Consider the following 72,089-nt stretch of genomic DNA (forward strand, 5'->3'; position numbering starts at 1 on the left):
CTTTCTTAGAGCCCTTACTTCAGTTTCCATCGCCTTTGCCTCATTTGCTTTTGTCTCACATTCTGATTCTAGCTTCTTGATCTTTGCCCTCGTTGCAACCATCTCTTCCTTTAAGGCCTTAAGCTCCTCCACACTATCGCCATCTTTGGAATCTTCAAAACTTCGATTTTGTATTTTTGCAGCCTCCATAATCTACCTCAGTATACTGAGTTCCCTGATGTAATGATGTAATCTATCTATCATCATGTAATCTATATATCATCAGTGGGAGGAAGAGCAAAAATCCTGCATGTAAAAATTGAAAGTGTAAAAGACGTGTTTCATACTACCAATCGTACGGATGACCTGCAGCAATGAAGAGGCATCGCTGGTTGCCTTGGGTAGACTCTGATGCTTAAGCTAGTAACAATATGAGAATAAGTGCATGTAAAATGAAGATGAAGATGTTTGTTACTCTCATGGGTTAGTTATAGAGGGACATCGACTTGGTGTATTCTTCGTGAACTAGGGGAAGATATCTCCTGCTTTATAGGAGTTATATTCCTTAGGATGATAATGTATAACCGTAGGCTAGATTTCTAACTCTATGGGAGTTATCCACCATATAGCCATGGTGACGGGCTTAACGTTGGGCTTGTTTCTCAATCATGGGCCTAGGGAGCAAGGGGATCCAGGTATCCCCTCCAGTTATCCCGCCAATTTTATTTGTGGTGGCACATGGGAAATTTAACTTTTGAACTTTTTATGATCGTTGCTTACTCCGCTAGTGTAGGGGCGTGTGGCTTACCCCGCTAGTGCAAGAGCATGCACTTGTACTTTCCCTTACCTGCTATGGTCTATGATAGTGGGTATGATCGAGCTCGTAGCCTTTTTTTTTTTTTTTTCTTTTGAGGGACATGGCTTACCTCAGCGGTAACTGTTCCAGCTAATTAAATGCATTTCAAAAGAAATAGCAACTGTCGAGATGTGTAGTGACCCTTTTGGATTCCCAAAAATCCTCATGATTACCTATCTTGATCCTTCTTGATTCACTGCCTCCTACCTATACTTCCTTTATTTTGCCTTTTCGTTTCCTTCACATATCTTCTTTTCACTTTCAACGTATTTCTTTTTCTTTCGCATTGCCCCTTCTTTCACCTTGCGCATTTTCTTTGCCAATTTCTCACTCGATACCTTTCTCTCACTTCAATGGTTGGTCGCGGTTCTGCTCCTACCCTTGTCCGTTCCTCTGGCCCATCTACGGTGAAGAAGTGCCCCCCTCCAGAATCTTCCCTTGCTCGAACCCCAACCTACTTCGAGGGGTTTTCTTGGGGCACTACTCTTTCTGAGAAAGTCTTATTAGAAGGAGGACTTATCGCATCCCTAATTCCGTGAAGCTTTTTCTTTCTCCCACTGGATGTGTTGATAAAGAAGGGTATGCGGGCAATGTGACCCTGACAATGAGTGCTCTGACGCATGGCCTGTGACTTCCTTTCATCTAACTCATTCGTGATGTCCTGGATTTTCTAAAGCTATCCTCTACCCAACTTCACTCACATGCTTGGCGTGTTTTGATGTGTTCCTGCATGGTGTTTCACATGGTCTTGGAGTCCCTAGGAGATTCTTACCCCAATTTGACGGCGAGGGATTTACTTTCGTTCTACGCAGTGAAGCTGTTGGCAAGTAACATTTGTAGTTTTTGGGTTAGGTCTCAACATTTGGCAGCTTTTGAGCCCCGTTATTCCAATGCCAAACTATGGCATATTAAATTCTTTTTTTTATTTCTGGTACCAATTTGGAGTACCCTGCTGATGAGATGCACATTTGGAACTATCCCATCCGTGCCAACTGGGGAAGGGTCCCCGACGATAAGAGTAAATTGTTGGATTTGACTGACAGGGAGCGTTCCCATGTGGACATCGTCCTCAATTGGGCGAAAGAAAATGACAAGACTGGTTTAGCGACGGAGGACTTGCTTTCTGCTGCCAATGTTGACAGGTTCTTGATGACCTCCTGCAGGGCCCATATCTGGAGTCGCAAACTCAAGCTCGTCTTACCCCCACAACCCCTAGCGAAGAGGCGCGCTTCCCAGCTTGGGGGGGGGGGGGGAGGAAAGAAAGACTTCTGAAACTGGCGGTTCTTTGCCCAAACGCCTTTGTGGCTGAGTTGGCGCGGGCCAAGTTGCTGAAACTATTGTGGGGGCAGATGTGGAGACTCTCGACATTAGTGGGGAGGCTCTCAGTGTTTACCCCAAGGAGGAGACACCCAGAAACTCCCCAGTAAAATTTTATGCTCCTTTGTTGGTAGGTCTCGATGACCTTACCGGGCTCATGGGGTAGGCCCTTGAGGACTTGGCGACGACTTTTGATTTGACTTGCCTGGCAAGAGCAGTGGATCGGTGAGTATTCCATCCTTCGAATTTCTATATCTCTTCTCGCCAACATCAATGCCTACTGTTGCGACCTTTCGACGTAGATGTATAGTGTGTTTTCAATGCGGTTGGAAGGGGCTGGGGTGCCTGCAGCTGTTAAAATTGGCAGCCCCTAGACCCACGTTGAAGATGATCGTGGGGAGCAAGGGTCTATGCCGAGTTCGCTTCCTGCGACTACTTTTGGGGGTGAGACCCCGGTTACAGACCTAGAGAGGGTCTCGATCCCTTCTCCCTGTCCCTCTTCCTTTGATGGCAAGGAGGAGCTCCCCACTCCTCTGGAGGGGGATAGAGCTCTCTTAGTGCATTCCCATTGGCTTGGCCAAAGTTGAAGGATGTCTAAAATTTAGATAATCTGTATAAAAAAAAACCTCACATTGGATTAGGCATCTCTAAAACAATTTGGATTTCAGTTACAGTGCTTCACCAAATATAGCTAACTATAATTGCTTCATCAAACATTAAAATATTAGTTTCTCACTCCAAGCATACAAATTAAATTAATTAGAATATAATTAACATTTAATAATACTTTTTTAATATTAATTTAATTAGAATATAATTATTATTAACATTTAATTGATAGAACTACAAAATGTGATAAAATAAAATTAATTAATTAATTATTAAAATAATAATATTTTATTATTATATAAAGAGTAAATGGATAATCCAATGTGGGGATTGAATTTAAATGGAATAGACAAATGTAAATTCATGTGATATTAGCTAAAATTTGAAGATGCATTTGGCCAATCCAATGAGAATGCTCTTAGGAGATGGCAAGGCTGACCTGAGAAATGGGAGCGATGAGAGTTTGGATGGTGCCAACCTCAGAGGGCAGGTAGAAAGTTCAGGGGGGCATGTTGAAGATTCATGGGCGCTAATGACTGGGTTGGGAAATTTGAACGTTCACTTAGCTTTCTCTGCACCCCCCGTGCCGGAGGGAGGGTGTTATGGTTGAAGTACCAGGTGGGGTGGAGGAGGCTGGTCCTCGGTGCGCTCCTTCCCCCTTAGACTCAGTCGTGGATATGTCCAAGCGCTAATGGGCCATGCTTTCTCTAGTACTGTGTTTTCTTTTGCTTAACATACTTACATACTTTTTGTGTTAGGGCATCTTCTTAATCATTTGCTTGTGGCAGGTGTTGATGAGTTGGTGGCATGGATCGTGGGCGAGCGTGCCGAACTGGAGTATGAGGTTAAGGAGCGATGAAAGTTTGGGTATTACGCCAAGAAGGAGATGACTAGACTCAAGCATGAGAAAACTGAAATGGAGTGTCACTTGGACGAGGCAGATAAGCACATCCGCCACTTGAAGGCTGATCTTGAGTCCCTCCGGGATGAGGTGTGTGAGCTTCGCGGTGAACTGCTTCAAGCTCAAAACATCCAGGCGCATGACAATTTCATCTTACAACAGGCAAAATTTGAAAGGGTATTTGCTCTGGCCCAGGTGTTAAGGCTGAATGAGGCTTTGGCCGCCTCCAAGCAATCACAGGTGGACGCCGAGTGGCATTCTCAAGAGTCTGCTCAGGCACCGGCTGCTTTGAAGGAGAAGCATAAGGGGCTTGCCCTCGAGCTATCGGAGGAAAAGGTGTCGTGCGTAGAGGAACGTAGGCAGTTCAATCTCCAGCCATCTTAGTTGAAAGGCGACTATGAGGGGTTGCAATCCAGATTTGCTGAGTATAAAAAGTGTGCGGGAGGATACTGACGCCGCTCAACACAGCATAGTTTGAAGTTTGCACCACGTGAGTGATACTGCTAAAGAGCAAAAGCAACAATTGGGAGAGCTGGGAGCACAGTTAGCTTCAACCAACGGGAAGCTTGTTCATCTACACCCTCAGTTGGCTGTCGCACCTTCTATCAGAGATCGTGCTTTTGGGTTTGGCTACGAAGCTGGTATGCTTCACTTGCAAACCCACCTGTTGGCTAACCCTCTCACCAATATGTCGAAGCCGGACTTGAAGCAATTCCAATCTAATGAGGTGTCTTGCCGGTTCATGGACATTTTGGGGCACAAGGAGATGCCTGACACATTCCCCCGTCCCCCGCCACCAGAATGAATTTTTTTATTTGTTTGTGATGAATGTAGGACCCCTATTTTGGGCTTTTCGTGGTTTTTGGATGTTGTACTTGAACACATTATTGTCTTTTGTGGCCCTTGAATTGGCCTTACCTTGTATATGTAATTTTGGGTTCATTCTGAACAATTGCACTGCTTTGTTACTCTATGTGGTTTTGCTTTTGCCTCTTGGTAGCTTAGTTTGTTTATCCAGACATCTGTTGTAAATGACTACTTGTTGAGGAGGCTAGTCAACGGCTGGGCTGTGGGGTCTTCTGGCTCCCCCGCCTTTGGGCCTACCTTGTGACTTGTACTCGAGCTTGGTGGGTACTTGTTAGAAAGCCGTGGGGTCTTCTGAACTCCACGCCTTTGCTGGTTGTACTGCGAGTATGTAACTCGACCTTTGATGGTTAACTGTAGAGAGGGATGTGGGGTCTTTTGAGCTTCATACCCGTTTTGGTTACACTGCAAGTATGTAACTCGACCTTTGGCGTTAACTGTTGAGAGGGTCGTGGGGTCTTTTGACCTCCACACTCATTTTGGTTGCACTGCGAGTATGTAACTTGACCTTTGGTGGCTAACTGTTGAGAGGGTCGTGGGGTTTTCTGACCTCTACCGCTGTTTTAGTTGCACCGCGAGTATGAAACTCGACTTTTGGTGGCTAATTGTTGAAAGGGTCGTGGGCTTGAGGAGCTAGGGGGATCCAGGTATCCTCTCTGGTAAAGATCTCAAATTGAAGAACAAATAGTACTCAAACAATCGAAACCAAATCATGAAAGCAAGCAAAGTGAACAAATATGGATTCCATGTCAAAGTAGCTCAAAATAAAATTAATTCAGTATGCAGTTTTCAACCAAAATAACATGAGTAAAGATAATAAATTACAATTCTAAGGTATCATAATAAATTACAATTTCAAATGATAGATCGCTAATTATAACATCAACTAGAAAAACAAACTAAAAAATGGTAGAAAGAAAGTCCTTCAACTCTTATTCACTCCAGTCCCATTTCTGATGCACAACAGCACGTGACATAGTATTGATTAAACAAATTCTTATTGCAAATAAATCAATGTACATCAATGATTCATCACTTGCCACAATATAGTTACAAATAGAGAAATAATTCCAACTTCTAATGTATCACAATAAATTCAATTTCAAATAGTGAATCACTTATTATAGCATCAACTAGGAAAACAAACTAAAAAATGGTAGAAGAAAATTCCTCCAACTCTTATTCACTTCAGCCCCATTTCTGATGCATATATAATATAGGAGCCAACATTCTCATTGCAAGTAAATTAATGTAAATATGTTGGCCTTCACCTTTGAATATAGGAGCCAATTATACTTTTGATAGAGTTACATAAGTGTGTAAAAGTTGGTTTTAATTTAAAGAGAATAAAATCAGATAAACATTTCAGTAGCCCCTTACAATTTTCAGCTTACCAGAACTACCTATAGGCTATTGTGCATGAGAATGGAAGTTTAAAGAAAAGTTACTGTAAGATCATTCTCACAATTCCCAGGGTATTAAGAATTACTCACATTCTCAGAATGCACCAGAAATATTTTGGGTAGGCTCAACTACTTAAATCCACTAATCTTAACTAAGAATAAGCAACTTATTGATAAAAAGATAAATACTAATAATAAACACCTAATTTAAAAATGAATGAAGCACAACAGATTAAATAATAAGCTATAGAATAATAAATAAAAGTAATAAACAACCTAATAATAATAGCCAAGAATAACAAACATGAAAGCAATATCAACATGTTAAACTATTTTTTTTAGCAACAAGTACAAAAATAAAACAATACAAAAATTATTTCATGTTTTCCATTTTTTTTCATCATATACAATTAGACATTTACAAAAAATAGCAGTTTGCAACATTCCCTATACTTCTGCAATTCAAGTAAGTCAACTATTAAAGTAATGAAACCATCATATATGCCCAAGTTTTCAAAACAAAAATTAGCAGCTTATCAACTAACATTCCAAATTTCCAGCAACGTTGTCCAGCTGAAACTCCAATGAGTCAACAAGTTTTTTTCACAAAAATAATTACACCCTTGTTTAAACAACATGTCCAAAAAAAAAAACAACCAGAAGCCAATCCCCATCAACCTATGATGCAAAACACATCACCTCATTAGCAACATAATATAACAAAATAACAATTTAATAATATATTTACGATTATACCGAAAACCAACAACCTACCAGCAATTCACGTCAGGGCATTTAAATCTCCTTATAAGTTGGTTCTTCTCTTTATAAAATAAAAGAGAAAAATTAGTTAGGACAAGTTCTTAATAAGTTAAGACAAGTTCTAGATTGCAATGAAAAATCACTAAATAAAATTATACTTATAGTTGATGGTTTTTTCAAATCTTGAAGTACCCGAACCCAATCAGCTCCACATAATAACATTTCTATTATTTCAATAGACATTGATGCAAGATAAGGACCAATCACTCTACCACCAGCATTAAATGTAGATTCTGAAGTCATTATAGTAATTGCAATTGACAAAATATCACGTTTCATCTTAGGTAAAATGCGGTACTTTAGATCATTGATCTTCCATCACTCCTAGGTATCGAAATGTGAATCTAAATCCTCACTACAAATATATATACATTCCTCTAAGTAAACATCCAAATCATATTTCACTAGTCGAATGGTATCAACACTTCTAACAAATGATTCAAATATAGACCTGCCACTCATCACATTCTTCCCCTTGCATTGACAAAACTACCACAAGAAGAGCCTATGTCTTAAGCATTTTCATGTCCACTTGACTCTACATCAGCTAAATTATAATCTTCAGTATATTCATTATACAACTCATATAAGATTCTCAAAATGGTTTCTATGTTTCTAGTGGATTCAGGTTCTGAATAAATTACTGGAAAATAAAATCGAACAAGCATCATTTTGAACCTTGGATCTAAAACTGCAGCCATTTCCATAAGCAAGTTACATTCCCCCTAATATTTCTCAAACTTCGTATTCATCTTCACAATCATTGCTCATATATAATCATTTTGGTCAAAAGACTTCTTGTTCAGCACATCTTTTATTCTTCATACCTTATGAAGGAAAAAGTTAGTGGTGGGATACTCGATTCTTGAGATAATATTTTTCACCTCATTAAGAACTCCTAAAATTTGACAAATATTTTCCACTTTTATCGAATTTTCAACGCTTAGAACATAATTAAAACCTTGATCTCTATCTCCATATCTTGGAAAGACTTCTTTAAACTCTAAGGTTGCTGCTAGCATTAGGTAAGTGCTATTCCATCGGGTAGGAACATCCAAAATAAGTTTCTTTGTTAGTAATGGCAACTGTTTTGCGATATCACTAAGTTGCTTGATACGAGCTTTTGATGCAACCAAATATTTCACCTCTTCTCGAACATAATCGACAATTTCAATAATTTCGCTAAGTCCATCTTTGACCAATAAATTTGTTATATGTGCACAACAACGCACATGAAAAAAGCTTCCCCCAACAGATAACTTCTTTTTCAAAGAGAAAACATCTTTGAGAACTCTTCAAACTACATCATTATATCTAGCATTGTCCACTGTTATTGTAGAAACTTTGTTCTCAATTCTCTAATTTGTGAAACACTTTTGAAGAGCATCAGCAACAATAACACCACTGTGTGGGGGTGACATTACAAAAATTTAAGACTTTTTTTTTTGTAAATGCCAATTAGATAAAAAAAAAAAATGACAGGTAACAACCATACACGAGATCTTTTGACCTGAAGTCCACATGTATGTTGTTATGCTGACTTTATTCACACTTTTCAATATTGTTTCCAGCTTCTTTTTCTCAAATTTATAAGTGGATTCACAATCATTTCTTATTGTAGTACGATTTATCTATTGCCAATAAGGAGTATTAGCTCTCATAAATTTATTAAATGCAACATGTTACATCATTGAAAATGGATACTCATAATAAAATATCATGTGAGAAGCAAGTTCTCTTACCTTTTTCCGTATCATATGAGAAGTTTTTCACTATGTTCACACATTCAGAACCTTCAATGTCAATAGTTAAAACATTTTGCTTTGTAGAAGCCGCTATATGTGAAAGAAAACTTGTGAAGTGCCTATGGTAGTGAGTTGTAAAACCTGATGAAGAAATAGACAATAGGTTTTTACAATAGTTACATTCAGCTTTATTTACACCATTCTTAACCACTATTTTAAAATATTTCCAAACAGTAGAAATTTTCTTCCTAGGCTTCCTTTGGTATGCATATTTTTTGCGATCCTTAGGAGGTTTTTTACTCCACCAATAGTACCGTCAATTTCACGGTTCCCATCATTACTATCACACTCTATAAAGGTTGTGGCAGTTTCATCTTTTTGTGTTGGTTTTATGTCTTTCATGAGTGGACTTCTAAATGAGCATTCTACAATTGTAACATTTTCAAATATCTTAAAAAAGAATTTTAGACAAGCATCGAGAATATTAGACTTCAAAATGAATAACAAGTAATAAAGTCAAAATAAATGAATAACAATTTAACAACAAATGAATAACAAGTCAAAAGGAATCATGCTTAAAATAATGTATGAGTAACAATTTACTAAAATTTGCTAGATATGTCAGCAACCCTCTAACTGACAAATAACCTCCTAGTGAATATTATGAAGGCATCTTACTCACAACTATAATCACGTAGACGATAGGAACATGTAAGTTTGTAACATTATAACCTAAAATTTGTGCAAAATGTGCATTCTTTATTAAGTAATTAAACTTAACGACAATATAAGCAACTAAAAGAAAACTAAAGAATGAAAACTGCTGCATTTAATTGATCTAGAAGCATTTTTAAAGAGAATATAAGCCATTAACAATTTTTACATAATAAATTACAGACTATAAAAACACAATAAAAATAGCAGTAGAAAATTAACAACAAAAATAAACACAAAAAATCAACAATAGTATTACTACCAACACAACCAACAGTAGTAAAAAATCAACAACAAAAATCAAACACAAAAGATCCAACGACTACAAAAAAAAATCGAGAAGAAAATAATCAACACACTACTTTCAGATGTAAAAATAAAAGAAAACAAAAAAAGAATCTAAGAATGCTGCTCAGATCCACACCATAGAGGGAACAAAAAGGAAATCGAGAAGAACCATACCACAACACACCAGGACAAAGAACAAATACGAGGAATTGAGAAATACAAAGAATAAAGCTAACGGGAAACAAAAAAAAATGATAGAGAAGAGGAAGGAGATCGACAAACACCATACCTACAGGTCAAAACGCACTAAGATGAAGAAAATACAGAGTACCACTGAGATGAAGAAAAAATATAGCGCTAGACTGAGACGTAATTTTTCCCCCTCTTTTGAGCCTCACTAGTCACTCCCAAAATATCTCTATTATCGAGTAAAGACAACATAGTATCTATGTGCAACACATCTCCTCAATTTGAAAACGTTCCACCACGGGACTGTGCAAGCAACTAAACAAAGGAAAAGTCAGTCCTCCAATAATAAAATAAACAACCAAATGAAGGAAAGGAAAGAAATTATGAAAGAAGAAAAAGAAATTGTGTAGAGTGTTACGTTGGGAAAAGTAACCATATGATGCCACGTTGGGAAGTGGGAATTGATGTAGATAGTGTTAAGTGATGTTATGTATTGGGAATTGAAGTCTTGGGACAAAGTTGAAAGGCTAATAGTTGGTACTTATGTAAATAGTACTCAAGTGATGGTAAAAATTTATGCAAATAGTATTAAAGTGATGTCATACATATTGGAAAGTAAAGTCTTGGGCAGAACTAACGTTGGACTTACATCAAGAATGCCTAGTATATTAAAGTGATTTTAAAAATTACATACTAATTTAATATTAAAGTATTCAATTATCATGATATAATATTAAATATGACCAAATAATCAAAATGAAATTAGGTAAGAAAGTGTCGTAATCAAATTAGAGTTTCTTACTCTTTATAAACATTTAACTCAATAATTCTTTTGTGAACTTAATATATTATTATAGTCAAAATTATTCTTTTATCACCTTATTATACATAAAGTAACAAAGTAGATTACTTATACAAAGTATTAAAAAGAATACATATAACATATGGAATATATACAATAAAAGAATATATGTAAGAATATATATAGAAATATTACAAGTATTGTGACGAATCCAAAACGAGTCGAGTCGAGTTTATACAAATTTTGTTCACAAGTCTAAACCGAGTCGAGTTGAGATTATACGAGTTTAGCTCGTTTAATATTTGTACCAATATTAGTGATCACGAACAATTCATTTGTGAAATGAACCGAGTCCAAACCGAGTTTATACGAGTCGAACTCAAACTATTCACGAATAGTTCTGTTCATTTGCAGCTCTAATTACTCGTATCACACTCTCAACTAGATCAACTAGATTAACCAAATGACTTAAATCTTAAAATAAAATAAAAACTAAGAAACAAGAGAAAATAACCTCACAATAATATTGACTGAATACTCTATTATAAATTTCTGAATTTAAAACAATATTAAAAATTTTTGTATATTTTGAAAACACAAAATATTTATTGTTACAACCATATTCGAGTTAAGTTTGAACGAGTTGATGTTGTCTAGTAGTGAGAATTTTGTGAGAATTTTGTAAATAGTAGTAAGATAATTTGTGAATAGTAGTGAGATAGTTGGAGTTAAGTATTTTTTGAGTTTTGAGAAAAAAGAGAAAAAAAATTGAATAAAAAATATTATAAAGTTAAAATATTGTTAGAATATAGTTTTATAATATTATTTTTATTTGGGGATTTGAAAAAATTGAATTGTTTTTTATTTTTTGTTTGAAAATTTAGAAAAATTGTAATGATTTGTTTGAAAATGTTTGTATTTGAATTATGTTTAAGAAAAATATGAAATAAGATATGATAAAAATTTTGAGAGGAGATATATTTTCAAATAAGCCCTAACAGAGTCGAGCTCTAAAGTTCAAATCGAGTTGTAATCTAGTCCAGGGCTTTAATCAAGCTCGGTTTAACTTGCCTTGGTTGGAGAGTCTTAATTTTTCAAAATTAAGAAATAATAAATGACAAAAATGAAATGAGTCAAAATTGCAAATTTATTAGTCAAATATTAAAAATATACTAATTATTAAAGAATTGCAACATTATAAAATGATTGGAACGTCCCATTTGAATTCAGAAATGAGTTGAATAAAATATTATTAGAATATTATTTTCTAATATTATTATTATTTTAAAATTTAAAAAAGTTGAATTGTTTATTATATTTTATGTGAAAATATGAAAAAATTGTAATTATAAGATGAGATGAATTGGTATGAGTTTTCAATTCAAACTAGAGCTAAATATTGTATATTAAATAAACACTTCCAAATAATAGTGTATACATGATGGAAGGATTGGATCCAGAAATTTAAAACTATAAACACACAATTATAACATGAATGATCTAAAACATTTAGGGTCTGTTTGGAGTTGTGTTAGAAGTCTTAAAAAGTATTTAAACAGTTTAAAATTTTTTTAATAGAAAAATTAGGTTATTTGGATGTTTCATATTAAAATACTTTTTTATCTCAAATAAGCTAAAGTACATTTGAAGAAAAGTAACATTTTGATGATTTTCCTTAAATATGGTTTTTTGAATAATGCGAAACGTAATTAGAATTTTAAAAAGACTGTTAATAGGCGAAAATACACACAACTTTCACATAATTAAAATTTTTAAACTTTTAAGAATATGATCATAATTTTTAAAAAATCAAATAATCGTTATTTCTATCTCATAAAACATTTTTTTAATTTGTTTAAAAACATTTTTTTAACAAATGTAAAATGTTTAAAAGTATTTTAAACATATAATTACCAAATAATAAATAATTTTTTAATAATAGAATTTATTACTTAAGCTATAAGTCCTAAAATTATAAACTCCATTTTGTACCGTAATCTCAAACATACACTTACTACTTGTTGAAACAATATTCTTTTAGTGAATAAGGAGAACAATAAGCTGATTTATTATTGGTATCACGGGCAATCTTAAACCAAACAGAACGTGAACTTCACCATGCGACAACCAAATATTAACTTGGACCAAGCTCTCGGGTCGTTGCGTCCGGACAAAAAAAATCCAACACGCCTTCTTTCGGGTCAAAAGTCGGACAATAATTCATGTTGACTTGTGAAATTTAGATTGCAAAAAATTCTAATTATGGTCCCATACTTATTTTTATTTTTTATCTTTTAATTTTTTTTTTCTCTTAACAAATATATAGTATAGAAATAATAAATAGAAGAACTCAATTCATTTAGTATAAATAAAAAAAATTAAAACAGATGTGATGTGTGGTGTAGGCATCTGTATAGCAAAGTCCATATATAAGAAAAGTTTTATAGTTATAAAGAGATTCAATAAAAATAAATTTATAAACTGACGTGACTTAATGTATTACGTTAAATTGTAATGCTAAGTTTATTATATAGTAGATCTAACATCTCATACGAAATCACATTAACTTGTAAAGTTATTCTTATAAAATCTATTTAGGACTAAAGTATTTCTATGTATATAAATTCATATTAACTCAATCCATTCAATTAATCATTGTATATAAATAAATAAAAACCTATTTATTAAAATAGTTAAAATTCTTTTAATATTAAATCGTTAATTTATTGAATTGAGTTTTGTTATTCATCATTCTCATATACTACACACCACACTTCTTTTTCTTTTTTTTTTATTCTTCTTAAACTTATTTAATTCTTCTACTCATCATATATATATATATACACTACATATTTAGTAACAGAAAAAATAAAAAATATGATGTGTAATATGTGAAACTGATGAATAAAATTTTCTATTGAATTTAGAAATAATGTAAAAAATTAGTATTGCTCCATTTAATCGCTAGGTCAATTGGCCTTTTTTTTCATTTTTTTTAATATTTAATATTTTTAAAAAATATAAAAAATATATCAATATACTAATAATATTTTTATAATTATTAAATAAAAAAAATTAAAATATATGAGGTATATAAACGAGAAGATAAATTGAATAGGTAAAGTAGCAATTTTTCAAAAAATTATATACCCTAACTCACTCCTGATGGCCCCCGATCGAGCAGGAGAGAGAGAACTAAATTTGAAACGCACGTTCGATGGTCGTAGAGAGTTTGTTCTAGAAAAGCTCTTTCCAATTTATTCCTTCCCTTCTTCTTCTTCTTCTCCTTCTCTCTCTTTTCTTTTTCTTCTTAATCATTGCCTCGCACCGTTTGGATCCGTCATACTCTGCTCAAGGTCTCTGATCCTCTCCTCTTCTCCCTCTCGATATCCCTCTACCAGGTGCCAATCAATTACTCTTCTGATTCGGTAAGATCAATGGTTTTGGATTATATGTAATGTTTAAACGTTTTATTTATTCAGACGAAGATTTTCGTCTGAGCGATATTTGAATTGCTATTCAGTGTCGCATCCATTTTTCCTTTATCCATTTGGTTTCTGAGAAAATGGAGGAGTGATCAAAATAAGAAAGAAGGGAAAAGTGGATAACGTGAAATTCAACCGAGCTAAAGTTCGTTCTTTCTTTCTTTTTTTCCTGATGAAAATGGTTAGAACCGTAGAATCGATTAAGTCATGCTCTGATTTGCTGTTCTGCTTAGATTTTCCTGGCAACCAAACAGTTAACGTGAGGTTGTGTTGTTGTCTGTGACTGATTTGAACCGATATGGATCCTGTACTGATCAGGTTAGCTCACAAGTGGCGAGGAAATGATTTCGGGGATAATTCGACGCAAAGTTGCTTCGGTATTAATCAAAATTTTGCTCTCATTTTTTTTTTCTCTTTTCTTTTTGTTTGCATTATTGACGGCGTTAACTTAGTCACTGCACGTGATTCTAATTAGCTGTTGTGTTTTAGTTTTGATTCAATGTGTTGTTAGTATTTTAATTGATAGCTTTGTTGTTTATGTGTTGATCATAACCAAAGGTATTAGGACAGTCAGTGCCGAGGATTAGGCCCTCAGTGTCGGGGCCAAGATATTACAGGAAAACTCAGAAAGAGGTACTAATAATGTTTATTTTGTTACTTGCTCTTGTATTTTTTGGTTAGTTTTATTTTCCATGTTGGTAATTAGAGTCGTTGTAATCTTAATGGAGTAGTTTCAGTTATTTTCCTTAACAGCATCATAAGATGATATTACATCAGGAGTGTGGATGTTGAGGATATATGTGGATTTGGAAAAAAATCTCTTGCTCATTGAAAGATGCAGTAAATATGACTAACAACGTCATAAATTGTTCCGCGAGTTATTGGTTCAGCCATGAATTGATTATTATAATTGCAGAACTTGGTAAAGCTTTTCTTTCCTGTCAATGTTAGTTGACTATAATTGATAGGCTGCGAGGGTTCCTTATATGTGCCTAACCAGCATTCACAACCACAAAAGAAAAAGAAGAAATGACATAGCAACATCTGGGCTTACATGCTGATTGTATTCTGCTTTTCATGGAATGATGTATTCAGCAGAGTTATGAAGTAAAATTCAACCCATTTACTGTGTTTGAAATTAAGAAAATGGTTTACCTCGTATTCCATCTACTTGCCACAATATTGTAGACATCTTCCAATACTATGAATATTGATCTATGCAGGCTTTCCTCGCTCGGCAAGGATTTGAATATGTCCAGAGCTCTAGTTACCACATTTTTCTAGGTGATCTTTTCGAAATTTCTTGTGAACAAATATGCTCTTGATAAGATCTTATTTAATATGTGTGGTCTCTTAATCCCTTTCTATGATTTGATTGCTTCGAATTCCTTTGTTATAGGAGTTCATTCCCATTCAAATCCAAGGTCAGTGAGTTCTCTTCTTTCATCTTAACAGGGATATTTCCAACTATTTTCTTCTTTTTTTTTTTTTTTTTTGAATCCTTTTTCGCATGGGGGTGTGAATTTTAGATGCAAGACTTAGAGCATGTCTTAAGCACTACAATTCGAAAGATATTACTTTCCTGATATAGGAGATTGTAAACTGATAATCAAAACCATTTGATTTGAAGCCTTCTTTTGGAATTTCTCACCAAATTAATCACGTCATATAACTTGAGAAAGCGGGTGGTCCAGGAATAGGGTTGTACACACCATGCTTCCACTTCACTAAAAGTCACAATGCTTATTGATGTTTGCAAGCTCACTCTCTTCTTCTAGCATTTAAAATTGTTTCTTTTGCTACCTCTGACGTACTTAAGTTGCGAAACTCTCGGCCTTCCCAGGTCTGAATCATTGGAAGGACAAATATAGGTTTACTACCTGCAAGTTTTTCTCCTCCTCTGGTTTCTTGTTTATTTCCTTTTTTTTGTGTGCATGCAGGGAAGTTACTGCAATATTTCAAACAGGGGCCTTTGTCCAATTGAGGAATAGATCATTTTCTTCAGACAATGGTAATGTATTGCTTATGCTTGCACAGATGTCTTATCCCAGTTTTGATACATTCACTTTTTTATGTTGTAGTGTGCTTTATACATATTGGAATTGTGTGGTTCTAATTGTTTCATTGTGTCTAGGGGACCTGGTTGAAGCTGTTGTTCCTTTTATGGGTGAATCTATAACTGATGGCACTTTGGCAAACTTTCTAAAGAGTATGTTCTTCTAGCATCTGCATTGTGAGCTGGTTACCATCCTTGAGATTTGTGTTGTGTAATATGCTTTTGAATTTGCTACATTCTGGTTGCATATGCATGACTTGAATGCCTTACGAAACTTATTCTTACAATAAATTATGAGCAGAGCCTGGTGACAGAGTTGAAGTTGATGAGCCAATTGCTCAGATTGAAACTGATAAGGTAACAGCACACCCCCCCCCCCCCCCCTTCCCCCAAAACAGCAACACCACATAACTTGTAGAGATTGAATTGCACGTAGCAGTGCCTGTGGTGGGTTGAACACTGCATTATATCAATGGCTGCTCTATATAATTTTGTTCTTTTAAGTACACCAAATGAACATTCACTAGTAAAATCAATATGATTGAATTTGTTTCCATGTAGGTGACAATTGATGTAGTTAGTCCTGAAGCTGGCACCCTTCAAAAGGTAATATTGAGTAATGTGGCAATATGAATTAGTTGAATGCCATTGCAGTACCACTTTTCCCTCTTTGAAAATGGATCAAATTATATTGTCGTTGTACTGATCCTTTTTTCCTCTATCGTAAATTTATTTGTTTGTAGTTTGTGGCCAAGGAAGGGGATACTGTTGAACCAGGAACCAAGATTGCTGTCATCTCAAAATCGGGTGAAGGTGTGACACAAGCTCCATCAGAAAAAGCTGCTGCTCAACCACCACCTCCTGAACAGAAGAAAAGTGTAGAGAAGCAAACCCCCAAAGAAGAAACTGCCCCTGTTAAGGAGAAGATTAAAGAACCAACTCCGCCCCAACCCAAGACAAAAGGATCTTCTTCACCTCCTAAAGCCACAGCTTCAGAACCCCAACTTCCTCCTAAGGACAGGGAAAGACGAGTAAGTTTTAAGATTTCTTCTTCATGTAGTAAGATACATCTTTGTGACTTTATTAGATATGCTCCTCCAATTGGAAGGAAACACTGACCTTATCTTCTCCTGCTCAGGTTCCTATGACAAGACTCAGGAAGCGGGTTGCAACACGCCTGAAAGATTCTCAGAATACATTTGCTTTGCTGAGCACATTTAATGAGGTTGATATGTAAGTTTTAATCATCTTTCCTTTCAACCTTTAAGGGTTAACTATGTCCCTTTTCTTTTCAAACTTCTTTTAACTAGGTTGATATGCAATTTCTTTTCTTTTCCTTTTTCTTTTAGAACTTCTTTATAATCCGATTACCAGGTTTTGCCTTGCATTTAATACACTGAATTCAACAACTGTCCCGTTTTAAGTGAATGTAACCTTGTTTCAAATTTGAAGAATGAGGAGATAAACTAGTGAAAATCATAATTGTGGATTTGAAGTGCTATTTCGCTTTTGACTTTGTTTCCTTTTTGTTTGCTGGATGACTGTTGAATGGCTCTCCTTTTCTCCTGTCAATTTGCTGTGTAATGCAGGACTAACCTGATGAAGCTCCGTTCAGATTATAAAGATGCCTTTCTCGAAAAGCATGGAGTGAAATTAGGACTTATGTCTGGCTTTGTGAAAGTATGTTCAAAGTATTAGGTCATGTGTGTAAAGTATTTTGTATATGAGTGCTGTTCGTGTGTATTCATTATCTTTTTCTAATTTGGTTCAGGCTGCTGTTACCGCACTTCAGAATCAGCCAATTGTCAATGCTGTCATTGATGGTGATGATATCATATATCGAGATTACGTTGACATCAGCATTGCTGTTGGCACTCCTAAGGTATCCCTGAACTCATTCCTTTCAGAACTCAAGTTCTATTGAATTTCTCAAATTCTGAGGTTGATAACCTTTTGTTGGCTGAACAGATACAAGTTCTCAATGTTTAACAACATAAGGTAGAGAAGGATTTGATTGATTGGAAGTTGAGGCTTTTAGTATCTTTTGTTTCCAATGGACTAACTAGAGCACTCAGAATCATCTACTGCGAACTGATCCATGTCTGAATCCATACTGCAATCTTCTGCAGTATCACTAGTTGTCCCTATTTTTAAGAACTAGACCTGGACTTTCAAAATCTATGGAAAGGTAAAAAAATGATTCACATATTTGAACAGATATACTTCCACAGATTAGTTGACTAAACCTAGCTTGGAAGAAGAACAATAATTAAACATTTTGGCAATTTTTCCATGTGTGTCCTCAGACGTATAAACATGCCTCAAGATTCGCAGGAACATTGTAATGTGTGGTATGGATTGTAAATGGTTTTATGAACGTACCCTTTTCTTTGGTTAGAATGCCACATTCACCTTATTTTGAGCTGTTTTTCAAGCATGTGATGTGAGCTTTTAGAAACTTCTCATTGAATTAATTATCGGTTTGCATCTAACCATCCATCATCAAATTCCGTTCCTATTCAAGGGCCTCGTTGTTCCAGTTATTCGCAATACTGATAAGATGAACTTCGCCGAGATAGAGAAGGAGATCAATACTCTAGCTAAGAAGGCAAATGATGGTTCTATATCAATTGATGAGATGGCTGGAGGTACATTCACAATATCAAATGGTGGTGTCTATGGAAGTCTTTTAAGTACACCAATCATCAACCCACCACAGGTATGGCTTTATATAATTTTGTCTTGGTTAATTTTTTTAATTATTCTTTAGCACCATTGTCTAGTTATATATCTAAATGATTAATACAACCTTTGCCACACTTTTCAATAGTTATAGTATTCTTATTGTTTTAATTTTTTTTCTTAATACGTGTGTTCTTCCGTTGCGTATTTTTGACAGTCAGCTATATTAGGCATGCACTCAATAGTGACCCGTCCAATGGTTGTTGGGGGCAATATTGTTCCAAGGCCAATGATGTATATCGCCTTGACTTATGATCATAGGCTGATTGATGGGAGGGAGGCTGTGTTTTTCCTGCGCCGTATCAAAGATGTTGTGGAGGACCCTCGGAGGCTCCTCCTCGATGTATGAAGAAATCTTTTCCAAATTCCTTATTTTCTGGTATTAAACATGCAATTCGGTATCACCCAGAATAACATCCCAGAATTTAAAATTTTGTCGAGATGTCTTTTTTGATCTGCAATGACACAGTTGTCAAATTGCTTGCTTTAGTTCACATTTCCAAGGACGAACCTCATCAAGTTATGGTATTAGTATTACGGATACTGGATTTGCATATCGAGTACTTTCATCTGTTGACATTTTATGTGTCCTTTTGACGGACGGTGAATTCTTTTACAGATCACGTAAAAGCCTCAGAGTCTATAAATACAAGATCCTTGGATGAAGGATCGACACCGTTATGTGTACAAATGTTATTTATCTATTGGTCAGGGTTGTTATAACTCCATATTCTGTGCTATTATTACCGGTTTCCTTGTTCTTTATAGAGTTAGCATGGCAGGGTTGATTGGTTTTTCTTTTTTTTTTTTTTTCCTTGGCATTGGGTATTGGAGATAGTTCCGACTAATCTTGGAAGTGTACAAACTCTCGGAAAAGAGTTTTTCATAAGTGTACCACAGATAATTCAAGGAGAGAAGGACAAACTCTTCCAGTTCGATGGTTCCGAAAGTGTGAATGCAAGTTATAACTACTTGAACTCAAAGACTATCCAATTATAAGGCACCTGCACCCCCATTGGGGTTGGTAAGGTTGATAATTGATAGAAGCAGTTCCTGTTCTAATTTTCGGCCTCCCTCTCTCTGGTTGGTCTCAATGATCCTTAACTGTATATTCTAGTAATTTCACATTGGAGGCAATGATCTCTAACCATTTTTCTTGTAATAGATGTCATTCTATTTGGGGTAAATCGGGACCGAACCATCATCTAGGGGAAGCACCCTATTGCCCCCTTCCTACACCTCATCCCCACATGGGGGTTCGGCGTTCATTTAAAAAAAATTGGTTATCAAAGGTCCAAAACAACATTGTTTTGGTAACGAAATTTCTTAATATATATATATATATATATATATATATATATATATATGCTTTGGGCTGGCGGGCGGGCTTGCTTTAAAACTGTTTGTGACCACTACGGCTTTACAACTGTTTACACTTACCCGGAGAGTATGCTTTTGCTAGCCACTGTAGCCAGCCGAAAGCATAATCATATAGGTGAGTATGACAGATCAGTGCCCTCGTAATGATCTTGATATTAGCTATAGCGGGAGACATAAAACACATGATTATGGTGGTAACCACATTGAAAATACAGGAGTGTGAATACTCGAGCATTTACTTGCATTACGAGCAGGGCCGCCCGTTAGAATCTCTTCAGCTAAGAGAACCCGGTTAGAATCACAGCAGATGATACAACTAAACAGAATGACAGATGATTTACATAATCACAATGAGATAGCATAAAAGAGAATGAATAGCATCAACTAGAGATGATGGATATAAAACTTAGTGCAATTATGTAATAGGATTCGCAAAATTGTCACCAATTACATACCAAATTAGTCCATAATTAGCACTTGACATGGCTCATCTCCTATAAGCCAAAAACATACACTACTTACTATGCCGATGATTTAGTGTTGGACTGAAAAACTACCTATCTATAACAAAGGGAAACAATCCTGCTCAGGTGATAAATAGAAATCTCATGTCTGCCTCGGTTAATTTCCCAAGGGCCTCTGATGAACCACCTACAGTCCTGCAAAACAAAATTTGTTACGTCTGTACCAATGAGGGGACGACTATGGATGGATGACACGTTCTAAATGGTAGACAAATCACACTTACCCTTCAAAAACGAGTTCCTTCTTTTCTTGCAGCTTCAGAATCCTCTCCTCAATTGTATTCTCAATAACAAATCTCACGATTCTGAAAATATGAAGACAAAGTAAGATTCATTGAAGAAAAGAGTAATCTAATAAGAACTTGGGATATTGAAGTAATGAACAAAAGGCAGCACCTAATTGGTTTATACTGCCCAATCCGGTGTATTCTATCCTGTGCTTGCCGCTCCACAGCTGGGTTCCACCACGGATCCATCAAGAAGACCTAGACACAGGTGCAGCACATGGAAGCATATCAAAACTTAAGAAACTACTAGCAAGTAATTACATTCAGGCATCCACCATTAAAACGCTAAAATGTGTTCTTTTGTGGTATGTCATTTAATAAGAGCTAAAGAATGACCGAGTTAAAAACCGAAACCAAACAACTAAAAAATAAGTATGGCAGAAGGATATCGGTGGTAATATCATGAAAATGGAACATGAGTTCCCTACTGCAGAAGAGAACTTTCCTTGAAATTCTGATATGGAGTCCAAGAAAATTTAACATAAACTTTTTTCTTTATTGAAAAATGAAAAACTTAATTAATATCTAAACACAGGTAAACAAGCATGGTTCATCGATGCCAATTGAACCTGAAAAATATAGAAACTAAAATCAACAAGATTCGGAAAGTAATTACTCACATGTGAAGCAACAGTAAGATTCAAAGCAACACCCCCGGCTTTCAAGCTCATGAGGAAAATCCTGCAATCCGGGTCCTCAGTAAACCGCTTGATAGCAGCATCTCTTGCAGACATGGACATGCTTCCAACTAATTGCACACAATTTATACCAGACTGCAACAGGTTCAATGCATTAATTACTTTGTCTACTTCCATAAAGAGATAAATAAAAGATTGAAATGCACATTTTAAATTACCTTATGGAGGGAATAATTGATGAGATCCAAGAATGATGTGAACTGGCTGAAAACAATTCCTTTCGCAGAACCATCCCTTTCAATCATGTACCTAATTTCTTCCCTCTAAAACCATTTAAACTCAGTCAACAGCAAGTGAAAAAATTTATCAATTGCAATAGACATACACACAAGAAAACGCATAGGCAAATCAACAAAAATATAAAATGACCAATTACGAAAGTATAAAAACCCTTGCAAAGTAAAGACACTCAGAAATGGTAAACAGGTAAACATGCACAGAATTATCAAATGATCAATTAATTGTTTAGCGGTATGGCAAGTGAAAAAATATAAAACCGTTGCAATAGACCTACACTCAGAAAACATAGAAGCAAATCAACATAAAATATTGATTTGCTTTGCCCAAAAAATTATATCAATTTTTTTGGAAGGGATATTTACTAGAGATGAAAACAGTTTTCAATGACCACAAATAAAAAAGAACACACTTGGAAAGGTACAGCAATTAATGGTTTAGCAATCCTGGAAGTTGGATTAGGCAACCTCCTAGATAAAAGAATCTTGAAACTTCAAAACTGAGAAACCTGAAACTTTAGCTTCAACATGTCCCTTGTCGTTTAACACTTGTTTTTTCAATTTTTAAATAATAATTCCTTATTTATTTCTGAAAATGAAAAGACACTAAATAAGATAAAATGTATGTTAGGTGACATAATGAATAACAACTTGCTCTCTTGAATGATTTGCTTTGCTATTTGAAATGTAATTTGAGAACATCAACTGCTATGACATTTGAAGCGATTTTCTTGCAAGTCTACTAGAATATGTAGAAGGGTTTTTTAATTTAGAGGAATGAGCATAAATAAAAGCACTTTTGCAATTGCCTTCGAAGATCTCTGTGTTCTCTATATTTGCATAAAAAATGACAAGACATCATAAGCTGGCAAAATCATGTCAAGAAATATCACAATATATGTGATCATTCTTTAAGCAAATCTTATAAACATAATAATTTTTTAAGCAAATATCACAAGATATGTGATTTGCCCATAGGGTTTTTCTTTTTCTTTTTTCTCAATGTATAAAACTATCCACGGTGTAATCTGGACAGAGAAAAGGGAAAAGAGCATATGTATTATGTAACAAGTTCGTTGACAGGTACCAATGCCTCCATTTTTGTGCTTGTCTGAAAATCATCAAGTTGTATTCTGTTTAGAATGCTTGAGGATCTGTACCCCTTAATGGTAGTTTTAGAAGCCTGATCTCCATCATCCACATTTCTAGTTAAATCGACCGTAAGTAATTTTGAACATGAAGGGCAAGAGGCTTGTCCCAAGGAAGCACAGAAATCAATCAGACAAGCCTTACAGAAAACATGCTCACAAGCAGTGACCTGTAACAATAAGAAAAAGCTTTTAGGCAGAAAATCAACCAAGGACCAGGTATTAATCTACTTATACGAAGCAAAGCAAGGCAGGGTGTATCTACAAAGCAAATGCACTACTTCAGGATAAAAGAATATATATTTGAACTTGGTCATTCACCACCCAATAACAAGTTGTTATTTATTATGTCACTGTCACCAAACATGCAATTCAAAGGTTTTTATTTCTTCTCCAGAAAAGTAACAAAATTCATAGGTAAACTAAATTGTGCATTTGGAAAAAATGAAGCACTTATTATTTGTGTTAACTTAATGGGAATTTATTTATTCCGTCTCATCCCTCAAGAATTTAATTAAAAAGTTATATGCCCATATTTTAAAGTAGGTAGGCTTTTTTTTTTTTTTTTTTTTTTGTGCTGGGGGGGGGGGGGGGGGGGGGGGGGGGGGGGGGTTGGATTTTATATCCGAGAAGAAAAAAAAACTGTAACCGAGAAGATAATTTACCACATTATCTTCAGCTGGGTGATGACAGATGCCACATACTCGTTCAGTATTGTCATTACTAGCCATGTTTGCACTTCTTAGTGCCGCAGTTCTAGAATATACCACTAGGTAAGGATGATCAACTGCCTGTGATTTTGCACAAAAATTAAATTAGAGACATTGGCAGATGAGATTAGTCCACAACACATTATCTTTTTTTATAGGTACAATAATGTTATTATAAGCGCAAAAAGGACACAACCCAAATACACAGAAAGTATACAATAGGAAAAATCCAAATAGCAAGATGAAGAAAAAGAGCATAATTCTAAGAACTCCAGAAAGCTAGAAGAATGAATACTATTGTGCACCGCCATCCAAATATTTTTTTTATTTTTTTTAGTAAGTAAATGATTGTATCAATAAAATAGGTATAGCCCAAGTACACAAGATGGTAAACAAGACAAAACACCTATCTAGGATGAAGAAATGCAAAACTGCCATCCAAATATAAAGAAAGGTAAACATAATGGCCCTTAAATCTAACAAAAGCCCCTCACAATCTTCACAAGAAACAAGCAAAATTGTTCCCATCAAGCATAACGAGACCATCCTCCAAACCCCTACGTTGCTGGCAAAATTGGGACTTTGCCAGCATGCCATCGAATTTACTACCTGCTGGGGCATGACCCTTGCAATCTCAAAAGTACAAAATATCATATTGCCCATGGATCCAGTGCCACCTCTCAGCATAGCAGAAAGATGATCAACGCTTCCTCCACTCTGCTTACACATGATCACCAGTCCATTACTACAGCCCTCCTCTTTTTTGATAAGTAGAGAGGGTGCAACACGACAACTTCCAAGGAGGTCACCCATCCTAGTAACTACAGCATTCTTCTTTCTCAAGTTATCCACATTTAAGAATTTCCCGGATGCTTCCAACAGAAAAAAGAATGTTACGAGGGCGCCGTAGTTCTCCAAATATTCTTCCAAGGAAGCATGAGGGCCATCTTGGAGGAAGAGTAGGTGGTAGAAAGACTTGATCTCAAATGTCTCTCTTTTGGAAGCAATATGGTATATTTTAGCAGCCCAACCACTTCTCAGTCTAAGAGAACACAAACAATTGAAGAATGAAGAGATCATCCCAACCTCCTAACCATGCACATCTATAATGAAAGTAATATTCCATTGGAGTCTATTCTCATATTTGTAAAAGTTATGCTATCGACATCTCATTACAGCATGAAATGCTAATCGATGCCAGGAAATGTCTTCAATTGGCTAATCTGCAAACAATAAATGGTGCCAGAACATGAACTAGACCCATGTCCCACCTCAAATTTAACACATGAGAAATCTGCATCCACGTAATTTTCCACCCCCACCCAAAAGACCTGCTAACCTCATTGGTACATCCTCCCAAAATACTAATATAATACCTTCTACCAAGACTCTTGACAGTGCCCCTCTTTGTGGCATGCCATAACCATTTGTCCAACAGAGCTTTAAAGACCAATAATAGGTTTTAACCTCCAAACCACTAGAAGAATCAGAGTGCAAATGCTAACCCATTTAATGAGGTGCTTCACTTCCTCGACACTCCCATCCCACAAGAAATCCCATTGATGTTTCTCAAGGCAATGGGATGCATCAATAGGAATGGGGAAGAGAGCCAAGGAAATATGTGGCAAATTGGAGGGAGTACTTGCAATCAGTGTGATCAACTGGCCCAGTGTTACTAAAAGCGTGCTTAAGTAGAATGCAACAAGATTGACGCTTCACTAACCAAAAACAAAGCGCATTTACAAAAGTGCACTTCTTGGCGCTTTCAGTGTTTGCTTAAAGAGCAAAAAAAGCACATCTTGGTAATTTCTTTGAAGAAAATGTAATATATCAATTCAGGACCCAAAAAATGATGTAAAAAAATTCTCTTAAGTATATTAGTTGATATTGAAGATCATTTATGTTCCATTGTACCACATGTTGACATATGTGATGTGTATGCTTTGAACCTGATATAATGGTCTGTCTTTCTAGATGGATTGATGTTTGATTTCTTATGTTAGCATAGAAGTCAGTACCTACAGTTATTAAGCTTTTCTGGTCATGGACTTTTTGGTAGATTTTAATTCAACAACACACTTTAATTTGCTTATGGCTACCCGGTATCATAGATGTGTTTATTTAGTAAAGCACAAGAGAGTTATATAGATTGATATGTTTAAATTTTATGTAATTAGCTGACTACTTGATTGTCCTTCTATATATTACTCTAATAAATTGAGTTAATATTTAAATATGTGACCATCTTGCCTTTCAAGTCTTTTTTTATTGTGTTTCATGTAATATTTGTTATCATACATCATTTAGAAAATGTGCACTTTGCACGTAGGCTGACAGTGTTTGCACTTAAATATGTCCTGCGCTTTAATCAACACTAGACTGCCCTTAGATAAATACAGTCACTTCCACCCAGCTAACCGGCATTCCATTTTCTCAATAAGGCCATACCAAATGAATTTTTCCTTGAATGGAAAAGGGAAGATCCACATACTTCATAGGCAGAGAATATTGGTCCGCAGCATGTTACCAGCTTTTTACTTCTATAATTTAAATCTTAAGCGGCTGAATGCAGAATGCAAACACCACCCTTCCTTGACTGTCAGTCGGTGGCATGTCTGACTTCCACCAAGTCAGAAGTTCGAAGGTTGGTAGAGAGGAGAAGAAGATGAGGAATGTAGGATGCAAACCAGTCTTTAAGAATAAGATAGATGGGTAGAACTCTAACCTTGATCAGTAAAGTCTATCCATCGGAAGATTCTGAAAAACTTTCTTAATCAGGAACAAAGTTCATGTTCTGATAAAAAATTTTGAAAGGCCAAAATAGTTCCCAAACGAAAAAGGCTACACATGATTAATGCAAGCCCTCACTTTGTATATTTCTAACTACAGCATGCATACTTTAAAAAGGGAACCAAACCGCTACTCTGTTTTATAATATAGTTGTCATTTACCTGCCGCAAGCGTGTGAGAAGGTCAAATATGTGAGCATAGTTATTCATCACAGTTCCTGCCTGAACATATCTGTAAAGAACCAAGCAAATTTATACAAAAACACTGAATTAATTTTATACGATTGATGAACTACTTATTTGTGTTGGTGTGTACCAGCACATTTAGAAAAAATACAATCATTGAATGGAAATAAATTTTTCCATTTAAAATTTTTAAAGGAATTTCAAGAAATTAAAAACTCACTCAACAATTTTTCTCTCGAATTTTTCAAAATAAAAATATAACAAAAAGAAAAGAAAAGAACAAAACAGGATTCTACATGTTAAATCCCCCCCCCCCCCCCCCTTTCTGAAAAAAAGGAGAAAAAAAAAGCAACCTATTGCAGCAAAATCTTGAACTTTCAGAAAAATTAAACCTGAACCTTAAGCCTCTAGACTGAGGTGAAATGATGTTAATAACAAATGCATAAACATGTGAAATCCAAGATTGAAACACAAAGAAAAAGAGATTGAGGTGATGTACGTATTGAACTGCGCCTGACTGTCATTGTACAATGATTCATAATAATCTTGTTCTTTGATGTCGAGGGTATCCCGCCTCAATGAAACCTGCACAAAAACTAGGGAAGCATTATACCCAGAAAGGAAAAAGGAGAGGGTGTAAGACATAAAGCAATAAAACTTACAATTCTAGGAGGAAGTGCTAGATCAGAAGCCCTGCCTTTTTTTGTGCGTCTTAGCACAATGGTTTTTAAAATTTTGTGTTTGAGCAAAATCATGGCTCTGCGTCCCTCATCACTATTTACATATGTTTGTATTGGTGTAGCAACATACTAAAAAGAATCAAGGATTAAATGGTTTGTCAGCAATGTGAAAAACAGATGCCCCATAAGCAACAAAAAGAAAAACAAGAGCAATAATTTTCAGTACTCACCTTATTCCACCAACAAAAATGTCTCACAGAACTATGAGGACAGTTCGAACATTCTTTTGAGGAACTGCATGAAGCCATCAGACTCACGAAGATATGAATAAAAATGACACCAAAATTTAACAAAAAGTATTTCAAATGATGATTGGAGAATGGAGAATAAAGCACACAAGAAAAAGATAAAACTAAGTATAAGAGAACACTAAGTATAAGAAAAAACTAAGTATAAAAGTTTTTTTATTAACATCCACCAATTCTTAAAGCCATTTCCTTGTTACCACGCAACAGTATGATGTGCTACAACATTTCCTTACTGTGAACTTGGAAAGTAGAAAGAGGAAAAACAAACAGAACAAGTCATTTGAGCAAGATACGAAATCTATAGCATTTTTCATTTTAAACCAATCACAGGCCTCATATTTTGCAACATGAGAAGATCTGAAAATGTCCCAGAAACCTCCCAATGGAAAGATGTTTTCCGTACAAGAAAAATATAAAGACATACTAGTGCTAATTGTATGTCAAACTAGTACTAGTAAATCAAATTATACACTACCAACAAATGTACACGATTAGTTCATATTTGTAGACAAGTCAGAAAGAATCCTGAATCTCAAAGCATACCTATGATCAAGTGTTCTGCAATCACAGTCCTTACATAAGTAGTAAGAATATGGTATTATTCTCAGGAAGCGAACCTGTGTAATTAGCATTGCAACCATATCAGTTTACCAGAGACAGTTGCCTGATTGTAGCAATTTTCTCAAACTTTTTTTTTTCTTTTTTAATAAGTAAAAAGGTTTTTTTTTTCAAACATGCATTCAACTTACCAAAGAGTAAAGTTCTCCAACACGGTTCTGAAGGGGAGTGCCACTTAAGGCCCATTTGTATGAAGACTCTAAAGCAAGAACAGCTTTTGCAGTATTACAATGTCTAGCTTTTATATAATGTGCCTATTTGAAATAGAAGAGCTATAAGCATTTTTAGAACGGAGAACTACTTCTGGAAAGCATAAGCCCAGGTTAGAAAATAACTTTTGAAGTCTTTTTTGATAGATACAAAAGGACCACAAACACTATAGAGATCCATGGATGCAAATAAATAACAGAACAACAAGAAAATAAACAAGACATTGGATTTGGCATGCAAGCAATACAGGGAAAAAGCAACTCCAAATTGTTATTAGAATGTGATCAGATTTACTCTTTTTCTTTTGTAGATATGGTTTGACGAAGAACGTGTTCAAACGGAAACAACAGCTTCTACTTGAGCATAAGGGACACATTTTTCCACAGGGCAGGCAGATTCTCTTGGAATCACATCCAGCAGTGGTTGGAACAGCTCGCAAAATCCAACCACAATACAAAAAGATGATTTTGGGCAGAGGCCCATTCCAAGCTTAAAAGGCTTCTGTGAAAAAGAAGCACCACAGTGTCTACCTTATCACTTTATTTTTGGTTGATAAGAATCCAATTTCACAACAAGAGAAAAAGATAACCAATCAAAATAAATTAACAGATAAAATTCAATAATTTATAAGCAACATAAGCTTTTAAGCACTTAGGCATTTGAACATTTTAATATATATCTGGCTTACAACCCCTAGGGATTGGCTCAAAGTGGTAAAGGTCTTGGCCTTGAGGGTATGATCCCCCCAAGTCTAAGGTTCAAATCCCCTTGGGTGCAAACAATCTCTAGGGGCCATCAAACTGGGGGATTTTCCCCTTGAATTACCCAAGGTGCACTTGAGTGAAACTCCTAACCGAGGCCTATGCACCCCCAGGATTAGTCAAAACGCTGTTCTCGGACACCCAGTGCCAATAAAAAAAATATAAATATATCTGGTTTACAATATTTCCAATCAAAAGATATTGTCTAGCCATGTAAGTTTCATATCAATAACATTCATATTCTGGCCATATTATGTCACACCATATGTAGATGTGACATAATATATACTTATAAAAAAAAGATGTGACATAATATATACCTGGTTTAAAAAATATCCAATCAAAGATATTGTCTAGCCATGCAGGTATTCGTATCAATAATATTTAGATTCAGGTCATATTATGTTGCATCATGCATAGATGTCATGTCAAACCTGGAAAAATACACCTACCCCTCCCCCACCCCAACCCCAAAAAAAAAGAGGAAAAATTCTTCTATCATGAAATCATGAAACTCAGATAATCTTAGTGCAAAATTCCCCAGTTAAAACGTAGTCTATTGTTATAATCGTCCCTTGGGAAAATATTATTACTTATCAAAAATAAATAAATAATTCTCCCTTGGGAATAAATTTTCGTCCCAATACCAAGAGATCAAAAGCATGTCAAGCCTTTTATGTAGTTTTAACTAGTTACAAAATATTATTATAAAATTTGAGAATTCAGAATCACTATACCGACCACACCTGGCACATTAAAATGTCATCGATTGTGAATGCGTAACTAGATGCTTGTTCACGCACACACACACACAGAGATAGAGAGAAAGACAAAGGCCACAAAGCAAATTCAAACGAAAGCAAGAAGAATGAAAATTTCCTATTGCAAATAATTTATGCAAACTTACCTCATCCAAAATTACTCGTTCCCACCTTATAGCATGCAGGAATGATTTTCCTCTGGGAGAACCATCTACACCTACTGAATGTTCGTTTCCAAATCTAACTCCCCTATCCTTTTCTTTGTTGTTCTGGTATGGTGTCTTTTTACGAGCTCCCTTCCTTTTCTTGCAATCATATTCATTCATCTTGTCTTCAGCAGGTTCTGTTTCCTGATTTGCAATCACAGTTTTGCTTTTTTTCCTTGCTTGTTTAGACTGCTTCTCCGTTCTAATAGCATCAGGCCCGCAAAAATATTTCAAGTGAATTGACAGCTTACTATCATAAAATGCCTTGCCACAGTAAGGGCACTTTTTCTTGGGTGGCATCACATACTTTCTGTATTCAGCCTCAACAATAGAGTACGTTGTAATGACAAAATCATATTCTCCAAAATGTTTCGAATTCTTCCCTCTATTAGCCCCATGATAAACAAGCACCTTGGTGCTTCTCTCTGAAGTAAACCGATCAATCTCACTCACCCATTGGCTCACAGCAACCACAGGACAAACCACAAGAGTGGCTTTAATACCAGCCAAGTCTTTGGATGGGCCCGGTAATACAGAGGATTCATCCGGTTCACAAATCATTTTCTGAGTTCCCCGTTGAGCAAGGACAAGTGCAATTGCTTGAATGGTCTTCCCCATTCCCATCTCATCTGCAAGAATTCCCCCCCTAGTTGTAGATTTTTCCTGTTTCAAAGCCCAGGCCAACCATTCCTTTTGGTACCTTAGCAAAGGCATGATCAATTCCGATGGAGCCTCAGAAGTTTCAGTGATTATTTCATTCTGATTATCCAAATAAACTTTATCAAAATTTTCATCGATCCATCTCTGATGCTCTTCTTCCCACTGATTCCACATTAATCTTGGCTTTGGGACCCTATTTTTTGTTGTTCTTTTATGCATTTTCTTCTTGCTCAGCCCAATGAAATCAATTTCAACTGCTTTTTGCTGAGTAGATCGGTTTCCGCCTATAGCTCCACAATGCATTGCATTATCTTCGCGACCTGATTCTCCATACTCCACCACACTCTCTACCCCACTTGGATCTCCGTGCTCCACTATTTTCCATCCAGCCTTCCTCGTTGTCAAACCCTCATTGTAATTCTCATAATCATAACCATCATCTTCCCAATCATGAACCTTGATTGTACTTTTTGGTTTCTTGTTCAAGTCCAAATCCACTCTCCCTCCATTCTCTTCATCTACACTTATACACCATCATTTGTCACTTATATATAATTTAAAGCTAAAATCGACTACATCACATTTTACAGACTTGTCTGTTTCAAGTGAAAATAGCTCCTCAAGAACACTTTCCCAGAATTTTCAGTTTGTATATAAGCTCCAAGTACCCCATCACATTTCTCCAGCAAACATTTTCCCCGAGAGTTTTTAAAACAAATTCAATGGTTGCAATAAAATAGGAAAAAAATTTAACAGAAGATTTATCTGGCATCACAACAATAACAAAGAAGAAGAAAAAAAATCCAAAAGTACCTTCTTCGCTGGTATCTGATAGCACATAAACTTCGGAATCGGAGCCTGCTTCATTAGAGCTATCGTCACTTAGTTGTTGCACCTCCACATTGCTTGATTCTAATTTAGACATTATAACTTAAACTTAATAAGAGTGTCAAGCATTATTAAAGAAAATTCTGGAACTTTATCCAGTTCCATATCAATCCAAAAGCTAGAGTTCAAGGTTTTACTTCCTTTTCCTTTCCTACGTTACAGTAAGCACATAGAGCTACAATGTTAATAAATAAACGAATAGCATAGAAACTGATTAGGCTCTTATATCGATTAATCCAAATGCTAGTCTATAAATTTATTTTACTATATATATATATATATATATATGGATAATGCTAGAGCCGCTGGGAGCTCCCGCTAGGCTCTTTCACGTGTTTTTTTTTTTTTTCCTTTTTTTACATAGATTTTTTTATCATTTTTAAATAGATTTTATTATTATTATTATTTTTTACTTTGCTATTAAGGAAGTGTTTTTTTAATGATGTTGTGAATTTTTTTTTTTATTTTTTAAAAATGTTAAAAAAATCTATGTAAAAAAGAACAAAAAATAAACACATGAAAGAGACGCTCTAGCATTATATATATATATATATATATGGCATTTTCCAGTAAACAAACAGTCTTATTTAGGGAAAAGAAATTATTCTTTAAAAAAAAAAAAGGAAAAACAACGCATGCTTTACCAATTTTTTTCCCACACATTTTCAGTAACCCCCGATGATAGAAAGAAAAACCGCCAGAAAAGAAACTATAAAATTAAAAACAAGAAAATCAAGTTCGAGAGTTTACCATCTATCGGATGGTTAGAGATTCGCCTACGAGAACGAAGCTCCATTGCCTATTCACCCAACCAAACTCAAAAAATTAAGAAAAAAAAAACCCAATAAACTTTAGGGTTTGTTTAGGTTATCGCGAAACCCTTTCGCGGTTCGATGGAGGAAGGATAACAAGGCGGTCTTACCGTGCCGGCCACAGAGAGAGAGAGAGAGAGCGTAGGGACTTCCGCACGACTCCACGACGAGAAAGCGCGTTTTATATAGTGGCGAAGCGGCGGGAAGTTGATCTGAGCTCTTTAATATAGAACACCGGGATTGTGTATTGTCTATATCTTCGAGGAAGCATCTGTAAATGTGAGTGTATCAACGCTGTTAAAGTTTTGAATGAAGTGGGTCCTACATGGAATTCAATCTTTCTAACGGTTTAGATTGCAAGATATATGCAAACAGCGGTGGTGGCCAATGCAGGTTTTCTCCTTTTGCACCCCGTTTTAAAAGCTAATGTCGTTTGCTTATTTTTTTTCCTTCTAACTTGGAAAATAATTTGAGTTTTGAATCATTTTACTGTTTGATAAAACATTCTCAACCAATCTCATCTTATTATTATAATTTTTTAAAATTTTTATATAAAATATAATAAACAGTTCAATTTTTTTAATATTTTTCTTATTTAGATGCTTTTTTCTTCTCAATCTGGATTAAATACTTTAATAAAATGTTTGATCGACAAAATAGAATTATAAATAATAATGGTAAATATGTGAGGTTATTTTTAATAATTATGTTTGTAAATCCGCAAAAGAGTATCATCTTGAAAGTGACCAATGCACACTGGAGGTTGATAAAACTATATTGTTTGAAGCACGACAAACAACAAAGAATCACAATGTTTTTTTTTAGCAAATCACAATGTATTAATGGACAAACAAGGCCATCTTTTTCTTAACAAAAACTAATTATTATACAAGTTTGTCGTTTCAGAAGTTCAAAGACATCAATTTCTTAACATAAGTTAATTTTTTTAAAAAAAAAAAAAACAATTGCTGACTATTCCATGAATAAACTAGTATAATTGACCAAAAGATTAGAGTTATTTATCAATCATTGTGCTCCATCAAATTTATTATCTCGGCCACTCACCATATAGTCAATATCAATTACACCATATAAAAAAGAGAAATGATATTTGCATTTTTAGAATGTGTAAGTCTAGTGTACTCTATTTGAAAAAGTGAGTATACTTAAGACCCACATGAAAAAAATTATATTTTTAATAGTACACCTCGTATTTTTTCAATGAAAATACGCAGGACTTATACACCCTAATACTATATCTAACATTACTCTATAAAAATAAAGGGTTACTATCGACAAAAAAAGATCCCACAAGAGGGATTCCACAAATTGACTTGGCACATTGCCATGTCATCACAAAGATTTTTTTTTCCTTTTTTCTTTGTTTTTGTTGTCCCCATCATTCCCCCGCTTTCCCTGCATTCTCAAATCCAGGTGACATTGTCGCCACCAGTTTCGACGTCGTCGCCGTCAGTTCTAGTCCCTGACGTCATTGCTCCCAGTTTTCGTCTTCGACGTTGTTGCCCCTCACTGATGTCGTCACCCCTCACCAACAAATACACATCTCTCTCTCTCAGGTGACATTGTTCCCACCAGTTTCAACATCGTCACCGTCAGTTCTAGTCCCCAATGTCATTGCTCCCAGTTTTCGTCTCCGACGTTGTTGCCCCTCACTGATGTCATCACCCCTCACCAACAAGTACACATCTCTCTCTCTCTGTGAGAGATAGTGGAGAAGAGGGTTGCACTAAAGGGTTTGGCCTTGGGGGCGATATTTGGGAAAAGGGGGGGAGGAGGGGGAATGAAAAACACAAAAAATGTGAGAAAAAAAAATTGTAATGGCATGAGACTGTGCCACATCAGTTTGTGAGATCTTTTTGTGTCTCTAGTAATTTTCATAGAAATATTAGCAGCCATCTTGACACAAGTTTTTCATAATTTGTACCTTCCAGTACGATTGCCATTAGTCATTAAGGAAGTAATAAATAGAAAATTCAATTATGTCCATAAAGAATATCATGAAAAGAAAATTAAATCTTGTCTACTATGATGACTTGTGGCATGGAACAATGAACAATCCCTTCACAATTTGAAATCCGATCTGCATTACATGATTTCGGGGTACTCCTACTACTCGGTCCCAACGTTCTTTAACAATCCTATTGACTCTATGAAATTGCTCTGTAGGTATCAATTATAAGGGTAGAAAGAGTAAGTTATGTAATATTAATTTTCTTGTGCATGAGTGGATGAACCATTCAATTCCTTTTTTAAATCTCTCCCCTATAATATGTTTGGAAAACAAATTAGAATCCATATGAAAAACAAATGAATAATTGTATTTGTTAAAGTTGGATCAAAATCTCCTCAAATTTAGATGTTCGAATTCTCATCCTAACGTGAGAGTTTTAAATAAAAAAGAGACACAAAATGAATCATACAATATTTATTTATGCCTGTTTAAATTTTTCAAACAACATTGAATACTAATTGTTGTATAGTTGGATCAAGATCACTTCGGGTTCGTATTCAAATCTAAAGGCTTCAAGTGAAAGAGAAATAAACATATATAGTGAATCCTATATAATAGGGGTGCTCGGGGCAGATAGCACCCCCCCGCCCCCCGCATGGGCGGGGTACCCCGTCCCAAATAATGAGGTGCGGGTGGGGGTCAATCCGTCCGCCCCCTACCCCTACTGAGCCTTTGGCCCAGAAGCAGTTTCTGGGCCATTTTTTGCCCAAAAACCATTAAAATGGGCCTAAAATGGCCCAGAAAAGAAGTTAAAAAACCAGATTAAAAAAAATTTATATAAATAAAAATAATATATACATGATACAAATTTACTAATTTAGAACAAATGAAGTACTACTACAGACTACAAGTCTACTACCTAATAAAATAATAATAATAATTAAGCTATTATAAAAATAAAATTGAAGAGCTAAACAATTACAAAATTACAAACATAAAAGTATCCAAGGGACATTGTATCAACATTACAAATCTTTGAATACATAATATGTACAAATGATTCAAATTTCAATATTCTAAGAATCTAAAAATAAAGATGTTTGAATATTTGACTATGACATTTAGGGCGGCCCGGGCTGGTAGTCTTTTGAGGCTTGAGCATATATTCATATTGCAGTGGAGGTAGACGTTGTCTGAGTCGTCTCATGTGTTGCTACAACAATGAATACTAAAATTAATACTAAAATGAATATAAATAAATCAAAATAATAAAATAAATCAATAATTACCAGATGGTCCAGATCCAGACTGATCATCACTCTCTTCATCGGTCTCCTTAAAATCTAAAATATCCGGAACATAAATATCATTTTACATCGTCCAACTCTGTGTGCATATCAATGCCTTTACAGTTGTAGGAGACAATGAACTATAGAAATGATTCAATATGCGCCCTCCAGTACTAAAGGTTGACTCCAAGACAATGATGCTAATAGGGATGATCAAAATACAACGGGTCATCTCAGAAATGATGGGATATTTATTTGCTGCCGTTTTCCACCATCCTAATATATTGAAACCATCATTATCTTGAATAAGATTCACTAACAAATAGTTGTCTAACTCCGAAATCACCTCCGTAGATTGACGGACTAGTGCGGGATTCTGTGCGGTCTTAGTCCACGCCAATCTACGCTTCTTTGTTGCCCCGGTGTCTAGAGAATGCGTTGGGGTAAGTGTAGGTGTAATAGATGTAGTACTATCCTTAATTGCATTAAACTTATCATACAATTTAGCCAAGGTATCTCGGGCCATATCACCAATAAGATCAGCCCATGCCTGTTCGTGCACAAGTCCCAAAGCATATAACATGCTTGAAATTTTTAGACGGGGATCAATAATAATGGCCATATATAACAAAATATTTAGTCTACTCAAATCTCCCCAATATTTTTCATATTTGACCCTCATGGTCAATGTCATCCCTCTCATCGTTAGATTGGAGCCCCTACACATGTCGTCTAATTCTTTTTTCATCCTACATATTTGTTAATAAAATTCATGAGATGTAGGGTACAAAGAACCAGATAACTTCAATGTGACATTGTAAAAAGGCTCGAGAAAATCAACAAAAGTAGAAACTACCTCTCAATCATCATCATTAGGCTTTCCTAATCCCCTTGCTCGTCAAAGTATTTGACATATTAAATGTCCTCATCACCCAATAATTGAAATGCTGCCTTATATTCTTGGGCTGCCTCCAATATCAAGAAAATTGAGTTACATCTAGTAGGAATATCAGTACAAATACCCTTATTCGATGTTATGCCCACAGTCTTCGCAGCAATCTTGAATTGCTCCAATCTAGAAGGAGAAGACCTCATAAATTTCACAGTCATTCTAACTCGTGCAACCGAGTTATCAATATCTTTCAACCCCTCAGTCACAATTATATTCAAGATATGTGCAGCACATCTAACATGCAAATATTCATCACCCAAGAATATCTTATTTGTCTCTCTAAGATAAGTCTTCAGATATCCCAAGGCGACATCATTAGACGAGGCATTATCAATCGAAACTGTCAAAACTAGTGCCAACCCCCACTCCTTTATTAAGACCTCCAAGGCCTTCCCAATCGTCTTACTCTTGTGATCAGTTATTTAACAAAACTTAATAATTTTTTTATGAAGAATCCAATCAGAATCAACAAAATGAACAGCCAAAGACATATAAGTAAAATTTTGGACAGAAGTCCAAGTATTGGTAGTGAGGCAAACTACCAATCCCGCCAATTGGCCTTTCAAAACATTTTTATCTTTTCCGTACATCTTTTTAATATCTTTTGCCATAGTGTGGGAAGAAGGAAGCGTAAATCTAGCTTTCAATTCTTAGACAAGTTCTTGGAACCCTCTCTCATCCACAAACTGAAAAGGTAGCTCGTCTATGATAACCATACGAGCTAACTTCCTTCTACACTCATGGACCTTATACTTCGTATACCCCTTCAAAGTTGGACCCTCACTACGCTCATTCGCCATTTTTTTAGTCCAATATCTAGTCTAGATTGACCCTTCTACAGTAAGGATCTTCATATTTGACTCTTCTTGCATTGTTCCTCTAAATGGAAATTTAACTGGGATGTACCATGTTTCCTATAGTGACATCCATATATTTTCTCATAATAATTACATTTAGGTTGGGGGTTATTGGGGTCACCACCCTTTAATTTGGTAAAGTGAGACCAAACTATAGAAATAGGTTTCTTGCCATGTGTGGGCTTGGGGGCGGGGCAAGGTGTACTCCCAATCTCAGGGGTTGGACTAGGGTTAGGTTCTAGAGTAAGAGTATTGGTAGGGGCAAGGGTACTGGTAGGGTTAGGAGAGCTATCATTGAAATCCTTTTGAGAAGACATTCCTAATTCCACAACACGATAAAAAATTATAAAATCAATCAACACAAGACATAAAAAAATCATAATAATACACGACACATAAAAAAAAAGGCAAAGTGTAAAGCCAACACTATTTAGGGGTTCTGGATTGAAACCCCTTAATAAATTGATTTAGCCTTTTGATTTAGGTGTTTCAATTGCAACCCCTTAATTGAAATCAATTATGGGTTTCAATTGAAACCCCTAAATCAATTTATTTAGGGGTTTTGGATTGAACCCCTAAATCAATTTAGTGGTTCAATCCAAAATCCAATCGAAACCCCTAAATCAATTTATTTAGGGTTTCGGATTTTAGGGTTCCAAATCCAAAAACCTACAAACTACAAACTACAAAAAAAAAAAAAAAAAAAAAAAAAAAAAAAAAAAAAAAATCAAACACAGTGATAGAGGCGACATCAATTTCAAACGCATGCACAAATCAGAATCCACAGCACACAAATTCACAATCATTATCATCCTCCATCTCCAATTCAATTCATCCTTTCTCCAATTTCCAATCCAAAACTCAAAAAAAAAAAATAATAATAATCTAGGTCCAGAGTAAGGACTAGGAGTCTTACCTTTGGAGTTTGGCGCAACAAATGATGGCGGTGCTCATGCAGTCGTGCAAGAGAGAGAGAGAGCGAGAGAGAGAAGAGATCAAGAGAGAGAGCGTGAGAGAGTGAGAGACAGAGAGAGAGACAAGAGTTCAAGAAGACGCCGGGGGGACTTAAGATAAAATGAAACGATGCCGTTTCATTTATGGACTTTTTCTTATATATATAATTTAAATATTAATTATAATTTAATAATTATGTGAGGCGCGGGAAAAGAGCCCCTTCCATCCCCTGCCTCCGTTGGCCTCTGAGGGTGCAGCGGGGCCCCTGCACCCCGCATGAACAGGACGAAACCCCCTCCCTGCCCCGCCCCGCATGGGCGGGGGCGGGGGAAATGAGGCGGTGCAGCGAGGTGTGGGGCCCCATTGCCCACCCCTACTATATAATTTATTTACGTCCATGTAAATTTTTTATGCACTATTCAATAAATTTCTTAAAAGTTCATTTTATGTGTATGTTTTTCTCACCTAAAATTATTAGTATTTTTCTTGCTATCATGGTAGCATCATTAGTCATCTCGAACTGGTACATGATCTTGTAAACATTGGTGGCCAATAATTAGAAAATTGACCTCTTTGATTTGATAATATCCATTCAAAAGAAAAGATATGGAATGAGAACGAAAACCTTTCAGTTTTAGAATGATTTTGACAACTATGTTACTTCTGGTAAGCCAAGAGGAAAAAAAATGTCAAAGTCACCAACTACAAGAGGAAACTACAATTCAAATGACTACGACACTTCTCATTACAACAAATAGACAACTCAGGAAAAATCATATAAAAACTGCCCCAAACCAAATCATTAAGGAACACCATTTGCAGTAGTTTGACAGTGGAAACTATAGACTTTCATGTAAAGGCCACCATTTCACATATTAAGATGGTGATATTGTTAATAAGATAACTCTAAAATGAGAGTTCTAGTTTAATAAATTTGTTCAGGTACACAAAAGTACATATTTTGAGGCATGATGAGTTTTAACTCTCAATGACCACCGCCACTACCAGACCCACTTCCGGATCCGTGGCCTGCACCACCACCAATTCCAATTCCAATGCCGATACCAATTCCAATGCCTCCTCCATGGCCACCACCATGACCACTTCCCGCACCACCCCCTATGCCTCCTCCAGAACCACCACCGCCTCCGAGACCCCCACCTGCACCAAACCCACCCCCGTGGCCAGATCCTCCACCTACACCACCACCTCCGCCTCCGCCTCCACCTCCTCCAACTCCTCCTCCACCTCCAACACCTCCACCACCTACACCACCTCCAGCTCCAAAGCCTCCACCATGCCCCGAACCCCCACCAACTCCACCGCCACCACCTCCGCCTCCGCCTCCGCCTCCGCCACCACTACCGCTGCCACCCCCAATTCCTCCTCCAATTCCACCACCTAAACCTCCTCCGGCTCCAAAACCTCCACCATGACCCGAACCGCCTCCAACACCACCACCTCCCCCACCACCAAATCCACCACCACCTCCTACACCCCCTCCCATACCACCACCATGACCTACACCACCTCCAACACCTCCACCGCCACCTAAACCCCCTCCTCCTCCAGCACCTCCCCAATGCCACCTCCTTTTCCACCACCAAAACCACCACCGTGACTACCTCCTAGCCCCCCTCCACGACCACCCCACCTACCACCACATCGTCGTCGGCCCCCAAATCGACAATCATCATCATGGTACCTAGTTTTGTCAAGCTTGTCATCTCCAAGACTGACTGCACTCAAATGAAGGACAATGCACATGAGAACAAGACTCAAATGGAGCCATTTCGAAGAGACATCCATGGCAGCTTTGATATTGCAGCTCACTTGGTTTGTAAGCCTTTTGTATGGAAGCTATTCTTATATAGGCTTCACCTACCAGCCAATGCTGTCGCAGCTCAATTAAACAGCACTCGTCGATGGTTGCATTATGGTCATCATGGGACGCGTTGGAACCGTTGGGAGGCTGGCTGGAACATTAAATGAGCAAATGGAAGTCAATGAAGACTCGAAAGATAGTTGCGTGGGACTGGCTAAAGGCTAAATCAGTAAGTGATCACACTGATCATGTTAGCTAGTCTGTTTAGTTCCCTAGCTATCCAATGTGTCACATAGTTCACTTTCATCATAAAACCATCGATTATGTCAATTAAAGTTTTAAAAAGTTATTAACCCAACTTGCAAATTAAAACCTCCGCGGATATGCAAACATACAGTTCTCGTTTACCTTGTAGTTGGTTTTTTACAACGTGTACTTAGCCAATAATGACATGGTAGAAATTGAAAGAAACGAGATAGGTTAGCATATCAGAGAGAGAGAGAGAACCGCAGTAGCATGTCATCATTTTTTTCCAATCCATGCATGCCAGCATTATCTGATCGAGGACATTCACATGCATGCGGAAATAAAAAGACAAGTTGGGAGAAGGATAACATCGATATCTATTTCAGAAGTTCGTGGCTTAAACTAGCTGATTCTATGGTCACTCCGAACAAATATATAGGTAGAGACCATAATAAATGCTCAACTAATTGCAGAAATATGAGTTTTGACTTTTGATCCTGTTGATCTATAGATTTTATATTAATTTACGTGGCTCATATATACTTGTTGTATGTATTGGACGCCCGTGTTTTGTTTGACTGTGATGAAACAGATTATCAACGAATGTAAACCGTTTAAAACAATTATATTCAGCAGCTCTATACCATATAGTTCTGTTGGAAAGAAAGAAAAAAAAAATTACTCAATATGTGGATGTGTGGTATAAATTAAGCTGTTGAGTAAAATAACTCGTTCTTTAGGCCCCGTTTGAAATTTAGACTAAACTGAAATCAACTCAATTCAATCTAATTTTAAATTGAGACTAACATCCAAACACCCTCTCAAATCATTAAATTCATCTCAACTTAAAATCTCTTTACACATTGGACCTACAATTTTTTTTAACTTAACACATCTTTACACATATGACCCGCAATTTTTTTTTAACTGTCTACAAATTCATTTAAACTCATTTTAAGTGAGCCTCACAAAATTTATTTTACTATTTCAACTCACTACCCTTCAATATTTTTAAAGAACTCAACACAACATTGACTTATGAATGGGATGGAACCCAATACTGCAATAAGTATGTATAAGAGTTTAATGATCTCTGCATACACCATATGGTGTATGCACGACTTTTTTCATGCGTAGGACTTTGTCAACTCTACCGGCTCTCAAATCAGATCAAGTCCATCTTAATTCTGAATCCTAATCTACATCTAACCGTACGTATGTCGGTGATGAAATTTGGATCAATATTGTAGAGAATATTGACTGAGAAATGCACATCAACGGTAGAATTTCTCTTGCCTTATAGTTATTGAAGCAAACTTAACTCATCTCAACTTATGTCAAACCAATCATTGATAAGATTTATTACTTTTTTAATTTTCCATAAAAAAATAAAACTCATCTCAACCTATTTCATTAATTTCAATTTTAAAAGTTAAACTCATCTCAACCTAAATCTATTTCAATAGGACCTATAAAATACTACTATTCATAATTCAAATTAGCTCATCTCAACATTCAAATGTAGCTAACTTGCATTCTATTTTAACATGGTCTCTTTGGCTTTGGTGCTGCAAGGCATGCATGGAAGGATATATGGCTTCGGTGGAGTCCCTTTGGCATTCAATCAAGGTTGTTGTTGCATGGGTGGGGATTCGTCTGAAGGCTGGTAAGAAGTTTCTAATGGGGGATAAAAAGGTTTTAGCTGCTTTTTCCATTCCAGTAAAAGCTCCAAAAAAATAAGTGGATGTCTATCGTTAGATGGCAAAAACCAACGCAAGGGTGGTATAAACTGAATGTTGATGACAGTTGTTTGGGTAACCTAGGTCAGATGGGGGCGGGGGAGTAATACGGGATGATGAGGGTCGGTTGGTGTTGGCCTTCTCATCTAGTTTGGGTTATGGTACCAATAATTCGGCAGAGCTTATGGCACTTCTTTTTGGTTTGAGACATTGCAGGGAGCTTGGTATAAGGAAAATAGAAGTTGAACTGAATTCACTTTTGGATGTTAATTGGCTACAGCGGAAGCAATGTGGGATATGATATCTTGAGGATTGTTGGAATGAGATTCAGGATCTTTTTTTATCTATGCAGTTTGTGGTTCGGCATGTTTTTCGGGGGTGTAATGCGGGAGCTGATTACCTAGCTCGATTGGCTACTGATTTGGTCTCTAGGACATGGGTGCAGTTCTGTGAGCTTCCTCATCTTCTCAAAGGAATTTTGAAGTTAGATCGGTTGGGTTTGCCATGTTTGTGATGTTAGAATTATGGATGGGTTTTCCCTTTGGTTATGCTGGTTTGTAGTTGTGACCTTTGTGTACGTGGGTTTCCTCTCCCTTAGTGAGGCTTCTCAATAAATTTCCTAAAAAAAAAAAAAAAAAAAGGTTCCTCAACTTGCACTATGAGCAGGCTTGAACGTGACTGAGCTGGAATTATAAAAGAAAAGAATCAAAGATTATAAAGTTGTGGTCTCAGGCTTGAGTTGGTAGGGGATTTTGAAAAGAACCTTTATTTCGATGTAATGGAGTAAGAGGAGTAAGAGATTGTGGTGCTTCCTATTTCAGAAAATGAGACAAAGATTTACGTGGTTCAATATAATATCTACGTTTACGGATTTTTTGTGAATAAAATCCACTATAATGAACAATTTTATACTCTCATCTCCCTACATATCTCACAATACAATAAAAGAAATTAAAACTTCAGAAGCTTGAAGAATATGCCTCTCTTGAGAGAAGATTTTTTGGACTCATTGTGCGTAGTGAAGTATGTTCGTAGGGAGTCTATAGATTTGTAAAGATTTTCTCCTTATACAGAAGTTTCTTTCCTAGAAGTTTCTTTCCTTCCTTAGAGTGACTGATTCGTATTGCCTTTTGAAGCCATTTCCTTTCAGGAGTCTTGAGTCAACTTGTTTTATCTCTTAGCTTTATCTCTTTCCTTGAAGGGATAAATTGATATTGAAATAAAGAAATCATAAAATGACTACAAGTGATTAAAGAGAAATGCTGAGTAAAAGAAAGTAAAAAAGATTTAAAATTTATAGGTAATAGATAAAAAGGGGATGGACACTGTTCAATTACAAATTCATAAGCTCTAACTACTTTCATTTGAATAACACATCAAAGAAGCAATTCCTACAATGAGGGAAATCTAATAATTATGAGTATACTGTCACCCTCTCGTGACAGTCTCTAGAACACCCAGTTATGGTGGTGGTTTACACAGGGCGTGTGCTGTGGCCTACTGCCCGTCCACATCTAAGTGCATTGCTTGGGATCGGATATTCATCTCTCCATGAATTTGCAGGAGAATAAACGCGGAGATAGAATTGCTGCCCCAAATATTGGCGAACCCAGTTTTCAGATCTCACATTCCACATTCCCACATTGTCCAAAGGCATGTAAACTGCAGTCCAGGACTGGGGATACACCTGTTGTAAAAAGCATGTAGAGAGAGAGAATTTGGTGAGTGTGTATTTTTTTCTATGCAAATATATATAAAGAAAAACCATTTCAGAAGAAAGAAGAGTGTCTTGCTACTTGAAAATGGAGTCTCAGGGTAGTAGATTACAGAACAGGTAATGTAGCACATAAAATATAAAGGTAGTTATGATTGATAAGTCCCATATTGACTACTTACTAGGTGAAACTGAGGTTTATAGATATTATAAAATAAAACTGAAATTGATTATTCTTTTTCAGGTTATATTACAGATGTGACAAGTATTTTTCATGGGTAATTATTGTAGCCTATTTCCTAAAAATGGTAACATGGAACATAGAAGGGAGAATATTAGAATCGTCCAACATATAAGTTATCCATTCCTAGGATAAACTTTTTTACTTTCCCAAACACCAGATATAACCCAATGTTATGTAATACTCAAAAATTAGAAGCGTGCCCACAACAATTTTTAACATACCTGAACAGTGCAACGAGAAATTGTGTCTCTCAAATTGTAATTTAATCTGCTTGCAGCTGACCACTGTCCTCCATCCATCCTGCACACCTCAAAATGATAATATCTTCAGGAAACTGAAAAATAGAAGTGTTCTCCGTCCGACAATAATACGCATATTTTGTTTTCGACAGATGGAGCAAACATGAGCTGAGGGATTTTATCTACTCAAAAAATAGTGAGCCATATAAACTTACCCCACAACAAAGAAGTTATGGCCATCTATGTGCCATGACTGCACAAAGTCTTCAGGATTCTCAAACACAACCTCAGCATAGCCTCTGAAATCCGCAGTCATGACAGAAGTCTGGAGGTAAGCACCGCCACCAGTGGGACTATCTGGAATGCTCCCAAACACCCCTGAGATTTTGAAGTAGTCTGCAAGCTTTAGTGGTGTATCAGCGGGAATGAAGGACACGCTATTGACAGCATATCTCTGCTTGCCATTGATAATTGGAGCAGAGTTTGCAAGTATGATTGTGCGGGTGGTGTTAATCATCCCATAATGGTAAGAGCCTTGGGGATTAGGTCTTGGCCCACTTGCAGTGAGATTCCGTCTGGTTTGTACATGATAAAAAATAAGTAAGCTACCGCCTGGCAACTATTGAAAAGAAAACACTACTTAGCATAACAAATGTGACCGAGATTGTACCAAAATTTTCATCTTTCTTTTAAATTTTCATTTTTTTCACTTTTTGGATTTTATATGAATAAAAATCCGTCAGTTTATACGAGAAGTGAAAAAAAGTACGGATTCTGTCAATTTTGGCATGATGAGTAGCACTAACCTTATTGAAAAGGCTCAGGAAATTACATAACACCTAATTTAGGCAACATAACATCAACAACGTGCCATTTAACTAATGTGGAACCATTATAGCTACAAGTTGAAACAAGCTTATTTTGTAATACATATTGCTTTAGGCTAAGGGTTTACTTGTTGCATCCATAGGGCCAGTTCCTGAAGTTCAAAGGATTGGTATAAGTTCAGGGCTTATAACATGAGAAGTGATAGCTAACACTTTTCGTTCCATAAAACACCACACACAACACAATCAACTGCCCAATAAAAAATAATAATTGAGGTTGGTACCTTATAGATCGGGCTTGTTCTAGAGACCAATCAATCTGTATAGTTGGCCCACCAGGGGGAGGGCTGGAGACACTTCCAGCCGAGTTACTATAACGAAGAATGGAGGTTGCTGTGAGCACTTGAGAGGTAAATCGAGTGGAGGCAACAATGTCATAAGCTTGTGCTGGTTGATCAGCAGTAACCAGTACAGAGTAGGATTGCCCCAAATGGACGTCAAGGGAATCATAAATGTTCTGAAGCGTGTGAGTTCCTTCCACCTCTACCAGCAGCATCTTGTGGCCCTGAATTCTGAAATTGATAGAGGTTGTAAGCCCCACATTTGATATCCGAAACCTATAAGTCTTGCCTGCCCAACAAATTGGATAAAAAACTCCATAAATACCAATAGTTAGATGCACAAAAAAAATAAAGTTATGCATTCCTGATTATCCCTATTAATAACCTTGATCAACTGTGAACGTGTACCCATTTGAACCACGGCCATTGATGAGAAGTCCATCAGGGAAGGGAAGATCACTCCCACCATCTAAAATTGCTCTTAAATCCTGAAAAAGTCAATTTAAGTGTAAGAATAGACACATGTTGCCTCATATTTGCCTAGGCATTTATCAAACATTTTAGACCATTTATATTCAAATTTTTTCCTTGAATTAGTATGCAGTGCATAATTGCATAATGGGGTAGTTAAGATTTTCTATAAGAAAGCCACTTACAGTGTGATTTTTCTTGTACCAATCGCCTGCCAATATGGTGAAATCTCCAGCAGGAGGTGGGAAAGGTACTGGAATTACTGAGCGGCTGGCGATTTTGAATCCACCATACCCTCCTGCAGCCTTGTGTAAGGCAAGGGAAGGGAAATAGAAGTAGCTACCAATCTGATCCTTGACTTGGAGAACATAAGTGAAGTTCTGCCCTGGTGGGATGGGGCAGTTTGTGCCATAAACTCCATCCTGCCACGAGTTCCTTCTCTGCTGTACACCATTCCTAAACAAGAATCAATCCACCTCATGGTTAGTTTGACATTCGTATTCATTACAACCAATTATCAAATAATGGACAGGGTCATGGCACTTTTCTTTGACAGGAGCACATTAGCGAGTGATATTATGTGGCAGTCCTAGTCCTGCCAAAGACTAGTCAAAACCAGATAGCAAATTTGGCATCTGTTGGCAGTAATTTCATAAACACCATAATCCGGGCCTACAAAGATTTCTCTTCACCCTGTTTAGTAAGATAGATCTTTCGGCTTCTCTTTTCTCTTTATCCCCACAATTCAGAAGAAAGGAACTAGAACTATCATTTGCCTCATCCAATGTACAGTAATAGACCCATAAATTGTTTTTTATTATAATAGGCTTATACCAATATGTTTTACAATCTCCAACACATGGGAAGAACTTAAAATTGCACAAATACACGTGGATCCCACAATAAATTTGCATGTATCTCACTTAAGACATACAATGAAGGGTTCATAGATTTGCATTTACAGGAAGCATGGAAACGATGTAAGGACATGGTCCCCATTTACAGGCAATATCCAAACCTCCCATTCGAAAAACATATGACCACACACGAGACATGCGGTTAAGGGGCAGGACTTGTTGCAATGGTTAAAGAAATGTGGCTACATAGTACGTCCAACTTTTTGGAGTCTTTCGCCTAAGCGAAGCGGAAATTATAAGATATTGGACATAAAAGTAGATCTATCATGGGGAGCCTCATGTGATAACTCAAGTGTAACTGTTATTATTATTATTATTTTTTTTTTTATTTTTTTTTTTTTTGCACTTCCCATTAGTAAGCTAGGAGATTGATTCAATATTGCAATGGAAAAGAATATACTTTCGCTAAAAAAAAAAAAAGAGAAAATGTTAAATGTAGTAGCACAAAGAGCAACTAACAATAATAATAAGGGGAAAAAAGCACCAACCAAGAGATGAGGAAAGGCTCGTCCAAGCTATTGAAAACACTGACAATCAAGTTATCGTTGGTGACACACTCGATTTGCGGCCCTGGAAATTGGCCGTTTATCAATATACCCTGTCATTGTATTAAAAGTTCAGACTTCAGTAAGCATTCGAGATTATTTGACAAGGTATAAAAATGTTCAACAAGAAAACATACAAATAAAAGAGGAGGAGCAGGATAGTGTTTTTTTTTCTTTTTTTTTTTTTTGAATCAGGAGCAGGATAGTGTTAAGAAAGCGAAAGTACCTGTTGTTTTACTCCGAGAGGGTAGATGTCACCGTAGGTGACATTCCAATTATAGAACCTGTAAGGGTCTTCACCACTTGTGCAGGCCACCAGCAACAAGACAAATATGAAAGAACAAAAGCTCCTATACTCTCCCATCTCTCTCTCTCGCGCGCGCGCGCACACACACAATGGCGTTTATTGAGGAGAATGCAGAAATGGGACTACAATGAGAAAGAGAAGAAACCTTCAAAGAGAAACAAATCCCTCTCTTCTTCCTCTCTTTCTTTCTGTAAAGCTCTTTCCTTTATCTCTCTCTCTCGTCTTTTGTTTTTCCCTTTTTCCTTGTTTTGTTTGCTCTGAGAGCTTTTTTATCTCTTGCTCATCCGGGACAATGTCGGTGGTCAGAAGGGCATCAGGGGCTTCCCGCAAGTGTTCTAGACCTTCTGGATGAGTTAACCCTGTGGCCTTTTTTGTTAGCAGCGAAGCAAATGGCCTGGTCGGTAGTGTGAGCTGTACTGCCAGTACCCCATGAAGAGAATCCGAGACTTCTTCCTTCCTCAGTCCACACCGCGTTAAATCCTCGATTTTAGTGAGGAGAGATCCTGACATCACTGAATAGTTAACCTAACATCTATTAACATTACTCTACTTAAATGTAGTCTGTCATACACTCGTCCTTTCAAATTCATTTATCCAAACAAAAAAATATATATATGTTATATTAATTTTCGTATATTAATTTTTTCTATGGCCTGGTTTTCATTAAGCTAAATAAATGAGGATGGACTACATATAAATAACAAAAAATAATGGACTAAATTTCATTTATTTTTATAGATGAGTTAAAATTAAAATTAAAAATAAAATAAAATATTATTAAAATAATTTTTTTTTAATATTATTTTTACTTTATGATTTAAAAATTTTAAATTATTTATTTTATTTTATATAAAAATTTAAATTATAATAATTAAATAAAAAAATTAAAAAAAATAATAAAAATAAACGAGACCTAAAAGTCCAGAACCTCGTACTTTAGCACAATCAAAAAAGAAAATTGCCAGAGACGCTCTAATCCAAAGATTGTGATTAAAGATTCTAATCAAAAGCACTATAAGTAACTATTTTAAAGTTTTTATTGAAGATTTTCGTATCCAAATCTATGTGGTCGAGAAAAGGCATAAACATAACATCATAGTTAGATGGAAAAGGCATGTGTTAGAATATTATCATATTTATTATAGAATATATTCATAATATGACTATTCTCTATCATATATAATTTATAGTGTAAATTAATGAGTATCAATTAATAAAATTGATTTATTATATCTATTTTTTCTCTAACCTTATTCACTTGTAAATAAAGACATATATTATGTATTCCTGCGGAAAAATAGCTCGACGCCAGGATGATAAAAAGAAAAAGCAAGAACATTTAAAAATAATAAGGATGTAGTCCTCCCATTCTCTCTTCTCCATCTTCTTTTCTAGTTTATTTTATTTTATTTTCTACATAATGCAAAGTCGGAGATCATCTTATTGACAATTGAGTGGAGACTATCTTTAAGAATGATACGAAATATACTTAAAAATATAATACATTCCTTATAGGTACTTGCAACATAGCAGGCCAAAAAGGCATGCAACATTCAGCGTGGAAATTAAGCTGCAATCTAGAAACCATGGGCCCATTTATAGGTATTCACAATGTATCTGTCAACAGAAAAAACAAAACCTTGCATCCAGATTTGAATCATGAACCATGTCTGAGATCGGCCGGACATTTGATAGCGATTTGCAGTCCCGCGCTCTTTTCAACTATAGAATTTCGGCTCGAATCACTCTCAATCTATTTTATTTTATTACATCTGATTATTATAATTTTTATATAAAATATAATAAATAATTTAATTTTTAAAATTTTAAAATAATAATAATATTAAAAAATTATATTTTAATAATATTTTATTTTATTTATCTAAAATCATCTTATCGTAACACTTGTGAACAAAGAAGCGTAATCATGTGCATTATTAATTGGCGACCAATCTCACTGGCGACTGTCAATGACTTCGGTTCCACACGTTATTATTAAAGTTGGACCCAACATTTCTATTTATATTTCTGACATACACCATTTATTTTTCCTTTCTTCACTTTGTTTTTAGATTCTTAAGCATTTCCATTTTTATATTAGGATGAGCAATAACATAAAAATAGTAAGTTAAAAAAGCGATGAATCGTCAGTATGAGATCGTCGGTATGAGATCGTCAGTCTACAGTAGCAACATGCAGCATGATCCTTGTATTATAGTTAGTTCATCGAACTATATCAAAACTGCTTTAAACAATTTTTCTTTATAAAAAATAGTTGGAGGCTAAATCTTTGGTCCCATATCTTCTTTTTTTTTTTTTTTTTTCCTTTTTCCTATATTCAGCAATGCAAAATGAAGCCTTCGATAGTTTCTACCATCAATTATCAAAGAGAGGATACAAATCTTGGCAGAATGATTAGTGCCATGGCTCCAAAGACACCTATCAGTGTGAGATCAAGTAGGCAAAGTAGCCCAGCCTATCCATTCAGCTCAGTTTTCTCTATTGATCTTACACACTCATTAGAAATGCATCCTTACGATCATGATAATGATGGAACATCCAAAACCCATGCTTATCCTTCAGTTTCCCAATGGCGCCGGTTACTACGGATGAATGCACCTAAGTGGCAGCAAGCTTTACTTGGATGTTTAGGGGCTGCTGGCTTTGGAACTACACAAAAATGTATATATTCCAGCAATGCAAAACATTCAAATTGAAAATTAAAAAAATAATAATAATAATCGAGTTAAACCCGGGTTGAACCCAGGCTAATCTTGTCTAAGTTTCAGCTCAAATTTGAAATCTGGATTCTGGTTCGGATTTATCTAGATTCTTAGACTGCAATTCAGATGAATAATCTTAAATAAAACCAATTAATTTTACGTAAAATTAAATTTATATAATTCATTGAAATTATTTTATAATAAAAATAAATTTATAGTTTATATAATTTACTTATGGCTATGTTTGAGTAGTTACATTATTTTCCATGACACGTTCCATCTGATAAATCCACTTCTTTTTTCTTTTTCTTTTTCCTGCGAAATTAGGCATATGTTTCGCATGTTGCAGGAAAAGTTGCGTCGTTTCGTCTATTGAGATGATGGGCCACGTAGATTACTGTACAGCGACTGCACGTAGGTGACTACACGTATAAAATATAAAATTTTTATCTCTTCTCATTATTATATTCATATAAAATATAATAAATAATTCAACTTTTTTAAATATCAATTCAACTTTTCAAATTTCAAAACAATAATAATATTAAAATATAATATTTTAAACTTTTAAATAAAATATAAAATTCTTATCTCTTTTCAAAGTTGATGTAAATCTATTCTCATTGCTAGGTCTAGATATTTTTTTTAATTTTTCTTTAATTTTCTTTTACTTAACTATTAAGAAAATAATTTTTAATAGGAAAAAGCTTCTCATCAGTCCAATGTTGTCATCAACCGTTGCACACCCTATGTGACCGTGACACCCATTCGCGCTCTTCCCCATCACACTGTTCCTCTCTCATTCAAAATTCCTTCTAAATTTTTTTCCTTTCCCGTGCAAAATCCAGGCGCCTTCGTCTTCAAATCCCACCTTACCTCAAGGCTTCGTCTTCAACCTCACCCCAACCCCAACATTCGACCTCAGCCCAACAGAAGATGACATTCCCAAGCAAATAAGCTTCCAGTCTAAACCTTCGATCCCAAGCACGTCGTCTTTGTGATTTCTTGGTTTTATATGAAGTCTCGTCTCCTTCTTTGTGATTTCTTCTTGCTGATTTATTGGTTTTATATTTTGAATGTCTTTGTGACTAAGACAAATTGATTGTACATTTTGAATATTTCTGTAATTTTTTTCAAATTTTGAAACCCATTATGCAGATTTCGAATTTTTTTTTTTTATTTTTTATAAATAAGAAATAAAACAAATTGATTATTAGTAAAGAGTAAAGGTAACACCATAGGATCGAACACCCAAAACAAAGGACTTTCTTTTTCTTACTTGTCAGCACATAACAGTAATAAAAGAGGGGGGCAAGCGCAGGATTGGAGTGGAGACCGAAAATTTGTGAAATATGCGTACAGAAAGTAGAATTTATAGCTGAAAGGTATTCGTAGCCCTTCAGAAGGAAGGTGTTTGGATTCTTTGGAACCTTCACGGATAGAAGGAACACACCGAGTTCTCTTTGTGTAGAGGTAACCATCTAAATGGGGTTGAGGAGAGGGAGAGAGAGATAGATGGGTTTGTGAGTCTTCAATGTAGATTTCGAATTTCTCTAAGGTATGCTAATTTATTGATCTCTTTTATTCAATTTGATTCTGGAAACATCTTGATGAAAGGCTGTCAAAGTTTCTGCTTCCCTCTCTCCCACACTCTGATACTCTCTTTCCTTTGTAAAAGAGATTTTTGTAGATATATAAAGTTTGTGATTTTGTTTGTTATTTGATGTAAAGATATCTATTACCTTTGTATATTTGAAATTAGATTCTATTGAAATTGCTTTTTGTCTTAGTAGTTTTCCACTGAGATAGATCTTTCTTGTTCTTGAATAGTTCGGTGAATTTCTTCAAAATGGTAGGAAGTGAGATTTGTTTAGAATAGAGAAACGTCGGCGCGAGGCGACGCTGGGAAGAGAAAGCCGACGAGAGTCCTGGTGAGGGAGGAGGGTGGGCGCGGATATGAATCAAAATTCGAATAAAGACTGAAATGTAAAATCCATGATGCAAAACGTACGTTTTGCTTGGAAAAAAAAAATTAAAGCCACGTAGAGTGTGCAACGGATGATGAGCTATAGTAGGCTTATCCCTAAATTAATCTTTTTAATAATATTATAAATTTTAAGAAAAATAATATTTAAAGGTATAAAAAAATAATTAAAAAAAAAAACTTTTACTCGTATCGATCGAAACCATCTTGTGCTAGATCCATTTATCGGTAGGTGTATCACTGCTCACAAGTAAATTATGAATAATATCATGTATAGTAGTATATAAGTGTTGCATTATTATTTTAAAAATAATAAAATTCTTATATTTATCTATTTTCTTACAATAATTATTCAGTCCTTGCAATAATTATACAGTCCTTGCGCTTTTTTTTTTTTTTTTAAATATCATTTATAATTTACATTACAACTGGCTTGTACGGACGAACGCGTTCTGTAGAGCTCAGGCGTCGGCATTCATTGGGCAGACTCTGCAGGGCACCCATCCCTACTGTCAGGGAATCCGAACTCTTCTTTTCATTGGGATGTGTGCAAGTTGCTCTGAGCAAGAAAGAATCTCCAAAATTAAATAGGAAGAAGAATAAAAACAAAAAACCAAAGAATCCCAAAAGTTAATTTCCCACTTGCAAACGCCTTATAAATAATTCACCGGGTTCTAGAATTTTATTTTATTTTATTTTGGATCATGGAATGAAAAGTGGCGTTATGATTTTAGTTTTGGGATGAGTCATATAATCGGACGCTTTGGATTTGAAAATTCGTATTTACAGTTTTGGGGGCAGAAATTTTTCTTAAATTACTCGTAGCCATGCGAGAGTTTGTCTTAGATCTCGTTTGAAATTTAGATTGAATTCATGCTCTATTTAGATTCGAAAAATATTTTATCTCATTTTATTATTATAATTTTTTAAATTTTTACATAAAATATAATAAACAATTTAATTTTTTCAAATCTCAATTTAATTTTTTCAAATCTCAATTTAATAATAATATTAAAAAATAATATTCTAATAATATTTTTTTTCAACTTTTATCTTTCATTTAAAACCATCTCATCTCATCTTTGAATCCAAACCAGTCTTGAGATCAATTCAGTTCAGTCTAATTTTAAATTGAATCTAATATCCAAACACCTAACTCTCAAATTATTAAATTCATCTCAACTTAAAACCTCTTTATACGCGGGAACCCATAACTTTTTTTAACTCAACACATATTTACATGCAAGACACACAATCTTTTTTAATTTTCCATAAATACATCTAAACTCATGTTAACATCCAAACACATCTAAAATCATATTAGGTGGGCCCTACAAAACTCACTCTATCATCTCAGCTCACTACTGTTTATAAAAAATTTAATTCATCTCAACTTACTCAACATCCAAACAGGACCTTAATTAATCAACAACTTACGTCGACAATATGCCAAACCAAAATACTTGTTGCAACCGCCTGGTGCAACCGGCGCCCTATTTAATAAAATTTTTCATTACTTTCTCCCCTCTCTCTCTCTCCATTTCGTTTCTTCTCTCTCTATCAATTTTATATGTTGTAATGACCACACGCAAAAATATCAGGCTCTTGGACAGAGCTTGCATCGAAATCTACAACGGGGCTCATACAAAGGAAAGCTGATGGAGATTGTGCACGGTTACTTAAGTGCACCAAGTGAAGATTTTGATCTCAGTTGTTCCGATCTTTGCATACACCATCGTTTTCAATACCATTTTAGTCCAACTCCAAACATTCTCAATCCAATAAGGAAGTGCAATGGATACAAGACTCACAAAATTTTTCAACATTCCACCAGCTCCACTTCAATCCATCCCCTACGTAATGCTCATCTTTCTAGTCCTTGTCTATGACACTTTTTTTTTTATCCCTTTTGCTAGAAAATTCACAGGGCACGACTCTGGAATTGCCCCTTTACAACGGATAGGCTTCAACCTTTTTTTGTAGCATTTTCAATGGTTTCAACCGCCATAATGGAGAAGAAGAGAAGGGATGCTGTAGTAATTCTAAACCAAAAACTATCCATTTTCTAGATTACCCCTCAATTCTTAATCTTTGGATTATCGGAAATGTGTTTCAGTCGACTTCTTTTCAGCCATGGGTGCCAGTCGACTTTCAGTCTATTGAGTTATATTCTATGTGCATTTGTCAGTCATTTCTCAGATGCTTCAGCTTTTTTCTTCCAATAGATAATGAAAGATGGAACGTTGACAAATGCTTCTTCGGCTTCTCAGATATCTTCTCTCTCACATTTCAATTGACTTCGCAATTTTATTTTTAATTTTGACAGGTGACGTCAGGTGGTTACATGCCGGTTGCACACGCTGGATGTATGTAGCAATTCTCAAAATTTAAAATGGCAAAAATCGCCCAAACCACCAAGTACTTGGCATAGAGAATTGCTACTTGGTGGTTTGGGCGATTTTTGTTGTTTAAAATTTTTGGGTCTGTTTTGAAAATCCATGATTTACGATTTCCTTTTCTGTGTGGTTTTGGTGATTCTGGCAGCTAGGGTTGGCCTCTTATGGTGCCCTTTGCCCCTCTGATGGCTTTGCGGTCGGCGGGGAATGCCAAAAATGGCGATTCCTTATTGCAGTCCTACACACATGTGGTTGTTAAGCCGGTGGACAATCCTTCATTCAAAATGCCAATGCGATTTCCGGTGAATATTAACGGTGAATTAGGGTTCATCTTTTTGGAACCAGAAATGGCTAAAGTGGCGGAAGATTATAAATTTGCCATTATCATGAAGTTCATGCGTGCCTGACCTTCGATTGATAACATTCGGTTGAATGTGGTTAAAAAGTGGGGTTTGTTAGAAATTCCAACGATCAGTTTTATGGATGAGTATCATGTCTTAATCCAGATGAAAAATGAACGTGATTTTGTGCATGAATGGGTATGTGAAGGAAGAACAATGGAAGGAAATTCATTTCGTTTGTTTAAATGGACTAAGGAATTCGATTTCCATAAAGAATCTCCATTGGCCACTCAATGGATTTTTTTTACCTAGTTTACCAATGCATCTTTACCGACGTGATTGTCTCCAAATTTTTGCAACTCGTTTCGGCAAGTATCTTGGGATAGATAATGCAACACAGAATTGAATGAGAGCGACAGATGCAAGAATTTGTGTGGAAGTAGATTTGACTATGGAACTAGTGAAAGGTTTCCCCATTGTGGTTTTTTTCGACAAAATGTATTTGGAAAGATGCAAGATATGACAAGCTAGGATTCTATTGTATGAAGTGTCATCGACAAGGACATACTGCAGTTGTTTGTAGGGTCGGGGAGGGACGTAAAGTTAAAGAGAAACCGAAAGAAAATACAAAAATTTGGCAGCCGAAAAACACAATAATAAGGGGGAGGCATTGGGGTCTAAAAATGGGCTGGAGATAGAGGTGACTACTGTTTTATCTAATGGAAAATTGTCGATCATTCAAGAGGACAGTAACGAAAAGCAGAATAATGTTGTGATTGAAGGAAGCAATGATGAAGTCCCTATTCCTGGTGGTGCCATGATCGAAAAAAAGTCTAATCAAGGTTTACAAAATTCTGCAGATAATCAAAAGGAAGATAGAGATGAAGAATGTGAGGAAGTTTGGTGTGATGAGGAATTGGAAGTGGTTCCGGAAACAATGCAGACGCAGACGCCTATCAAGAAGTCTCCAATGTTATTTGGGACTTTGGTTTCTAAACCAAAAAATGATGATTACGTTGAAGAACAGAAAGTGGAACTAACTTTGGATTTCTCTTCAGATCGGGAGGAAGGAGAAATTACAGGATTGAAAGGTAAAGAAAAGCCTTATGATTCTGATGGAGTTGTTCCTTCAGATTGTGAAAAAACAAATAATGGAGATAGAACAGTGAGGAAGTCTCAGCGGGTTCACACCTGATCTCAGAAATTGAATTTATGAAAGACACCATTTTCTATTGGAATGTTAGAGGGTTGGGGAGTTCGAAGAAGAGATTGAAGTCGTTACTCATTAAGAATAATGTATCCATTTGTGTGATTGCTAAACCCTTTACTGGGGAGAATTGTAGGGCCGCAATGGGTAATTTTTAACTTTTCATTATTTTTCTCGAATGAAACTGTTGGGGGTAAGTTTTGGATTTTTTGGAAGGAACCGGAGGTTTTTCAGTTGTTGTTTTGCACTGCCCAAATGATTACTAGATGGCTGGTCTTGGCTAATCAAAGGCTGCTTCTCACCTTTGTTTACGCCAAATGTACTTATACTGAAAGAAGGGCACTATGGGCTGATTTGGAACATAGACAGATGAATGATTGCCCTTGGATGGTGTTGGGTGATTTTAATGCTATTCATATGGATTCTGAAAGAATTTGTGGTCAGCCGAGGCCATTAACTTCTATGTCTGAATTCAATGACTGCTTAGACAAGTGTGGGCTTTTTGATCTCTCGAGTAGTGGACAAGCTATATCTTGGTGTAATGGAAATAAAAGGGTGGCTAGGAGCTGGGCGAAGTTGGATATAATGGTCATCAATAATGTTTTTTCTTCTCAATATATGTTGGCTCATTTAATGTATTTGAGTCACAAAACTTCAGACTATTGTCCCATGATTGTCAATTTGGAGAGGCCGTTTTTATTTTTTGGTCTGGCCCATTTTTGTTTTCAGAATATATGGTGTCTATATGAGAACTTTTTGTCTTATGTTCAAGAAGCTTGTCATCGACCAGACCCGACATCTAGTATGTTGAAATTAGCTATTAGACTCAAGAGAACCAAACTTGCTTTATGAGCTTGGAATAATAATGTGTTTGGACGTGTTGATAGTAACTTAAAAGCTCTTGAGGAGAGGTTGGAAAATTTAGAGAATCAGCTATAGTTGGGTTATGCCGAAGATGTGGAAGATGATTACTTCGTGACCAAACTTGAAATTAATGTTTGGAAAAAAAGAGAGGCAATTCGTTTGGGTCAAATAACTAAGAAGAAGTGGCTCCTTGAAGGGGATTAAAATACGAAATTCTTCCATTCAGTAGTAAACTAGAGGCGAAGGAAGAGTTAGATTTCTCATATGGTTCTTGATGATGGAACGATTCTTGATAATGCTGAAAAAGTGCACCTAGGCGCTGCACAGTATTTCCGAGAATTTCTTACAACGTCCGTCAAAGTGGAGCAAGGTAATTTAGCTTCTATTCTTGATCATGTTATTACGAAAGATGATAATAAAATGCTTTGCCTAGAGCTAACAAAGATGGAAGTTAAAGAAGCAATGTCTTCTATTCCCAAGCAAAGTAGTCCGAGACCAGATGGTTTCGGCTCAGTTTTTTATATGAATTGTTGGGATTTCATTAAAGAAGATGTTATTGAAGCTGCCATAAATTTTTTCCAGGGGTTGCCGTTACGGCGTTACCCAGGCTTTATTCGTCTTCCTTCATTGTTTTAATTCTGAAAGTGCCTAATCGATCTAATTTTGATAAATTTCAGCCTATCAGTTTGTGTTCTGTGGCTTACAAGATTTTTTCAAAAATCATTGTAACTCGCTTGACTCGGGTGATTCATAAGTTGGTCTCGCATAAACAAGGTGCCTTTGTTCCGGGACAGAGCATTTTTGAAAATATAACGCTCGCACTATAAATGGTTCATTCCTTGCATAGGAAAACTGTGGGTGGTAATGTGATGGTGAAAATAGATATGGCCAAGGCGTATGATAGAGTACATTAGGGTTTCCTTTTGGAGGCTTTACATACATTTGGCTTTTCTAATCGGTTCTGTAATTTGATAAGTCAACGTGTTAAGTCTCCGTGATTTTCTGTGATGATGAATGAGATCTTTAAAGATTTTTTCTAATCAGCCCAGGGTTTGCGGCAATGGGATCCTTTATTGTCTTACCTGTTCATTATTATGTAAGAAGTACTGACAAGGTTACTTAGAAAAAATTTTGGAGTAGGTCGGATTGGAAAATTCACTCATTCAATGGGGGTGCCTTTGATCTCTCATTTACTATATGCTGTTGATCTTTTGATTTTTGCTAATGGCCGAAAAAAAGTCTATGAAGGAACTTGTTGACAATCTTGTGATGTAGAAGGATGGTCGAGTAAGAAAATTAGTAAGGAAAAAAATCAGTGTTATTTCCTTCTAAATTTATTAATCCATCTCCGAAACATAAGTTGTTGAGAAGTACAAGTTTTAAGGAAGGAAAATTTCCGGTAACTTACTTGGCTGCACCTCTAGTTTCTGGCAGATTGTTATCTCATATTGTTGAGTCTGTTGAGAAGATCAAGAATAAGGTGGTGGGCTGGAATGTAGTTTGCTTTCCCAGGGTGTGGCGCCCTTGATCCCCACGTGTTATTTATGTGAAGTTCGTGACACTGGGATGATGACCACACGGATCATGCACCCCAACGACCAATGCTCAAAGTGTGTACAACATACAATAAGTGTACAAAAAATATTCACAGCGGAGAAATAAAAAGGTCTTTTTTTATTAAGTACCAGAATTTGTTCAAAAACAGTAAAATAACTTTACAAGGATTATACAGTCATCCGACAGATAAATTAAAAATAGGAAATAATATAAGGGAAACAAATCTCATAACGCTGAACAATAACTCAGCAACTCAGACCTCCGGCGGAGCTGATCCCTTAGGTTCTTACTCGGGCTCTGTGTCAGACTCTACGACACCATAAGACGAAACCGTAAGATAAAACACCATAATGAGATTATGACTTCTCAGCAAGTAATTAACCAAAACAACATCCAAGAGATTTAAAATACATTAATAATCACACATCCCCATACGGACAAATAAGCAGAATAACAACCCACATTCATTTTTCCCAAAAATACACTTTTTAATACTCACACCAAAAATCTCATTTTTGGCCCCGATCATAATTATTACAAAATTACGCATCCATCACGGTCTCCCCCCGATCATAATTATTACAAAATTACTTATGCACCACGGTCTCCCCTATGGACCGTCCGCACACCCTGCCTCTCATCGTCACATCACAGGTAACGCCCGTGCATGAGACTTCGTAACGAGCGATGCCCAGTTCCGCGCCCAACGCGTACATGGCCAAGCATCCTCTAACCTCGCCAGCCAAAAGGTCACGAAATCAGTACGAGAGCGTTACTGTCTCGTCCGTTCCCGTCGTCGCCCTGTGACAACTTAGGGGACGTCACGTCAGTCTGTTACGCTCCCGAGTGACCAAAGGAGTTCCACCGAGATAATACCCCATCTCGACTTGGGGTCGTGATACACACACACCCACACATTCAGTCATATTTCCAAACAGACAGTGTGACATCACATCACAATTTATTAAAGACGATAAATATGCATTACAACAGTTTATTGGAATAAATATTAAATATCTCATTTACAATAAAATAATCCTCTATTTACAATTATACAGTTTCACAAATACACGTGTAATCCCAACCTCCAATCCGGCCCAAGGCCCATCTACGTTTAAAATCCCAACACTCCAACGGCCCAAGGCCCATTTCCAACAACAACACCGTTTAAAGCCAACACTTCAACAAATACAATACATTTCCAACAAACTAACAGTTTACAATTGACAATTACAACAATATAATTATAAAACTGGAAAATTACATACAAAAATGAGAAATAACTCTGAAAGATCAAGCGAAAGGAAGTGTTGCTCAAGGTGACGGCTCAACGGCGGCAGACGGCGGAGCTCACGGCAAAGCAGTGCAAAAAAGGCCTCTCAACTCACGCGTTGGGTCAATTTACAAGCGGATGGAAACTCAACTCACTACAACCCAACAATTTCACCAAGAAACCGAGTGAAATTCACAATTTTAAAATCAAATAGAGCTCGGCAGAACAACACAAGCTCACGAGTTCACTAACAAATATACAGAACAAATCTCAAACACCAAGAAATGCGATAAACTTAAGCGAGAGAGAGAAGATGAGGATTTCAGAAGATTTTATTTAAGGAAATCCGTGGACTATAAATAGACCAAGAATGGCGGTGGCAGGTGCCCGTGTGTCACACGGGTAGAAGAAGAGAAAACAAGCCGTGGAGAAGAGAAGCGATTTCGCGCGGATGTGTGGTGCGGCGGCTGACAGCGCATCACAGAGTCCACTGTTGCACGACACCGAGCAGTCCATGCAAGAAGGAGGTGGAAGTTGGTGGTCGCGAGGAGCGGCAGCTTGACAGCAAGGCTTTTGGAGTCACTACCGAAAGACACGGAGCAAAGGTATGGAAGGAAGAGGTGGAAAGTGGAAGGAGGAGGTGCTGGCTTGCGGCAGCTGCTGAATGAACAAGTAGGAGCTGGAAAATTGCAGAAGAAAGAAGAAGAAAAGAAGAAGAAAATGAGAAAAAAGGAGATGAGGCAGTGCGGCGCAGGAAGGAACACGATGGAACCCCTAAGGGTTCCTCAAAACGGCGCCGTTGCAATTAAGGGGGAGGGGCTGGGTTAAACCGCACGGGCTGGGCCCTATAATGCAGAAGGCTGGGCTTCAGGTTTTACTCAGGCTGGGATCACTTTTAAACACACACACACACACACACACACGGGTTGAAATAAAAACAGCACACACACACACAAGCCCAACATAATAATATAAACACAATAAAATTAAAAAGCCCAAAATAGAAACATACCAAAAAAATAAATTAAAATAACACATTTAATAAAATAAAAAGGGAATTTTAAACACATGAAAATTAGAGACCTCACACAGGGTGCGCATATGATATTATTGCAGCATGTTTTATTTAGTATGCCTATTCACATTCTCTTTGTGGTTAATGTCCTGTAGGTCATTATAGATTGGATAAACTCTATTATGACCAATTTTTTCTAGAGTGAAGGGGAGGGAAAGAGGAGATTGCATTGGTGAGTTTGGTTGAAAATTTGTAAGCCTACTAAGGAAGGAGGTTTGGGATTGAGAGATTTACAAGAAGTACAAAAATCTCTCCAAATGAAATTTGCATATAGGCTTCTTACGTCTGAAGGCTTGTGGGCAGATTTTTTTAAATCCAAGTATCTAAGAGACGGCTATCTTAGGTCTTGTACTATGAAGGCTTCTGATTCACATTTTTTGAGATTAGTTGTGGCTAGTGTTCTGGAAGTCATGGAGAATGTCCAGGTTCTGTTGAGGAGTTGGAATTCATACTTTTGGTATGATAGATGGTTGGAATCAGAACCGCTCTCAGTTAGGATTATTGATATTCCTAATAAGAAATTTCATATTAAAGACTGTTGGGTGGATAAAGCTTGGAATATTGAAATTTTGAAGGATCTTGTGGGGGATAAGGTCATGGAAGAAATTAGCCAGACTAGAATTAGTGGGCATTGTGGTTCGAACGTTTATGTATGGAAGCCATCTCTCGATGGTAATTTCACTATAGCTTCCGCTTGGGAGGTTTTTCGAAAAAATAGGATATAATGTTGTGGAATGGCTGGTTCTGGAATAGGATTTTGCCCAAAAAAAATATCTTTATGTAATTGGAGAGCTTGGTTCAATAGCCTTGTAGTGGATGAGAGAGTGCAAAATTAGGGTATATCGCTTACGTCAGCGTGTGATTGCTGTAGTCCGCAAGTCAAGGAGTCCATTGATCATGTCTTAGTCACGGGTTATATTGCAACTCAGATATGGGAACGTGCGAGTAGATTATTGAATGTGTCATGTTTGTTATTTGATACTTGGAAGGCAAGAATCTCAGGATGGATGATTTTGGCTAAAAAGGTTTTTTTATCTGGTAATCTTACTGGTATGCTTCCGTGCATCATTACTTGGTGTTTATGGAACTGCAGATGCAAAGCTAGAACAGAGGGGTTGAAAGCTAATATAGAGCAAGTGTGGAGGTCAGTTCAAACATGGCTTAAAATTTTGGCAACAGAATTGAAAGCACATAAAAAGTTGACTTCTTAGGACACTCACCTGTTGAATGAACTTAACTTGGAGCCGCCCAGCATTGCTGTCCGAAAATGCATGTTAGTGGGGGAGGATTAAACCTTCTTGTGGATGGGTTAAAACTAATTGTGATGGGAGTGCTCGCAATAATCCAGATTCTTCAAGGGGTGGTGGTATTTTGAGGGATGCTAATGGTAATTTCAAAGGAGCATACATGAGTCATTACGGTTTTGGCTTTAACAATAGAGCATAATTAAAGGTTTTGTTTGATGGAATTCGGCTATACAAGTGGTTATCTTACTTTAATGTAATTATTGGGAGTGACTCCAAAATTGTTGTGGACTGGTTTCGAGCAGGTAAATGCACTCTATGGTATTTATGAGACTTTTGGGATGAATGTATTAAAGAGATGCAAGGAATGAATGTTCGGATTGTTCATCAATTTCGTGACGGGAACCAAGAGATAGATTTTTTTGGCTAAGCTAGGTGAAAGTGGCAGTAATGTTATTTATGAAGAATTCCAAGAGTTGCTGAGATTATTACAGAGTATTGTTCGAATTGATAAGTCGGGATTGCCGGCTATTAGAAATTAATTTAGGTCGATTTTATCTTGGTTGGTTGTTCTTTTTGTTTATGTTCTTTGATTGTGGTTTTTTAGGCTTGTTTATAGGTTATCGGTTTTATTTTATAGGTCTGTTTAGTCTTGCTCTTATTATAGGCTTGTTTAGTTTGTTTACTTGCTTTAAGTTTGTTGGTTTGTATTTGAGAGGGTTTTATTTCCTTATTTGTAATCTCATAGACTTTTCGCCTGTAACCACGATATTCATCCATCATAAGTAAGAGCATATTAATAAACTTGGGACAGAGAGTGCAATGTGTGTGGCTACCGGTTTTTCTAAAAAAAAAAACTTACTTCGACAATAGAAAAAGGAATGAAAACTTTTGATAATGGCCACATATCAAATTCTATAAAGTTATAGGATTTGGTCCAGATTATTGTGATTGGTAGTTGCAATTGGAAAACCTTTGGGTGCACCGACCACTAAAGTGACTCGAAAATGAATTGCATAATTTTAAGGTGTGCAAGCACGCGTATTATTTGTAAAAAATATTCTATTACAGAGTTGTATCAAAGAAATGGTGCATTTCTATTTTTTATTATTATAATATTTTTAAAAAAAAGTAGAAATGCACCAATCAAGCAAGTCTTAGGAATGAGACGCCAGCGCAAGGACCTCTATTCTCATTAGGAGGTTCCTTAGTATAACTTTCGGTCTCCTAACATTTTTCTTCAAAAAATTGGTTAAATTTAGGACCCACATGAAAAACTCATTTTTTAATAATAAACCTCACTATTTTTGAAAGGGTGACACTACAACCACCGAGGATTCCTACTAGGGGTGGGCTCTGACTTTGACAAAAATCGGAATCGAAGTTGGGCTCTGACTCCAACTCTAATCAGGAGCGGACTTCGACTCCGATTGAAGTTTTTAAAATTAGAGTCAGAGCGTCAGAGCAACACATAGAGAGAGAGAGAGAGAGAGGACTTGGTCGGCCGCCACCATCGAACGATGGCTATGGCGCTATGGTATAATTGATGCTACTGAAGCCACCATAATGATATGAAGCCTGTAAATTCTAGTGCATTTCATAAAAGTATAAAAGGAAATGGACGGAGACACAGTGTTAAAGAAGAGCTCAGATACTAATGAATGATGATATGGAGTCTTCTTGCGTGTTGGAGTAGTTGAAGAGAGAAGTCTATTTTTTTCCTTTCTTTTTTAAATTCAGAGCTAGAGGGAAGTCTTTATGCCGTTGGTGATTTCAAATCTCTTTTAATATAAGAGGGAAGTCTTTCAGCTGGCACAATTCCTTTCAATAATAGGAAAAGGAGACATTTTGTCACTTGAAGACCCTTTGCAGTTTGCACCAGTTGGCTTGAATAAAAAATTAAAAGAAAAAGTGAAAAATGACGGTGATTTCAACCAAAGAAGTGAAAGCACATAAAAAGTAAACTTGATAAAGTTGGTTATGGAGAAAGACACTTTAGCCTTGTTCACTTTCACAAAAATTTTTAACTTATCTCATCTCATCTTATCAATCATTATAAAATTTTCAAATTCTCACACACAATAAAATAAACAATTCAACTTTTTCAAATTTCAAAACAAAAATAATATTAAAAAAATATATTCTAACAATATTTTGTTCAACTTTCAACTTTTATCTCAACTCATCTCATCTCATCTGCGAAAACAAATGAGACTTACTCTTTACGCATCTTCAGATAAAAAAGTAATAAAGTTAGTTCAGATAGATGAAAACAAGCTAATAGAAAATGGTAGAGGATTGTTCCGAAAGTTTTGGTCGGAGTTCGCAGTTGGAGTTTGGAGCGCATACAGACTCTAACTCTAATTCCGACATTAAATTTTGGAGTGGCTCTGACTCCGACTCCGACTCCGAATTTCGACTACTCCGATTTTGTCGGAGTCAAAGGCAGAGCGGGCATAGACCGGAATTAGTGCCGGTGGAGGATTTGCACAACCCTAATTCCTACCGAGGAATCCTACCGAGGAGTGCATTCTCTCTCTTTTTTTTTTTCTTTTTTTCATGTATTGCTTTAATCCTCTTAAACATTTATTTATTTTTTTTAAAAATCACAACATTATTAAAAAAAATACTTCCTTAATCATTAAATACAAATAATAATAAAAAATTATTGGGATCCATTATCGAGATCCCTAGCTTTTTCAAAAGCTAGGAAACTCACATTTTAAGATTATATCTAACATTAGATAAAATGATTTCATTTAAAAAAGAAAAAGAAAAAGAAAAAGCGACAAACACATTTTGGTGCAACATTCATTGAAACTTGAGTAGACGGTGGCGACATTGTTGAATGTTGTAAGGATAATGATACAGCACCAACCATTCTATAATTTACCAACCTGCAACCTTATATTAAAAAATTATTCATTTTCACTCTAATTCAGAATTATTGTCCTAGTAACAGTTTAAAGTACATGGAAAAAAATTAATTTTTGGTTTTTTTCATACTTGGACCAAACTAATTTTTGGTTTTGTCGAGCAGGTAAATCGTCCTAGGTGCAGATCATTTTTGGCATTCTCCCGCCTATTGTATCTTGGAAGCTTTGGGATAGGTGATGTAAGGCTCGGCATGAGGATAAGATGGACACGGTTGAGGCGGTTTGACAGGTTATTAAATTATGGCTTCGCCGTATCATGAATATGGTCATGAAAGTTTCTTCTATATCGTTCAAGGATGTCGCTAGTTTACAAAGATTGGAAAACCTGATCCTGGAACCTAGACCCAAGAAGGTTCGAGTGGTGAGGTGGATTAGGTCGTCTCAAGATTTGGTGAAACTTAACACGGATGGTAGTATTTTTGGTAATCCGAGACCGTCAGCAGCTGGGGGGTCATTCGTGATGCTTGTGGTAGGTTAATTGTTGCTTATTCTGTGGATTTGGGCCCGAACTCTAATAATTTTGCTGAAATGAGAAGTTTGTTGGAAGGTGTTCGTAGATGTTATCAATTGGGTTTTCTTCAGGTTGAGATTGTGACTGATCCTCGAATCTTGGTTAACTTGATCATCAAGGGTGAATGTAATATTTGATATTTAGAGGACTTTTGGGATGAACTACATGTTTATTTGAATTGCGTGTAGTATAGAATGAGACATATTTTTTGAGAATGCAATGCTGTGGTTGATCTTCTTGCCAAAATGGGAGTAGGTGGTTCTAACATGGAATGGTCTGGTGAACATTCGCTGCCTAGTAGTCTTAGGGGTCTTCTTCACCTGGATAGAATTGGCCTCCCTTATTTACAGATTTCGTAATGAGGTTCTTGGTAAGTTCATTTTCCTGTTTTTATTTGATTCACTAACTCTTATTTGCTTATATCTTTGTTTGCAGGAATTATTTATTTTTGTCTAGGGTTGGAGTCATTGGTATTTTGTTATTTAATTTGGATGAATTAGTTCTTTTGATACTTGAGTTTGGTTTTCTTGTTGATAATGTATCCCCTAGGTATTTGGCTATAACCACAGTTTTCCTTTGTTACAAGTGAGGGTTATCAATAAAATTAAGGTACCGTCCTCTTCTTAAAAAAAAAAAGTACATGAAAAAAATAATTATTTAATCCTTAATCGTAAATAGATTGTAATATAGTTGTTATTATATCATTTTCCATGTTGTAATGCTATGGTTGTTATCGTTATATGGTCGTTAGTTTGAGACATTGTTGTGGACTCACTCTGTGGATAAAGAAGGACGACAACTTCAATCTGGGATTTAAGTATCGAAACAGGGGAGAATGCATAGACTTTCACTCGAGGATTTCTATAAAAGTTAAAAGCACAAACAATATAAAGCAATAATCGGTTGGGATTTAGCAAATGAAGAAAGCTTGGAAACCCAAGCCTAGTCTTCAGGTGGGCTTTATTCTCTTTGCAAACGGGCTTCAATTGAATTCATGGAATGCAAGTCTAAAAAACATAAACGAGCTTGAATTTAATATAACCATGATTTTATAAAGATGCACTCCACTTTCTTATTTTTTTTATTTTTTTGAATCTTATCTTTTTTATTATGATTAAGAATGATAAAATTAATAATAATTAAGTGTATTACTCTTTACCAAATGGACTACTTTTACTATCCACAATTCCACATTTCAATTCAACAAGTGCGTTAAAAACTTAGAGAATATATATATATATATATAAATATAATATAAGCTATGCTAATTGTCATCGCATTAAAATAAAGTACTTTCAATGACAAAAGCTTAGCTCTTTCTATTGCCGACGCATTGAGATAAAATAGCTCTATTATCTAAAATATAGAGCGTGTTTGCAACACAATTATTTTAAGATATTCTCAAATTATATTATTATTATTCACAAACAGTTAATTGCTATTCACAAATAGCTCACTGCTATTCACAAATAATTTACTACTATTTCATTATCATTCACAGACTAATTTATTATTATTCACAAATGATATTAGATACTCTTAGGCCTCGTTTGGATAGTGAAATGAGATTATCTGTGAATAATAATGAAATAATTTGTGAATAATAGTGAAATATTTGAGTTAATATGTTTTATGGAATTTTGGAAAAGAAGAAAAAATTGAACAAAAATATTATAAAGTTAAAATATTATTTGAATATTATTTTTATTCTGTGATTTGAAAAAATTGAATTGTTTTTCGTTTTTTGTTTATAAGTGGGGGAAAATTGTAATAATTAGGTAATTATTAGATGAAAAATTTAAAAATTTAAAATTGAAAAGTCTTTGTGTTTGTGTTGTTAGGATATTGAGATAAGATATGATGAGATAAGATGATATGATATGACTTGGGAGGACTTTGCTATCCAAACCAGACCTCAACTTCCAAATGTAGCTTTTTTAAGGCTGCGTTTGGATGTTGAGTTGAGTTGAGATAAATTGAGTTCTTTATAAATGGTAATAAGTTAATATGGTAAACTAAGTTTTATGGAGCCACTAAAGATGAGTTTAGATGTGTTTAGATGTTAAAATGAGTTTATATATATTTATGAAAATTTGACAAGGGTTGTGGGTCTCGTGTGTAAAGAGGTATTGAATTAAAAAAAGTTGTAAGTCCCACGTGTAAAGAGGTTTTGAGTTGAGATGAATTTAGTGATTTAAGAGTTGTGTATTTTAATGTTAATTAAAATTAAATTGAACTGAGTTGATCTCAATTCAATCCAAAACCCAAACGGGGCCTAAAGCACTCAGCAAGTTGCACGTAAAAAAATAACCGGAGTCACCTTCAAAAGATTCAATCTTTCTACCAAACTTTTACCAAGGAGAGGAATTAATGTCTCAGCTTTATTATGCTGAAGTGATGCTGGTTTAGAGACTATAGCACAACTATCTTAGGCATAATAGAATAAGGAATCCCTTTCATGTATCTGTCATATCTTGTCAAATTAAGTGACAAAGGAATAACAACAAAAGTTTCAGGAAAAAAAAATTTTTAATTTCTTTAGAAAATCAGTAGTACTTATGGACATTATGTCAAGAATGAATGAATGCATGTGAAATGAATAGTTGTATGCAACCCCTTTTTATGCACCTCAAAAATAATTATATGCATGTGAAATAAATGTTATATATAATAGCTATTGTCTTTATGTTCCATGAAATGAATTTTTAAGGTTTATGCTTGATGTTAAGAGATGACTTTAAATAATGCGATGAACTGATGTTTAAATGACTCAATGAAATGATGTTTAAATGAGGCTATGAAATAATGCTATGAAAAGATGTTTAAAGAATACTGTGGAATGATGTTTATTGATGATATTTATGATTATGCTATGAAATGATGTTTATGAAATGAAATAGATTGATGAATGAAATGAATGAAAATGAAAGGAAATAAATGAATGTTTTAATGTATAAAGCTACGTAACGGCCATGACTGAATGAATGAATGATAGTACTAATGGACTGGACAGATTATAATGCCGGATAAGCAGTACTAGTAGTGCACCCGGTGTTGCCCCTGACGGAAAGAGATTCTCAACTTGTAGCCACGAGCAAAATCTGGGTCCAAAAGACCGCTAATCCCAACACACAGGACGTAATAGTGTGTAGCAGCCAGAGAAAAATTGATAAAAGTTAAATTAAATGTTGTGTAATCATTTAGCTCTTTATGAATAAATGTATGAGGTGTGAGAAATATTTTATGAGAAATGAAAACCCTTTTAAAGAAAAACTCCACTTTGTAGTGTTTTTAAAGAAAATGAATATTTTATTTAAAGTAGGTAGAGGAATGAAAAATGCATGAATGAAAACCTATGTTAGTATATTTTTACAATATGAAGTAACGCTTACTGAGTATTCGACTCATTTTATTTCTATGTATATCCCTCCCCCTTCCAAGAACAAAATGAGAAAGAAACGTCAAGACATACATGACTCAAGGGAAGAGTGATAGAAGCCTAAGCGTGTTTTATGTAATGTATGAAATAATAGTTTTGTAAAAGAATTTTGTAATTAATTTGATAATTTCCACTGTAAAATCTATTTTAATTTACAAAGCAGGTTTTAATTTTAAATATAGAATCTTTTATATTTTGGGAACATCAATCCATGCCATAGCTAATTCCCATACGTTGTCAAATCTTTATTTATGTAAAATTTTCTTGTATAGCTCTTGTATCCAACGGTACAATATCTCTTGTATTGATGTAGTGCATCATATAAATAATGCAAATAGACTCTCAATGCTCTCATGATTCCACTCAGGCATTTTATCAAACACTCTGTGTTTAATTTATTTATGGTACCAAAGCATGTGTGAGGGAAGAGAGTCTTCTTCCCATGGCCACTATCGCTCTAAATGTAGGTAATTTTCTTACCTTGAGACTCAACAACAACTATCCTCTATGGTGTGAGCAGATTTTGGCCTTGGCTGAGAGCCAAGACCTTCTTGAGCATCTAACCAATGAATCAACACTTCTAGAATTTCCAACCTTTGTTGATGGTGCCTTTGGTTCGAGCAACATCGAACCCACTCCAGCCTTTCTCCAGTGGCACATGTCTGATCGATTGCTATGTGGATGGATTATAGACACTCTTTCAGAAGAAGCACTCGGCCTCGTTGTAACACCCCATATTTTAGTGTATTTTTATTGAATGATTATTTTTATTAATTCAAAAATTTATTCTCTTGTTTTAAAATTGTCGGATTTTTAAATGGTTTATTTTTATGATCTTTAAATTGTGAAAATTAAATTTGATATGTTTTCTTGATATTAATTATTGTTATGCATTTAAATTGTTCTTTATTTTAAATTAATTTATTGTCAGATTTAATTAATTTATTTTCATTTTATTATTACGTTTAAATTATTTTAATTAACTTGCTGTTTTGAAATCTTTTTCGTTGGATCATTTTTGTGACCCAAGATGTGAGGATTGCACCTCATTTCTTTCCCTCCATTTTTTCCTTTTCCTTTTTCTTTTCTTCTTTTCTTTTCTTTCTTCTTCATTTCTTCTCTCTCTCTCTCTCTCTCTCTCTCTCCTCTCCCGCACGATGGCCGCTCTCCCTCACTCTCCCGTGCGTTCTTCTTATCACCCATCCCGCCGTCGCCGCGCCGCCGTATACCTCATTGCCCAGCCCACAAGCTTTAACCTCAGCCTGCCTCGCGCCGTCGTGAGCCCCATGCGTAACACTAAGCCGCAGCCTTCTCTTCGTTCCAGAGCCGCCGTAGCGCCACCTCCGGCCACCATGTCTTCATCACTTCATTTTCGATCTCCTAGCAACCCAATGCACCCATCCTTAGCCCTGATCTACCGCCGGTGAAGCCCATCTATCTCCATCTCCGTTTTGGGTTTTGTGGTCTTTGACCGCCCTCTATACCGCCACCCACGGCCAACCACCACCACCACTACTAGCTTCACCGACATCCCTAAGCCCTACCCTATCAATTTCGGGTCTTGGTTTGTCTCCATTCAAAAGTGAGTTTTTGAGACCCACGACCACTGTGTATTTTGCACTGTTACGTTGCTGAGCTGCCACTTCTTGCACTTCCGTGATCCTTTGAAAATTATTATATAGCACTGTAAGTATTTTTCTAAAGAACTATCGTGATTTAATTATATTTTTGCACTGACTCATTTTATTGTGATCTGGTTGGTTATGCTGGACTGAGTCTGAGGAGTATGAGGGTCGGATGATTTGAGGACGGAGTTTTGTGTGTGTTTGGTTTGCATTGTGAGCTGTTGGTTGTTGGTTATGGCGTAGTTCGTGTACATGGCATATTTGCACGCATGATCATGTTTGTAAATGAAACTGGGTTTTCGTGTAATTGCATTCATGTTCATATGTTTATTGAAAACTGGATTTTCAAGTGTTAAATGATTTTTGGGTGCGTGTGTATCATGACTCCAAGCCAAGATGCGGCATTATCTCGGTGGAGCTCCTCTGGTCACTCGGGAGCAGAATATACTGAGTGACGTCCCCTGGGTTATCGCTGGGCGACAACGGGATCGGACGAGATGGTCTCGTGCCGACTCTGTGGCCACTCTGCTGGCGGGGGCTAGAGGATGCTTGGCCATGAACCCGTTGGGCGCGGAACTGGGCATTACTCGTTGCGTAGAGGATGCTTGGCCACGAACGCGTTGGGCGCGGAACTGGGCATCGCTACGAAGCCAGGACGTGCGGATGGTCCCTAGGGGAGATCATAGTGCATATGGTAAAATGGAATAATGGGCTATTTTATGGGAAAATAATGTGTGTTGAATAAAATGATTTTTATGTGATTCATTTTCTGAAAAAATGATGTTTTATTGAGTCTGATGTTTTTGGGTCTGATGCATATTTCATCATATGCATGCATGTT

The 72,089-nt window shown here is 36.0% G+C and overlaps 4 protein-coding genes across 7 annotated transcripts; 1 reads left to right on the plus strand and 3 right to left on the minus strand.

Annotated features, from left to right (window-relative positions):
* Positions 1-13,652: 13,652 nt before the first annotated feature.
* On the plus strand, positions 13,653-19,500 carry LOC121248645 (dihydrolipoyllysine-residue succinyltransferase component of 2-oxoglutarate dehydrogenase complex 2, mitochondrial-like). 2 transcript variants are annotated; one of them, XM_041147179.1, is made up of 15 exons: positions 13,653-13,917; positions 14,293-14,351; positions 14,533-14,607; positions 15,198-15,258; positions 15,374-15,398; positions 15,915-15,985; positions 16,109-16,183; positions 16,332-16,387; positions 16,592-16,636; positions 16,774-17,061; positions 17,169-17,263; positions 17,620-17,710; positions 17,802-17,912; positions 18,555-18,749; positions 18,930-19,500. In XM_041147179.1, the coding sequence occupies exons 2-15, from the start codon at positions 14,316-14,318 to the stop codon at positions 19,119-19,121; spliced, it is 1,416 nt and encodes a 471-aa protein (XP_041003113.1). In that variant the 5' UTR covers positions 13,653-13,917; positions 14,293-14,315; the 3' UTR covers positions 19,122-19,500. The 2 variants fall into 2 exon arrangements, with proteins under 2 accessions (XP_041003113.1, XP_041003114.1); XM_041147180.1 differs by having other exon boundaries at positions 13,653-13,890.
* A 1,029-nt stretch (positions 19,501-20,529) lies between these two features.
* LOC121248644 (ATP-dependent helicase rhp16) lies at positions 20,530-32,816 on the minus strand. 3 transcript variants are annotated; one of them, XM_041147176.1, is made up of 17 exons: positions 32,745-32,816; positions 32,573-32,629; positions 31,748-31,846; positions 30,215-31,452; positions 28,468-28,590; positions 28,262-28,335; positions 27,641-27,704; positions 27,393-27,539; positions 27,230-27,315; positions 26,707-26,776; positions 23,711-23,836; positions 22,985-23,215; positions 21,820-21,924; positions 21,584-21,736; positions 21,073-21,161; positions 20,901-20,981; positions 20,530-20,811 (listed from the first exon to the last, which is right to left on the minus strand). In XM_041147176.1, the coding sequence occupies exons 2-17, from the start codon at positions 32,616-32,618 to the stop codon at positions 20,739-20,741; spliced, it is 2,805 nt and encodes a 934-aa protein (XP_041003110.1). In that variant the 5' UTR covers positions 32,619-32,629; positions 32,745-32,816; the 3' UTR covers positions 20,530-20,738. The 3 variants fall into 3 exon arrangements, with proteins under 3 accessions (XP_041003110.1, XP_041003109.1, XP_041003112.1); XM_041147175.1 differs by having other exon boundaries at positions 32,573-32,774; XM_041147178.1 differs by lacking the exons at positions 20,530-20,811; positions 20,901-20,981; positions 21,073-21,161; positions 21,584-21,736; positions 32,745-32,816 and having other exon boundaries at positions 21,880-21,924; positions 23,058-23,215; positions 32,573-32,738.
* A 6,454-nt stretch (positions 32,817-39,270) lies between these two features.
* LOC121248646 (glycine-rich cell wall structural protein 1-like) lies at positions 39,271-40,569 on the minus strand. Its single transcript, XM_041147181.1, has 2 exons — positions 40,305-40,569; positions 39,271-40,158 (listed from the first exon to the last, which is right to left on the minus strand). The coding sequence occupies exons 1-2, from the start codon at positions 40,465-40,467 to the stop codon at positions 39,644-39,646; spliced, it is 678 nt and encodes a 225-aa protein (XP_041003115.1). The 5' UTR covers positions 40,468-40,569; the 3' UTR covers positions 39,271-39,643.
* A 3,179-nt stretch (positions 40,570-43,748) lies between these two features.
* LOC121248647 (L-ascorbate oxidase homolog) lies at positions 43,749-48,464 on the minus strand. The gene is made up of 8 exons (XM_041147182.1): positions 47,993-48,464; positions 47,710-47,819; positions 46,490-46,760; positions 46,219-46,321; positions 45,777-46,122; positions 44,881-45,240; positions 44,648-44,726; positions 43,749-44,155 (listed from the first exon to the last, which is right to left on the minus strand). Exons 1-8 carry the CDS (start codon positions 48,128-48,130, stop codon positions 43,943-43,945), a joined length of 1,620 nt encoding a protein of 539 aa, XP_041003116.1. The 5' UTR covers positions 48,131-48,464; the 3' UTR covers positions 43,749-43,942.
* Positions 48,465-72,089: the final 23,625 nt, after the last annotated feature.

The sequence above is a fragment of the Juglans microcarpa x Juglans regia genome, chromosome 2D (genome assembly GCF_004785595.1).
Source record: "Juglans microcarpa x Juglans regia isolate MS1-56 chromosome 2D, Jm3101_v1.0, whole genome shotgun sequence".
NCBI classification, from domain to species: domain Eukaryota; kingdom Viridiplantae; phylum Streptophyta; class Magnoliopsida; order Fagales; family Juglandaceae; genus Juglans; species Juglans microcarpa x Juglans regia.

What these genes read in the sequence shown, in the direction of transcription:
- LOC121248646 (XM_041147181.1), bottom strand. Translation starts at nt 40,467, where the DNA reads ATGGATGTCTCTTCGAAATGGCTCCATTTGAGTCTTGTTCTCATGTGC. An exon ending in ATGTGGTGGTAGGTGGGGTG is followed by an intron (nt 40,159 to 40,304) that starts GTCGTGGAGGGG and finishes GTGGTATGGGAG; the next exon opens with GGGGTGTAGGAGGTGGTGGT.
- LOC121248647 (XM_041147182.1), bottom strand. Translation starts at nt 48,130, where the DNA reads ATGGGAGAGTATAGGAGCTTTTGTTCTTTCATATTTGTCTTGTTGCTG. An exon ending in CACGTTCACAGTTGATCAAG is followed by an intron (nt 46,123 to 46,218) that starts GTTATTAATAGG and finishes TTTGTTGGGCAG; the next exon opens with GCAAGACTTATAGGTTTCGG. An exon ending in TTTCTCGTTGCACTGTTCAG is followed by an intron (nt 44,156 to 44,647) that starts GTATGTTAAAAA and finishes TTTTTACAACAG; the next exon opens with GTGTATCCCCAGTCCTGGAC.
- LOC121248645 (XM_041147179.1), top strand. Translation starts at nt 14,316, where the DNA reads ATGATTTCGGGGATAATTCGACGCAAAGTTGCTTCG. An exon ending in CTCAGATTGAAACTGATAAG is followed by an intron (nt 16,388 to 16,591) that starts GTAACAGCACAC and finishes GTTTCCATGTAG; the next exon opens with GTGACAATTGATGTAGTTAG. An exon ending in AAGCTGGCACCCTTCAAAAG is followed by an intron (nt 16,637 to 16,773) that starts GTAATATTGAGT and finishes ATTTGTTTGTAG; the next exon opens with TTTGTGGCCAAGGAAGGGGA.
- LOC121248644 (XM_041147176.1), bottom strand. Translation starts at nt 32,618, where the DNA reads ATGGAGCTTCGTTCTCGTAGGCGAATCTCTAACCATCCGATAGATG. An exon ending in AACGAGTAATTTTGGATGAG is followed by an intron (nt 28,591 to 30,214) that starts GTAAGTTTGCAT and finishes TATTTCAAATAG; the next exon opens with GCACATTATATAAAAGCTAG. An exon ending in GGGCAGTATAAACCAATTAG is followed by an intron (nt 20,982 to 21,072) that starts GTGCTGCCTTTT and finishes TCATATTTTCAG; the next exon opens with AATCGTGAGATTTGTTATTG.